General features: G+C 34.7%; 1 protein-coding gene across 1 annotated transcript; it reads left to right on the plus strand.

The window, feature by feature from the left end:
- The first annotated feature begins 14,512 nt into the window (after window positions 1-14,512).
- On the plus strand, window positions 14,513-45,523 carry LOC136233886 (glycerol-3-phosphate acyltransferase ATS12, chloroplastic). Its single transcript, XM_066023612.1, has 13 exons — window positions 14,513-15,000; window positions 21,667-21,764; window positions 22,803-22,889; window positions 22,963-23,060; window positions 25,749-25,806; window positions 28,725-28,826; window positions 28,917-28,978; window positions 29,071-29,181; window positions 31,788-31,866; window positions 41,974-42,093; window positions 42,166-42,279; window positions 43,028-43,175; window positions 45,103-45,523. Exons 1-12 carry the CDS (start codon window positions 14,658-14,660, stop codon window positions 43,172-43,174), a joined length of 1,419 nt encoding a protein of 472 aa, XP_065879684.1. The 5' UTR covers window positions 14,513-14,657; the 3' UTR covers window position 43,175; window positions 45,103-45,523.
- The last annotated feature ends 26,566 nt before the right edge of the window (window positions 45,524-72,089 follow it).

The raw sequence follows: 72,089 nt of genomic DNA on the forward strand, positions 1-72,089 counted from the left end.
ATTCTTCTTCCCTTTTTACTTGTTAATTAGTTTGTACTCTTTCTATGTACTAGGCTTAGTTGTATTTCGTATTTACGCATTCCATATTTATAATATATGATTTACAATTCCGTTTTCACTATATGTGTTATTATTTATTGCTTGTTTTGATACTTATAATTGATCAATGTGTAGGTCGCTTACGAGCTCTGAAATCTATTAGGAATCACATAAGTGTTGCCTTACCGGAGTTGACAATCCAGAAACCGTAGGAATTGACGAGCCACGGAACTTACGGGCCCTAGTTTCTGATCCTAGGAAGTAGAGTCGCCTTAAGGGGAAATCACGACCCTAGAATCTCACAGAGTTGTTCGGTCTATAGATAGTCGTCTTTGCAAGAGTAAATTATTAATCGTATATGTTTCGTATTGTTTGTCATATGTTATAACTTATCATTATCCGTATCACTCTAAAAGGACTTGAAATACATGAAAATTGCTCACTCATAGTTTAGGAGTAGTTTATAGTTGTCACCAAACTCAAGTCAAAAGTACTCACCAATTAGATAACGTGTAAAACCGAGTAGTTTAATACTTGTGGTTATAAATCCCGTGGATTCGATACCCGGTCTTAACTGGATTATTACTTGATACGACGGGGTACACTTGCCCCTAAATAGTAGCGTCTAGTAGAGTTTAAGCACACTCACGTAACATCTTACTTATTTCACCCATATATCACACATATTTTACACATATTAGATATCGCACATCAATGGCCAGAGTGCATGGCTAGTAGTCCTAACGTTAGACAAGGAACGAGATATGAATGGGATATCTCTATTATTGATATTGTTGATGTTATGAGAAACTACACGGGTGGAATTCGATGATGGACACACACAAATTTGTATTACATTTTTAAAATGCTTGATGATTTGAAATATAATGTTTTACGTTTGTTTGATTACGAGTTGGTTTGTTAAAGTAATTTATTTTATTACGAGTTGGTTTGATAAAACATTTATTTGATTACGAATTGGTTTGATAAAACGTTTATTTGTTAATGAGCTAGTTTGATAAAATGTTTATTCGATTTAATTTGTTCTGATAAAATGATTTATATATATAAAATTATATAGTAATAAAGTGAAGTATACAGTTAAATCATTAACGTGTCAATCAACGTCTTAATAAGTTAAGAGAACTACCTTAGTTAAGAGAACTACCTAAAGTAGGTAGAACTACGTGACTTTGATTCCCGATTTAAAAATTAAAAGACGTTCATGATATGTAGGAAGCTTGATAGAATTATCGAGTCCAAACCAAATAAATAAATAATTTTTTTAGTCGAAGAAATTTTTATTTAATAGAAAATAGGTTCGTCTTTCAGACTGTTAGGCGTTCGTTATCATGTTTTCCATCATACCTGATGCCATTTAGGGTCGAGCGTGACAAAATCAGCTTGTACAAACCCAACAAATCATTTTGAACCGCATGAGGAAAACGGCTTCATTAAGTTTGCATGCAATCCAAAGAAAATTTTCAACCATGGAAGAACTTTTCAGTTGTCAGATACCCAAAACACCCAAATATACTTTAGAATTTAAGGAAAATGGGAATGAATTCTGTATCTTAGATCTTCCATTTTCTTCTTTTCCCATGATTGATGCAAAATGAAAGTGACGAATTGCAAAATTGATGAATCAGAGAGAGCAGCAAAGGGGAAAGGTAGAGAACCTTGAAAGCTAGGAGCTGGAGAGGTGAGAGAGAGGGAAAGAAGACTTCCGGTCCTGAGCTAAAAGTTCCAGAAGTTTAATTATTCAGAACAGCCTCTGTACTCTGTTTTTGCCCAGTTTGGACTGTCATGCCCATTGGCTCTGATTAGCAGTCCTTACTGGGTAAAAACAACCCTTTTAACTCCACATCATCTCAATTCACTTTTGCTCAATTTCAACCCTCAAAGATTTATTAAATCACTTTTAATGAAAAAGAAAGCCATCTCATACAAAATATTTAAATAAAATTTTGCAACAAATGATCTCTAAATTAATTATTAACATTTATTCAAAATACACATTAAATCTACACTATTTTACCTTACAAGTTCTTAACTTGTAGTCCACAACCGGACTAATTACCTCTTCATGAATGTTCAATTCAAATGATGCACAAATTCTCCAAATGAGGTAGAGATGAAGTTATCGACGATTTTTAAACACCTTGCTCAACTCCATCAATTTCTTCTTAAAGCTTAACATTATGGAGACTTCCTCCACTGAACCTATCAAAGATTTAAGTATAAATGTCCATGAGGATGGTGGACGGGCATAAACTAGGAAATTAAAACAAAAATGAAAAGGTTTAAAACTAAAGTAAGGAGGTCCTCAATTGATGATGACGACATGTGGCTTTCAACTAAAGCCCATTGAGTCGAATCAATCTCAAATTCTACAAGTTCAAGTGGAAATTCCTTCATTTAGGCTCAAATTCTTCTTCACTGGGAGATCTCACTTGTTCACTTAGTTGTTCAAGAAGCTTGTTCTCCTCTTCATCTTGCTCTTGATTCATAAAAATAATGACAAACTCCTTTATTTTATGTTCCAATGATTGAAGTTGATCCTTTATGGTTAATATAAAGTCTAATAACGATTGATCTGTGGTTGACATAAAGTCCAATAACAATTGCTCCACATGAGAATTATCTTATTTCAAGGGGATAAAACTTTTGCATTGTTCCTCAAGGCTTAGCTTTCACGAATTGGAATCAGATGGATTTAAGAAATCTTCCATCCGATTTGCAAAATCTTCAAGATTGGTAGCTTCCATGTAAGCATTCTACCAACAATTGGAAATTTGAGGCCATTTCCTCATTGCAAGAATAGTTTCTCTCCGTTCTCTAATTGTTCGGGTGGTTGTTCCTCTGGTTGTCTTTAAACTTTAGGTCCTTGTTCTATATGAACATGTCAAGAGAACAAGTAGAACGTTGCACACTTGAACAAACAAGTCAAAATCGACTATTACTTAAAAGTAATATATTTATCTTTTCTATCCCCGACAACGATGCCAAAACTTGTTGTCCTAAAATGTGAACACTAGCAAGTGCACTAGGTACAAGTAATATAATGATAAGTAAGATATATCGTCTCCAGGAGGATAGAACAGTTGAATATAGTTACTAAAAAGATGAGCACAATCAGGTTTCAAGGTAACTAATCACTTAAATTGAGTTGGTGTTTGATTTGACAAAATAAAATGGTAAAACAAGTTAAAAAGAAGTTTTACTTTCAAATTTGGAAAGAACAAGCATACATCATGAGCAGAAATGATAGTGAATATGCACTTCTCTCATTGTTCATGAAATACAAATAGCTTTGGCTTAAGGTATCTTTCACGAAAATCGGTTGAGTCAGACATCCCTTATTCCCAACGTTCTTTAAAAACAACTAAAATAAGTCTCTTTGAGATTAATTTATTTCCAAGCATTAACAATAAGAAAGCATTTAATTAAGAAATTAAAACCCTTAACATATAATTAATTATGTCTCCATTTCATAGTTATATATGTTTAGTGAAAGTCCAGTTTCACAAAAAGAGTCTCCTCGTAATTGCTCCACTAAGAAATATGTTACCTACGCTATGCTAATTACTCACTGAACAACCAAGCTAAATATACTTAACGAATTTAGAGGGAAGTAAACCTGCCCTAACCTATTCCTGCACAACTGCATACCTATTAATTAAATTACTTACTCATGATTGAATGAAGTAAGACAAAATAATAGTGAAAAAACAAACAATGCATTCAAAATAAAAAAAAAAGTTACACATTTAAAGGTTCAGATGTGGAAATCTTAATCTCAATCCCCCTCTCAAAACATAAAAGAAGGCTCTTTAAATAGCCTAAAAATCTAGCAGAAATCATTGTTCTAGATAAATTAAAATATTCAAGATATGGTCTGGCAAACCATTCTGATAGACAGGGAGCAGTCTGTTGCACAGTCAGGCAGCTCATGTTGTATCATTTTCTTCCAAAATCATGGCTGTTCTTCAAAACATTCAATTCTTCTTCAGGAAAGGTATCTTTGGAATTTAGGAAAGATTAATAATTCATATGTTAGGTTCTTGCTTCACCCGACCAATTATTCTCACTCATTCCTAGCTGTTCTTCTCCTTTAAGCGCTCCTTTCCTCTTGCGTAAAACATGAACTCTTCCACCGAGCAGGCAGTGACCCTTTAACGAGCAGTCTGGAGTTCCTTGTTGGGAATTAATGACGAATGCCCATTTTCTGCCCCTTGAAAAGTGAGAAAATGTGCTATTTAAAGGCTGCTGAAATTTGCGGCCTGGACTGCTAGTCCAGCTTGGGAAGTTCATTTTAGGAATTTTGAATTGCTAGAATGTATATCTGGACTGCTAGTCCGGATAAGTTGGACTGCCAATCTAGGTCTGAGTAGAATATGTTTTCTCCAAACTCCTCTTTGATCATTGGTTCTCTATTTTGATCTTTTTGCTCGTCCAAAATACCAATTTCACTCTAATTAAGCACAAGTAACAAAATTCCCAGTAATAGCTATAATTATCCAATTAAATCATGAGAATTAAGGGGTAAAATAGGTATAATATATGCATATCAACTATCTAGAAGAGAAGATGGCAAAATTCTTGGAGCCCTTTCCAATTTGCATTCCGAGGATCATGAAACAAGCCGGATACTTCCACCAAAATGTCACCAAAATACCATTAATTCGTTGGAGTATGGTAACTGGAGTGCCACAACAGGAGTCTCAGTCTAATGATTGTGCAGTATTTACTTATATTTTTGCACAGTATTTGTCTAAAGGCCGTGAGTTTGATTTTATCGGCACTGATGGTGTTTATTTTAGGAATTGTTTAGTTGTAGAGTTGTTTGGTACCCTATTAAACTATTGGAACTTATGATATACATATATGACTTTTGTGAAATTGTCTAAAATTGATGGAAATTTCGCATTTAGGTACAATGTGATTCACATTAATTTAAATGTATTGCATTTTAATATACATGTATCGTATTTAGGTAAAATGCGATTTTCATTATTTTAAATGTATCGCATTTAGGTAATATGCGATCTGTCGATCTATATCACATTTCTATAAATTGTGATTCGCATCTGTCGAACTTTACCGCATTTCACGAAATGCAATTATGTGAACTTGGGTGAAATTGAGTGAAACATATTGAAATTGCGTGAAATTGAGTGAAACATATCGAAATGAAGTGATATTGAATTAAACATATTGAAATTGAGTGAAAGATATTGCTTTGCTATCTTCTTAATAGACCAAAATTTGGTCTTCACATTCATTTTGAGATGTTGACAACAATATCCATGTATCGCATTTAGAAATACCAAATTCACGGCATAATCAATGCTTTTGTGTCTGTATGATATTATGGCATAATTGTCAACATCTCCAATACATTCCCTTAGCTTGGTCATAAACTAGGTCCATGCTTCATTTGATTCATTCGGTCCAATCCCAAAGTAATGGGATAAATCTGATTATTTCCATATTTATAAACCGAACTGTACAATGTACCCAAGTATTTATCTTTTAAGAATGCTCTATCAACACATATAACGAGTCTTATATGTTCGTTAAAAGTCTAAGTGATGGACCCATAGCCATAAAGAAATACTTAAAGTGATCATTCTTATCAGTTTCGATATGAGTTACCGTTCATGGATTAGTACTCTTCAATGTCTCATAGTAGTTCGACAACAACATGTACGAATCTTCCAGGGTACCACTTTGAACTTTTATCTCCCAACTTCTTGCTCTCTAAGCTTGCATGTAAGAGAGGTTAATTGTGTGTTCTTTCCCAAAATCGAAAACAATGTCCTTTAGCTGATAAACTCTATCATCCTGATCAAACTTATTTGCTAGTAATGTGCTTGTAACACGTTTCCCCGCTTACCTGTGATGTGGTACAATGTGATCTCTAAGACAAGTGTGTTGGTCCATTTTATCCATTCTTCAAAGTCTGAACATTTCAGAATTCTATATGATGATAGCTCTAGCCCGCCACTTACATACATCATCATGTCTACATTTAACTTCAAGCAAGGACTTGTTGGATTTATAGACATTCCATTCATTTTTCTCTTGAATTGCATGTCTCCCAAGTGCATCTTCAATTTTCTTTTATTTATGAATATATCATGCACCTTTAAACCGACCAACCTTGTTGACACTTTAGATACAATAGGAACCACATATGTATAATAGAATTTCGGAAGCCATCAAAATGGATCAGTCCTCCTTCTTTTTCTATCTTTGGCATTTGCCTTATAGATACTTGATGGGACATGGTCAGCTCATGCACTTGTTTCGATACCAACTTTATCAATTGGTTGTGTTTTAGGTACACATGTATCTCCAGTATCATCGTGCCCGACATTATAAGTACCCCACCTATCTCCAACTGTAGGAAAATAGACAAGCCTAGGCGCAGCGGAATAATAAAATTTTATCTATTTCCCTTTTTCCAAGATCTATTAATTATTATTTCATATAAAGAGGGATAGAACGAAATACCTTTTCTGAAGAACTATCTACAGTTACAAACGAAGTGCCCACAACTCTTAATCCGTGTATCACGAACAACAAAAGAAACAACACAGAAAAGAATAACTAATCAGTAATCAACCTTAATAATAGCAATCACAATGATTGCCTCTAACAGAAATCGATACGAGATCAAAGAGAGAGTAAGAAATAATATAAATTAGCCAAGACGAAGACGGAACAGTTCCTCCTCCTTTCTTATTGAGTTGGGCGAAATATGGGAATAGGAAGTCTATTTATAGACTTCTCAAAACCCTAATCCCAGTTGTGTTAGGTAATTAATTAATTAGAATCTTATTTGGAATAGGATTACTAATTAGATAATTAAATAAACACTTTATTATTATCTAAATAATAACTAATTATATCTAGATAATATTATTAATCAAATTAATAATTTAATTATTGTTAGGGATAATTAATTAGAGTTTCAATCACAATAAAACCTCTAATTAATATTATCAAATAATCCTTTAATTTAATTTATAATCATAATCTAATTATAATTAAATCAAATTAATAATCCCTATTTTAATTAATGAATTTCGGCCCATGTATAGTGTCTCACCAATTTACACTTTCATCCTCCGATTCCAAGTCCCATATGCGACCCATTAGGTCCTTTATTGCCACTAGCCGTATATATCCTTTGAGATTAATTCATCACGATTAATTCCAACATATATATAACGGAATACCATCGCGAGCTGTTACTAGCAGAACCTATGATATTCCCCTAGAGCAATTAAGAAGTCAGGTTGATAACTGACGTTAACCTTTTTGTATTAGGTACAGTATAATACGATGCTTCATCAACTATATCCTTTTGGTCAATTCCTTATAACCATGGAACGTGTCAAGGTTACATATAACGAAGAGTCTGTTTTACTTGTACAGTTTGAATTCACTCTGAAAGATAAGTTAAGTGAAATATCCATTTCTACTCTTAACTCTATCACCTTGCAAGGATTTCAGTTAATTCACCACAAGCGGCCATTTGGATATATCTCCCACTTATCGGGAGTGATGAATGCTCAATCTGACATTAACTATTCTGCAATTACTTTGTGTGATAGCCAACCCTGCTCTCACACACCCCAAGCTCTCACCTGCTGGATCGTGCTCGCACAAAATCAAAGTACCAGACTCCATAATCCAGAATCACTAATTAGCGAATGTTTGAGTCTCAGGATTAGTTATACCTACTAATACCAATGAGATGAATAGTTGACACTTTACATTTTAATGCTATATATCTGATTAAACAAATGACTAAATAAACAATTTATTCATGAATATTTATATCCTAAAACAATTGCCTTTAGGATACTAAACTCCAACGTTGTCCCACTTGGACTAAAGCCAATTGTTTCTGAAAACATTCCCATAAGCGTTCGCATGACGATCATGAACCTTTTGGGGTAAGGCATTCTTTAAATGGATCTATAAGATTGTGCCTTGGTGGGCACTCTTTTAATTCTCACATCTACTCTTGTTGTTATCTCTCGGAAGAGATAGTGACGACTGAGGTAGTGTTTGGACGTATTATGAGACTGCGGGCCCTTAACAAGAGCAACAGCCCCATTGTTAATCTCATTAACAATGTCAGGTACCACGCCTAGTTCATTAATGAACTTGCATTCCAAACTTCCTTTTAGCTGCTTCCGAAGCTGCTATATATATATATATATATATATATATATATATATATATAATCTGATTTAATCTTTGGCTCGGCTACGGTTTCCTCCTCGGAACTATTCCAATTAACCGTACCTCTTTCAGAATAAACTTGTATTCTGTAAGATAATCTTTATCTGTTTGATGACTTGCATCTGAAAGTCTCCAACTTTCAAATTTCATCTCCATATACCTGGAACATATCTTCAGTCATGTTAAGTACTTAAGAATGTTCTTGATAACAATCTAGTGACCATCACTCGGATTGACCTATAATCGACTTTGTTATGCTTAAAGCAAAAGTGATGTTAGATCTAGTGCAAAACGCTTTGAGCACTTTGTTAACGTATTTAGAATGGGAGGGGTCTATGGAGCACTTTGTTAATTGTTTTTGTTCGCATTTGAGTATGTTTCTCAAAACACCTCCTCCAAGTGCATAACCATGGAATACGCATCCATGTTCTTATGTTGTCTTTGTAACTCTAGTGCCATAGCTGCAAGCATGATACATCCTGTACATTCGTCATCTGATTGGTGCTTCCGGTAAACATCAATCTTCTTGACAGGAGCATCATCAACAAGGACATTGGGTATCGGCGTATCTTAATACATACCCAATCTTTTCGAACTTCAAAACAAATTTGACGATGAGTATCCGTGTATCTTAATACATACCCAATCAGTTCGAATCCTCAAAACAATTATGAGTTTGCCAAAATAGTTGGTGAATTTGAACTATTCAATTTGTTATCGGTTAAAATATTATGTAGATCCATTTTAGATATGATGATTCAGAGTATTTACTTTAACTTGAGAGTGAGATAGAGTGGCGGATGTTATTCATTTGTTTAATTCATTCACAATTTAAATACATTGGTCTTTTATGTTTTTAAATTGCTCCCACTATTTTACCAAATTAATAACCCTCCATATTAATTCGAAGGATATTCACAAACCCTTTAGTGAGCTAGAATGCTAACTCCTAAAATTTCACCTTGAGTTTACTCAACAAGCTAAGTTTTATTCATTAGGTAGATTCATGCAATCAATCACATCAACCATGTGACTTCTAGGTTATTGGGTTACTAACCACATTAGTAACTGATATGTTTCGTTTATCAATCCCAACCATATTGCCCATTAGGTTAGAACAACATGAGTTTACTCATCCAATTATTCTAACCTAATCCAAGTCGTTACCATGTATTCGTGAAAACGATTTTCGATAATTCAGGTGTTACCATAAGACCACGAGCTTGAGTTTACTCAACAACCCTAAGGCCCCCAGTACTGTCGGCTGAATTATAATATTAGGGAGGGGCAACCGATTTTTACAATAACTCGTTTATTGACTTAACTTTTGATTAGTGAGGGGTTTTATTTGAAGTCTCATAATCTAACCTAGTCTTGATTTGCTTTAGCATACATCAGACACATACAATTTACATTGGCGGTTATGGACATATTATCTAAATTATTCCGTCGAGCCATAAACGGAATAAAGGTCAACCCTAGGGAAATACTAACTATTACATATTTCTCCTTCAGGTCATCCATCTTTTCCTTGGCGCCTTGATTTACAACAATATTTAATTTCTATACTACTTTAGAATACTTCAACTAATTTGAAGGGATTTAGGTGAGAAGAGAAATACAATAGAGAGTATATAAGGCAGGACTCGCAGGTCCTATTTTCAAAAATATCAAAAGACTAAATAACAATTATAGAGGGTCTAATAATGTCCATAACACCAAATATGCAAAGACTCAATGAAATAAATTTAATTGGTTAATTACATAAACCATTTATGTAATATTTTAGTTAATCAAATTAACCCTTAAATTAATTTTACTATCAATTTAGTCCTTTAATTAACTTCACTATCAAATTAACCTTTAATTAATTTTGTATCATTTATATGTTATTCTAATTAAAATATATCAAATATAAACTTAATTAGATACTCAAAATATAACTATACAGAACATTAATTATTTGTGTTCAATTATTTTGCCAAAATTATTTAACGTGTTTAATCCAATCGTATCACATACAAATAATTAAACATTAAATAACTTTGCAAAATCAATTCCAAAACACAAAACTTTTAAGACGAGAGATTATTAAATTATTGTGTTTAACTATTTTACCGAAACTGTTTAACGTGATTAACTAATATATCAAGTATATTCATTAAGCACAAAACGGTTTGCAAAATCAAATTAAAACACACATAATAAACACATCATTTTATTAATTATAACAATTATAAATTAATAAACTTATATGGGCTGATTCGTTGTTTCTAAATTTTAATTTTGTATCAATGAAATAGTTCGTCTAATTAACCGTATCAAAATATCTTTAATTAGACAACTCAATTCAATCTATACAATTTAAAATAAACAACGATTAAATTATGTGGATTAATTAATTCTATATATCAAATTTAGTTTTCTGAAAAACAAAATATTTGGAAAAATCAGAATTACAAAATAAATGTGAAGAGAACGAAAACTGGGTTCGTCTCCAACGCGAATCTTATCCGCGACGTCGGGCGGCGTCGCTGCTGAAAAACAGCAGTGCCGCCCAACCAAATAAATTTGCGAAGTTGGACAGCAGCAAAGCTGCTGTCCAATTCACAACCTTTAGTAAATAACTAAAGGTTTGCGAACAGTAGCCGAAACAGCTACTGTTTGCAACCTTTGGTTATTATAATTTTTTTTTTTAAATTCTTTATTATATCAAAATCCTTTATATTAAAACTCTTATACATATAAATATATAAACTGATTTATAATTATATATATAACCTTTTCAAATATATATATCAATAATTAATCGATTCTAACCATTTCACTTAAATCGTCAACAAAATCAAATTCTCAAAGATTAATCTAATTAACTCTTTTAACGATTCAAACAGTTAAAACCCTTAATCCATAAAACACGTATATCACATATACAAACATTGTTTTAATCAACCGTTTAATTCTACAAACCTCTTTGTTAATTAACCGAATCATAAAACATCTTAATCTCATCTTAACCATTTATCTTTAGATTAATTAACTAAATCAAATTTATTAATTAACCTAACAATAAATCTATTCAATCTGATTGAAAAACCCTTTTATTTACATATATGAAATAACAGATTAACATAGACTCTGATACCAATATAGGAAAATAGACAAGCCTAGGCGCAGCGGAATAATAAAATTTTATCTATTTGATCTATTTCGCTTTTTCCAAGATCTGTTAATTGTTATTTCATATAAAGAGGGATAGAACAAAATACCTTTTCTGAAGAACTATCTACAGTTGCAAATGAAGTGCCCACAACTCTTAATCCGTGTATCACGAACAACAAAAGAAACAACACAGAAAAGAATAACTAATCAGTAATCAACCTTAATAATAGCAATCGCAATGATTGCCTCTAACAGAAATCGATTCAAGATCAAAGAGAGAGTAAGAAATAATGTAAATTAGCCGAGACGAAGATGGAACGGTTCCTCCTCCTTTCTTATTGAGTTGGGCGAAATATGGGATTAAGGAGTCTATTTATAGACTTCTCAAAACTCTAATCCCAGTTGTGTTAGGTAATTAATTAATTAGAATCTTATTCGGAATAGGATTACTAATTAGATAATTAAATAAACACTTTATTATTATCTAAATAATAACTAATTATATCTAGATAATATTATTAATCAAATTAATAATTTAATTATTGTTAGGGATAATTAATTAGAGTTTCAGTCACAATAAAACCTCTAATTAATATTATCAAATAATCCTTTAATTTAATTTATAATCATAATCTAATTATAATTAAATCAAATTAATAATCCCTATTTTAATTAATGAATTTCGGCCCATGTATAGTGTCTCACCAATTTACCTTTCGTCCCCCGATTCCAAGTCCCATATGCGACTCATTAGGTCCTTTATTGCCACTAGTCGTATATATCCTTTGAGATTAATTCATCACGATTAATTCCAACATATATATAACGGAATACCGTCGCGAGCTGTTACTAGCAGAACCTATGATATTCCCCCAGAGCAATTAAGAAGTCAAGTGTTGATAACTGACGTTAACCTTTCTGTATTAGGTACAGTATAATATGATCCTTCATCAACTATATCCTTTTGGTCAATTCCTTATAACCATGGAACGTGTCAAGGTTACATATAACGAAGAGTCTGTTTTACTTGTACAGGTTGAATTCACTCTGAAAGATAAGTTAAGTGAAGTATCCATTTCTACTCTTAACTCTATCACTTTGCAAGGATTTCAGTTAATTCACCACAAGCGGCCATTTGGATATATCTCCCACTTATCGGGAGTGACGAATGTTCAATCTGACATTAACTATTCTACAATTACTTTGTGTGATACCCAACCCTGCTCTCACACACCCTAGGCTCTCACCTGTTGGATCGTGCTCGCACAGAATCAAAGTACAAGACTCCATAATCCAGAATCACTAATTAACGAATGTTTGAGTCTGAGGATTAGTTATACCTACTAATACCAATGAGATGAACAGTTGACACTTTTAGATAAATTAATCCATGTTGTTATCTCAAATCGGGTCTCAATCCTAATGAACTCCTTCACCGGATCCATGTAACTGTCTAGATATCTAAATATCTAAAGCTTATGAGATCAGCTGTCTGTCTCGACAGAAAACATTGTTACATGCAAGTCTCAACAGTGATATGCCAACCCCTATAACATATTACTTGATTTGGGTTGATTTTAAGTTTATTGATCTTATTACAAAGTACAGTCTCACTTCATGCTTGTATGAACACTTTATAATTACTTAAACAAACTTAGGATTACTTTCTTTATGAAAGATTTGTGCCTTCATATATAGTTACATTTTAATGCTATATATCTGATTAAACAAATGACTAAATAAACAATTCATTCATGAATATTTATATCCTAAAACAATTGCCTTTAGGACACTAAACTCTAACACCAACATCATCATACTCGGCGTTATAAGTACCCCATACATCTTCATGTGGCATTTGATCAACAATTGGAGCACTACTCTCATGGTCCGACGTATGATTTGGACGTGCATTGTCTTGCGGAATATTACTCGTCTCAACATTCTATTCCTTACAACCTCGCAAGAATTTGTGCATCTATTGTGCGGCGTATCAATTCAACATATAGTGTCATCACATGAGTCAGATTCATCGAGCAATAGTTTATGAAGCATCGTACATCATTGTGATCTACAATAGATACTTTGTTTGGACTGTCTTTTGCTTGCACGGACATTCATAAATCATATAAGGTTGAATCAACATCTACACATGTGTAAATTCTCTCTTTTAACTTATCCAGCTTGATTTTTTTTGAAACCCGGAGCAACTTTGATTCACCAGCAACGTACGCCATAGTACTTGCAACTTTTTTCTATTAGCCATTCCAAGATACCAAACAAATAACAATATATATGGACAAACTATACTGTAAAGAGAAAAATACATTATCAAATAACTAAAAGAATAATGTCATAAACTGTGAAAATGTAGTTTGAAATTGAGTTTCACATTTGTCATTTGCGATCGGATATGCGAATTTGCGAATCGCATTTAATCAATTGCAGCACATATTTCATAAATGCAATAATAAATCCAATCGCATTTTGCTATATAGTATTCACATTTTATGTAAATGCGATGATAAATTCTATTACATTGTTAATAATGTATCACATATTTTATAAATGCGATGTGAAATCCTATACCAAAGGATCACATTTTTTTGAAGGGGTTCACATTTTGCGATTTGCGAATAGCGAACCCTAGATCTATATATTGCTACATGCATAAAAACTTTGAATCTAACCGTTTCTACATATTGTGTTTTCTTAAAAAAAAAGTATAACCTACTTGATGTATGGAGACAAATGTTAAACGTGATTTGGAGACAAATATTGAAACTTGCAAGTGATTTGGAGACAAATGTTAGTGCTTGTGAGTAATTAAGAAATGAAATGAAGTTGATTCTTGTGAGTGGTTGGTTTTTTGGAAAATATATAAAGGAAGAGCCTATTTAGCTAGTTTGTATAGGAAGGACTCTTAAAAGATTGATAAGGGTCTAGTTTTGTAATTTACCCCTTTATTACTATTGGATTTTTGATGCTAATCTGAAAAACATGAGCGCCGCCGTAGACAATTATAACTTCCATTCGGTTGCTAACCAAAAATCCAAAATTCAAAGCCACGAAAAGTTAGAAGCGCTCTTCTCTTTCTTGAAACAGATAATGGAATGGAAGTACTGAATTAAGAAAACTCGAAGAGCCAAATACTCACTCTCTCACTAAACATTTTTATTGTTTATGAAACAGAAATGAACCTTTCCGCTCTTCCTCCTGCATTCCTCTCTATAACTCCGTCGCCGTCCCCGTCCCCGTCGACGTCGCCCTCGTTTTCCGTTTTCTTTCCTTTCGTGTCACCGAGACTCTCTTTTCTTCCTCCCTTACATTCTTCTGATTCTCTCGCTCTACAACAACCGAGTGCGCGCAGGTCCGTCTTTTCTTGCTTGTTTTGTTCTCTTGATAGCAAAGCAATGTCTAACTTTGTCGACGAGGATAGAGAAGCTTTTGCTTCTGATAGCGGCATGAAAGACGACAAGAAAGAAGCGAAGAAGTCTACTCATATCCGCACTTTTCTTGCTGCTAAGACGGAACAAGGTTTGTGGCTCTTTTGTTTATTTATTTATTTTGTCGTCTATGGATTACAGAAAAAGTCTTGCATTGTTTTTTTCTATTCTTTTTGCAATTATTGGTGAAGATTTTGATACTAATACATTTCTGAAAATCTCGAATTTTCAATTTGAAGATGCTTGGTACTAATTGTGGCGGAGTGATGTAGTTAAATTTTGGCTTTAGATGATGCAAAGGCGTATGACATACTGTTCTCATTATTTTAAACGGTATTTGTTGCTTGAGGTTTGTGCCATCTGTGTTATACTATGCCTTTTAGGTTGTAAGTTTGTTCTCTTGTTTTAGGTTGTTATACCTTTGCAGTTTCAGTTTTTTTCATTGCGTGCTTGTGTCACATTTGTAGGATGGGGATTTTTTTTTCCTTGATCACATGTATAGAGCTTGTAAGTTGTAACTAAGTAATTCACTATGGGATATCCTTTTGTTTTCGTATGCCACTCTTGAGAAACTGCAAGGAAGAAATTCTATAGGTAATCTGTTTCTGGTTTTATTGCATTTCCTGGTATGTTTTGTGCATATGCTTTTAAACTATAGTTGTAGTGCTTCTTGGCATTTACACATGTAAGGGTCAATCCTTTTGTATATGCTGCTCAAATAACAAATGATTTCTTGTTAAAATTTACAAAAATGTTAGAACACTATTGGTTCAAATGAGTTTAAGCCCATCAGGCAGTAATTTGATTTGTTATGTTTTTAAGAATAATTGCACAAAGGTTTGCGCACTTTTTGGCCTATTTCTCTGTTGTTTAAATTCAAATACTTATACCATTTTTTGCACATGAAGTAGTCAAACTTTTTACAAGATAAGATTATATCTGATGGAGCCTAGTGGAGTCCCTATAGGAAAAGTGATTAGTCATGCAGATCTCAACTATTTAAAATGGTTACCATGTGGGACAAATTGAACGAGTGAGCAAAGTTAGCAGTTCATCTTAAGATTTTCTAATTCTACACATAATAGATGTTGGATAAATTAGTCATCTTTCCTTTGAAATTTATCAGATTCTGTTAACTATGTGCATAATTCCTCTTGCATGATTTAGGAACAAAATAGCGGTCACATATGGTGAAGTACAAGAAAATATGTAGCTCCTTTTCTTGGCTGTTCCTACTTTTGTATATGTCAAGTACTTCCAAGTAAAATAATTTATTTTGAATTTTTTAGTATTATGGGCAAATGCTATACATAAATAGTATTAACATGCTAGGTTGATTTGTAAGTCGTTTTGCCAGATTATAAAATTTGCTTAAGGGGAGGATCAGGGGGACAACCCATTACAAAGTAAAGTAGTCATATTAATAATATTTTGCTTTCATCTGTTCATAAACACGATATGCACTTATATTAAACTGTCTAGTATCTATCTTCAATAGGGTTAAATTGCATTTGCAAAAGATTGAGCTGCATCAATGGAACAAATATATGATTGTAGCCTATGTTGCCCGGACACGGGAAACGTCATTTCTGTAAAACACAGGACACGGATACGTGGGGGACACGTGTAAATAATAAAAATATTGGGGCACATTTATAAATATTAAAAATATATTTTTATATATGATTTTTTGTAATATAACTAAATAAATACATATAAACGAAAATATAAAACTCTTAACTAAACATAATAAAAGCTTTCCTCCTTAACACTAAAAACCTATTTCTTCGATGTTTTCATTTCTATCTTCAGCAACAAGTAGGGATTCTAGCTCCGGTTCATCTAAAGTGAGTTCAGCAAACTCAAGAACACCTACATCATCCATACTTTCAAATTCATCTCCACCAACATCCCACATTTTTGTCTTTTCACTTTGATATTCATCATTGCTCCTTGATAAAAGGCGAAGATTATTGTGGATATATACCAAATCTTGTGCATGTTGTGGGGTTAATTTATTCCTTCTAAATGAATGAATAAATGAGTAAGTGCTCCAATTTCTTTCAGATCAGGATGAAGAACTAGGTTGTCCAAGCAATTTAAAAGCCAACTTTTGAAGTAAAGGGGCGTTTGAACCAAAACATGCCCACCAACGTCTAGGATCTTGATCATATCTACTAGAAATAGAATCTGGATCATTAAATGAGCCAGTCTTAAGAGAAAAGTTAGCAAACTCATCGTTGGCCTTCTTTCTTTCATCACCATTAGCAAAGATTCTGCGCAAACATTTAAGTCTTTCTGTTGAAGCTTCAGGATCCACATGAGGAGCCATTCTACCTTCTCCCTCTTCAAGCCATTTTTCACTATAGTACCTTGAAAAAATAAAATTTCAAAAAGATAAGAAAACGGCATGTAACAAGGAAAAACTAAATATGAGAATTAATTTAGAAAATCACCTTGGATTTAGTGAGTGAGCCAAACAATGGAGGGGAGTATTATTCTTTGTCCAACGATCAATAAGAATAGAATGAACCTTATCATAGAAACTAGAAAAATTGTTGAGTCGCTTCTGTTCATGCTCAAAAATAATCTTCTTGACTTTTTCAATCATGGAATCCCACATCTCGTAAACTAAGTGAAGACATGGTTTGTTTGTATCACAAACTCTAATCATGTCATACATAGGTCCAGTGAAAGCAACTATATAATTAAGTTTTTCCCACCAATCATCCTCCAACACTTTCTCACGAACAAATTTAGCTTTCTCTTGATCATCGTCTCGATATTGTGCCCATTCATCACTTAAAACCATAAACTCTAAAGCATGTCTTATAAGTTTAAATCTTTTAAGCATGACAATAATAGAAGCAAATCGAGTATCAGCAACTGCAAGTAACCTCAAAGAGCTAAACTTATTAAACATAGCCAATCTCATAGAATGATTCATTATGAAATTCTTAATCTGTATAGCATCTCCATGAATCACTGTTATCCAATGACACTCTTCATATGTATCTTGATTAATTTCCACATTTTTTGCAGCACATATATTCTTTAAAGCAAGATTTAGTGTATGCACAACACATGGAGTCCAATAGATATGCGGAAACATACCTTCAATGATTTCCCCAGCACCTTTACAATTTCTGGCATTATCAGTTATGACTTGCACCACTTTCTCATGACCAACCTCATTAATAACTTCTTTCAAAATATCAGAAATGAATTTTTTATCTTTCACTTCACCCGAGCAATCCACAGATTTATAAAACATTGGACTAGATTCAGTAACAACCATTACATTAATTAATGGTCTCCTTTGTGGATCACTCCATCCATCACTCACAATGCTAACACCCTTCTCAGACCAAGTACTTTTGATAGAGATTAGTTGTCTATCTATATTTGCCTTCTCTTGTTGAAGCAAGGTGGTTCTCAATTTATTGTAACTTGGGGATACATATCCACCCAAACTATGATTAGAAGCAAACATGTAAGAACTCAAATAATTAGGATTTCTTGCCAAATTAAATGGCAAACCTGCTGTATAGAACATTCTTGCAATCTGGGCATCTAATTCAGCTCTAGTTTGCAAGTCAAAAGCTTTTGCTAGTGGAGAATCATCAACCCGTTTTCTCTTTATAGCATCAGACACGTTTTGATTAGATAAATATGAAGGGCTTGAAGACATACCAAGGGTAGAAGGAGCCAAAGGAACTTTCTTAGGTTGAGAATTCAAAACTGCATTTGCTGCTTCTTCTTCCACTTTTTGCATTTCAAATATATGTTCAGCTTTAACAGCCCTACAATACCCAATCCCTTGATTAGAAATCTTCAACAGATGAGCTCTTATTCTAGTATAGGAGCCTTGCTTTTCTTCACCACAAAAATTGCATATCCATCTACAATTGCCCCCTCCTCCTAATTTCGAATTTTTTGAACATATTTCCACAGAGGATGTTTATCTTGATCCTTTGCATTTGATGCAGTACTACTCCCGACAGGTTGGCTAGAATTCAAACTTCCTGATCCTGTGCCTTCTGGATCCATAATCCAATCTCCAAGCAAAACAGAGAAAGAGATGAGGAACGCAAGAATAGAGCAGCCCTATTTATATAGATTGATGGAGAAGTTTTAGGGTTTTTGTATTAATGGCTTTAATTCCCAGGAAATAAGAATCGACAATAAGTTTCTGGCTCTTCAAATATCTGAGGAATTAGAATCGATCGATGACCCAGGACAGGAAATTAGAATTGATAGATGACCCAGGACAGGAAATTAGAATCGATCGATTACCCAGGACAGGAAATAAGAATCGATCGATGACCCAGCCATTGTCTTACCCCCTCCCTTTTCTCCAAAAAATTCCTCCGCCATTGTCTTCTACAGCAGCGATCAATCGGAGTTCTTTTTCCCGGGACACGCGTATCCTTCACTGATACGCGTGTCCAATTTTCCGATATTACGGAAACGGCCCCGACACGGTGTCCCTGGCGTGTCCGGCCGTTTCTGTGTCGGAACCGTATCGGACACCGGATACGTGAGGTTGGAGCCGTGTCCGTGCTTCAGAGATTGTAGCTACATAGAACTACTTACTTTGCTGATAAGGTGTCTAAAGAACTATAAAGTTTGTTTAATTTAGGGAAAGACTCAGTCTGTGGTATAACTTGCAGTATATATTAACATTTTCTATGATAAAGAAAGTAAGAGATAGAAACCTTGTTCCTAAGGTTCCTCCATCTTGTAATCTCTTTTGTTGCTTTAGCAATATTGTTTTTGCGCCTTATAAGGTGAAATAAATTTGTTTTTATTTTGTTTTTTAATTTTTTTATAGATAAATGTTGCACTTTGGATTAGTGGGGAGCACAATTGACTGTAAGGCTTTTAGGCTTCCGTCTCACTAAGTGATTTCATCTGAGCTGAAGTTGTAGAAGTTATCTTTATTTAGGCTGCTAAAATTTCCAAGTCCTATCTGTCGGTGATTCTTAAATTGGAAATTGCAATATCACAAAGTTGTTCCTTTTTGTATTAGGAAACCTGCAAAGGACTTAAAGTTAAGAAAAGGGACATTTGTTAAGGGCTAATAAGATTCTTAAGACATGATGCGGTCCATTTTGAAATCTAAAAGTTACTGAAGTCCATTGCACATACAGGGTTTGTGTATTTGATTGGGCTTAATGTTTGAATAACAAGAGGGAGGTGATTCTTTTTCATACCCAAGTTGCGGACCTCAGTTTTAAAATATTTTGGTAACTAATCATTGCTTCTCTTAAATTTTGTACTCCTAATCTTGCAAATATTATATTCATTTTGCAGAAAAGCATTAATTTTTTGAAGCCTAAGGGCCTTTCTGGTACCAGTTTTCATGTTGTTTATATCTTTTCTATTTCAAGAAACAAGATAAGAGATTTCATTTGCAAAAGCAATAATAGGCCGCACTAATTTGGGTATCAATTCCTGTTGTTTTCGTAACTTTATGTTTTAAGTCATTAAGTAACCAAACCAAGTTTACTTTATATAATTTTTGAAATTACGGAAATCTAAAGCTAAAAAGAAAAAACAAAAAAACATGCCAAACATGCTCCAGAAATTTGCCTTGGATTTTTACATGCTATTTCTTCAAATCCTGCAAGTTTGTATTTTTATATCTCAGGATAGTGGAGGTGCAGATGTGAATCAATGCCTGATCTCATTGCAAAAGAGATATATCTCTTATCCTTATATTGTTTTTTGACTTGTTTTTCTTCTGTTTGCATTATAAATTTGATCACATAGTTAATTGGTTTATATAATTTGCTACTTTTAAGACTTGATCGTATATTTTTTTTTTTTTTTTTTTTTTGGGAATGGTTGCAACTTTGTATGATTCTTTGGATGTTCCAAACATGATCGAAGATACTTTTTGTTATAGTGTGATCCTGATTTGCCCTCATGTAGGTTATCTTATCCAGGTTGATATTTGTGTATGAAAATTGAGGCCTAACATCATGTTAAACTCTATTAAAAATGATGGAAAAGAAAGTCTATAAAGGAATAAGGGAGACAAATGGGAAATGACTGAGAATAGGTACTCAGTAAATTATAAATAAATGTACAAGAACCATTACTAATGAAAAATGCTTACCTAGGGGAGACTTAGAATTTTTATTTATTTGGGAGGAGGGATAGCATGGGATTGCAGGAGATTGGAAATTTATTTAGATTGTTAAGAAAATTGGGGATAGCTCCAACTCAGGAGGTACCTCAAAAGAAAAGGACTTCACATACATAAATGGATTTGTGTCTCACTAACTAGCCGATGTTGAATATTTAACCCACCTACTTAAGCTAGGATTGGACATCTACAGCATGAAATTTGCGCAATGGACATCTGCAGGTGATCCAACCATCAAGTGGCTAATGTTGCACTATGTGGATTTGATACTATGTCAAATTTTTGGGTCTAACTCCAAAGCAAATGGTACCTTAAAGAGGATTGCCTCGCATGTATAAACGAGACTAACTAGTCAATATGGGATGCTTAACATAGATGAAGGAGGATTTGAATTGACTAAGTATGACATTATTAGAAGATTTGTAATTGTTCACTTGAAACACAGAAATTCAATATCATTTCAATTAAAATTACCTTATCTAAAAGGACTATGAGGTCATTTATTAGTGATATGGACATATTCTTGCTAATTTACAGTTTCATGTATATCTTTTCAAATATAATGTGGAGGACAGTTTTGCTTATGTTAAATGGTCTATGCAGAGTTGCTATGTGGTATTAAGAAGGAAGTTGAAGCAGGGAGGTTGCCTTTAAATGTTGCAGCGGGCATGGAAGAACTGTATCAGAATTATAGAAATGCAGTAAATAAAAAAACTTAAAACTCGTGTTTCTGTTGCATGTCTTGGCATATGTTCTGCTTGTATTGGTACTTTCAAGTTGCATAATGATATGTGATAGACCAAGTAGACATGAAGGCCGTATTATTTCCTTAGTACAATCACATCCAGTCAATTAGCATGTTGAATTGATGACTTTTGTGGATGGTTTACATGTTGAGGGTCATATAGAGCTGGTTGTTTTTAAGTGTAAACAAAGGCCTAACTCAGGTACCTCAGAGTAGTTAATTAAACAATGTGGGGTATCTGGCACAACCCCCTCACGCCCAGAACCATATGGAGCGTGAAACAAATATCCATAGTGACCCAACATTGAGTGCAAAACTATACCATGTAAACAAAGACCTACCTCACCCCAAAAGGTATATCAAAGGAGTAGAATTGTCTCACATATATGAGGAGCTATGTTGCACGGAAGCGGGAAATGAAACAGAAACGGATACCGGGAAACGTTATTTCTAAGAAAAATTAGCTAGGAAACGCTAATGGAAACGGAAACGAACACGAAACGCAGAAACGTTAATGAAGAAGAGTTTCCGTGCAACATAGATGAGGAGTCATATAACTCCCTAATTAAGCAATGTGGAATATCCAACAGTAAGGAATCAATTCCTTATTTTTTATAAATTGTATCATTGATTGTGTTGCTGTCTATACAAAAGTTTTGAATTCTCTCATTCACTGAACTACTCATTTGCTTTGGTGTCCTGGTACAAAACAACAATAACAACAATCAACTTAACCCTAGTTAGCATGCAGATCCCTCTTTCCCCATTAGTCCTATTAAAAATGTAACCTTGTTTTGCTGTCCTCATTTTTGCAAAGGATTACAAATAAGCAGGGCCACTATTACTTCATGATTCTTTTTAGATGTCTTTCAGGCAGACTACGTTTTCCTTCTAGCCTAATGTCCTCTCTTTTAGTGTTAAGAGATTCAGTTCACATTTTTCTGAAGCCTTTCACATCTTCCATAAATTTTTACTATCTAGGTTCACATTTCAGGTTTTACAGAGTGGAATTCCCAATGCAAAAGATGTCATACTATCAAATATGGCTGCTGCATTGGATTGTATATCCTTGGATGTTGAGGTATTTGGACTTGTGCTTTCATATCAGAAATACTTTCTCAAACTTCTCAGTGAATTGTGTATTAAATTTTCAGGAGCCCTATGTTTTTTCACCTTATCACAGAGCATTGAGGGAGCCATTTGACTACTATAACTTCGGTCAAAATTATATACGTCCTCTGGTTGATTTTAGGTTAGTCCAGGACTTCTATTTTTCACATAGTTTGTCTAATCTCGATACTGCACTTGATCAGGCTATGCACAGCTTTCTATAAGTTAAGAGACTAATAAATGCTACAACTTTGCCCGAGCTGTTCATTTTAATCATAAATAATGTGACTACTAACTACTTCCCTCGTTCTATGACATGATTGTCTGAGTGTCTGAGATTCTTGGCATAAGAGACTGCAATTATTACTCTCTAACAGAATATATGAGGTTTTCTCCTCCCTGCTTTTTTTCTTTGGTTGCTTGTTTATTTAAGTTCCATATTATGTTTATGCCACACACACACAGATGTGCACAAGCACACAGACAAGTATGTGGTTTAGTTAATTTATTTGTTTCCCGATGTCATTGACTGTGCTTCTGATTTTATGCTAAAATAAAATGAACGTTGGTTTTCTGCTTGCTCTTTCATTTCTAGGAAAGGTAAAAAATTTGAGTCTGCATATAGGAAGGTAATTATGATTTGACTCATTCGTATTTAGGTGAGCATACTTTCCCTTTTTTTTTGTCAAGTTGAAGTTTTACCAAGGCAGGAATAAAAGATATATATATATATATATAAATATTTTACACAACAAAGTTTCTAGAGCTAGTGGCTTTTATGAGGATTTTGATATATCGATTCAATTAGAAAAAGAACAATGTTGACCTTCACTTGGCAAAAGCATCAAGGTATTAATCTTCTAGGACCTAGAGATGATACTAATTTCAAGAATAGTAAAGAGAAGATGAACAAGAAGAGCTTGAATGTGATTATGTAAAAGGGATTATTTTGAATTTGATGATGAAATTTATATGACTACTTTAGGAATCAATGGTATTTTTAATGTGGGATTATTGTTTTAGGTTAGAACTTTGATTTTTATTCTTTATTTTGGATTTAATAAATGGTTATCCTAAATTAGTTTTATAATATAGGTTTAATCGTCTTAAATTATGAATTGTTACTTTTATTCTTTGCACCTCACCTTTATCTGGTTTGCCCTTATTAACTCTTATTGCCTTCTATGCATCTATGCTTAAATTTATATGAAAGGATTTATTTTGAATTTTATGATGTGTAAGCAATATGTCTGCTTTAGGAATTAATGATATACTTAATGTGTAGGTTTATTGTTTTCTTTCAATGGAACTTCTATTTTAATCTCTTTTTAGGATTTAGAAACATTTATGCTATGTTTATGCATATTTAATGTCATTATATCATCAATTTTATTATATAAGTGTAATTATCTAATATTATTCTTATGAATTTAGCTACTTTTGTCTTTTCTCTTACCTTTATCAGGTGTGCATGTATCTTTGCTTTAGGAATTCATATTGTCTTGCACCTTTACTAATTGAGCATCTATGTTAAAATTTAGTTATTCCCACATTTCCTGTGGCATCACACCAAGGTCGAATGGCATGACAAATCCAAGTGGCTGAATTTCTGCAATATATATTAACTCAAAACTAAATTAGAAGCATTGCAAGTAATAATGTCTCCTAATTAATTCTAGAACATTAAGGTATTAGACTCAGAAGTTAGTCCCTGTCTTCTAAGGATTTAGAGTCTAAATAAATGTAAATGTGTTGCTTTCCTAAATTAAGAATAAATAGACTTCTTAAAGACATCCTTAAATTGAACAAAGCAGCAGCTAATTTGTTGAATGTGCTTATATGATTGTTAGAAGTAGAGGTGACAATTATGTATACGACCTGACAACACGACACGAACCCAACACAAATTTAGTGGGTTAGTGTTTTCTTAAACAGTTAATGGATCATTTTTGGGTTGGGTTAGGGTTGACCCGCTAATTCGAAAATGACATGAATATTTAAAATTATTATTATATCTTCTCATATTTTTACATGTCACATTAAAGGTAATAAAATTATAATTATCACTTGCGAACACAGCTCAGAACCTCCCATATTTTTACATGTTATCCTTAATAGAGATAGTAAAATTATATGTAACTTGTAAATATATTCCATGAACCCAACATGATATTGTTAAAGGTTTGTTAAATAGATTTTAGGTCAAAATTTTGGATGGTCATGGTTAAATTGTTAATCCAATAATGACATAAATATTTAGAAGCATTTCTATATATTCCTATATATCTTTTTTTATGTGAACATAGGTAGTAAAATTAAATGTGACTTGCAAACACGACACGAAATCAACACTGGCCTGATTGGGTTGAGCACGATTATGACAGAACATTTATTGGATTGGGTTAGGGTTGACTCATATGACACTAACCCAATAATTGAAGCTACGTGAATATTTTGATAATTGCCAACCCTAGTTGGACTAAAAAGTACTCGGAAGTTTCCAGATTAAGACCACTACTTGAAGTTCACGATTCTAATTCTCGAGTAGTTAACTGGATTTACTTTAATTTCTTGTTATCTCAATTGTGAAGGTAATTGGCACAGAAAAATAATCGTAGCGGGTTCTACATTTTCACCCTTTTTGCATATTTTTTAATATTTTGGAAAATTAATAAAAATAATTAAACTGGAAAGGTGCTATATCGTCAGAAAAAGCTGAAAGTATATTAGGTGATCCATGAATTGTAGAATGATTCCCAGAATTTCACAGGTATTATGTACTTGATCAATGCTCTCTCATGTGTAATTAAATTTAGTCATTTTTCTGCAGGAATTCATATGTTGGCAATATTTCCCTTTTCTGTGAAGTGGAAGAGAAGCTTCAGCAGGTATCTACATTTTCTTTTATGGTTATAGTTTCTTTGCTAACTACCTAATATAATTTGTTTATCGTCTGTTATAAATTTTGACATGGATTTCATATTTTTGTTCATGGATTTCATATTTTTGTTTTGCTGTATGAGATGATGACCTGTTAATTTCACTCTCTGTTCTTTTCTTGTTTTGATTAGTTCATTCTAAAACCAAGAATGTCCTGATCAAGCATCGACTTATTGTTTCATGTTCAAACTTTTGTCTTTAGACATGCTCGTGATTTTTCATTTTATTCCTTTAAATGGAGCAAAAAGAGGGCAGCATTAGCATAAATCTTTTGCAGTGTAATGTTTATAATTTGGATTAGGAAAAGTCAAGAAAGAAAATGAAAGCACAACTTGCTATAGCCTGTACACACTATCATATTGAATGCATAGATTAGATTAAAGAATTAAGAATATGGATAAAAAAAGGGTCAAGTGAAGTACACTTGAACAGGAGTTATTTGCATTTTGGTTTAGTATTTAACATGATGTGTAAGTTGGTAGGTCATTGGTCAACGGAGGTTTGTCAATACGTATCCTTCCACATCAAAATAATGTAGCAAGACCAGCTGTATAGAACTATTTGTATTGTTAATTTGGTATTGAAAAAATACGTTTCAGGGGCTTGGCATTTTTGAGATGACGCGGTTGCTGTCCACATTTGTGAGCTAGTAATAGATCCCTGATATCTGAAATCTCCCACAGCTCTGTTTCGGGGATAAGACTCTGGAAATTAGAAATGCTAAAATAGGAATAACGCTTGATATTATTAGAAACACCCAAACATATCATATTCGTAAATCAGAAACATAGACATCTGTCTCTGTGGAGATTTTGAGCTCGTCCATTATATGGTGGGCGGAAGCGGGCGGCAAGCGAAATGGGAGCAGCCTAAACCGCGAAAGTGGTATTATGGGAGAATAATACTAGCGTCGTGCTGCTAGGCGAAGCGGTGGAGTGTGTTGAACACATAGTTGATAGAATCGTACAAGTCGGCTCGACTCGTACGATTCGAGTCGATTCATGAAGATTTCGAGTCGTATCTATGGTACGACTTGAAGCCTTCATGAATTGGCCATGAATCGGCCGAATCGGCTGAGTTACCGATTCGGTCGATTCATGGCACAATGCCTAATATCTCTCTTCTCCGTCTGCACATCCTTTTCCATCATGATTTTTTCACCGCAAGTCTTCCTCCTGCGTTCTGGGCAAGTCTTCCTCCAGGGCGCGATTTTTTCTTCTCTTCTCTTCATCCTGTTGTTCATCTTTGGTGTGGTGTGCGTTTTTTCTGTGGAAGTTTCTGTGTAAGTCTTCCATTTAGATTTAATTGGGTTATGATTTAGTTACTTATATTATATAGGTTTATTTTTATGTTACAAATTATAATTTAATAGGTTTATGATACAAATTTTGGGGTTATGATTTAGGTACTTATATTATATAGCTTTATGTTTATGATACAAATTATCATCTAATAGGTTTATGATACAAATTTTGTTTAAGTATTAGATGTTTTTGATGAATTAAGGACTTATCTTATTATGGATATTTTTTTGTATGGTTTATAAAATGACTTATTTGTGATTTATATACAATTTTTAAAAACTGGATAAACGTATACAGAATTGTGTTTCCAGATTACTCAAACAAAAAAACTGCAATAGTTATGAAATTATGAGTTATGAAATTGAAAAGGTTTATGACTCTTCATTGCATAATTATTAAATTATGAGTTATAAACGCACACACACAGAATTAGGTTTCAAATAATTTATGACTCTTCACTTCAGTGAAGTTATGAAATTGAAAAGGTTTACGGTTGACTATTTGGATATTAAAATTGCATTTTTAGACTTATATTTAAAGTTAAATATGGTTAATATTTTATTTTTTTATAATATTTTGAATTTGATCCGAATCTTAACGATTCGATTCACGAGTCCCGATTCACAAAATGAGATTTCAAGTCACGAGTCGAATCTCGATTTAACAACTATGGTTGCACATGGAAGTTTTCCTGCCTTCTCCACCTATTTTTGATAGATAAAGGTAGAAAGATTTGAACCCAAGGTCCAGCTCCATCTGTGTACTCTGTGCTCTATCTATGACTGATGAGTAGAATCTAAAAAGTCTCCGTTTCATTTAGATTTTTCATAAAAACCAATGTTCCAAGAGCAAGTATTGTTACCGTGAACAGAATGGGACTCAAGCATAGGAAACAGTACAGAGACAAGAAAAAGGTTCCTAACCAACCAATCATTTAACAAAGTGCCAGATGAAGAGAGTATTTTGGTTGAATTTCTGTTGGTTCTTGTTGGAAACACGAGTTCTTGCATTGACTCCCACCTTATATGCTACAGAATATCATAAAGAAAGATGAATTTTTCTTATTGATGCTGTTACAGTTTTATCCAAGCTACTTTTTGATTCTTGCATTTGATTTTTAAACATACGAGGTTGTCGTATTTACAAAAGTGCTGGTTGGAGCCAGATATTAACCTCCTTTATTTGAGTACCTCTTAACTGCTAGTAGGCAGCTGAAAAGAGTAAGTACTATAGGTTAAGCCTCTGAATCTAGAACTTTGCTTATCTGCTTCTTTCCTGCATTGATTAATTATATGAGGTACAGTTTGAACACTTCCCAGCCGGTAAGTTGGTAAAAAACATACAGACACTTGAATTGCCTGGAATCTTATGGTAAAAAACATACAGACACTTGAATTGCCTGGAATCTTATTTGTGAGATGGCGAATAATGAACTATCTTTCATAATTTATGCTTTGGCACACTTGTAAATGACATGTTTATTCCAAGCATTCTTTGATGTTGCCATTTCTTATGTGTTGTTGTTCCAAATGAAAATGGTTAGTTTCTATTATTGATTCCAGGGTCATAACATTATCTTGATATCAAACCACCAAACTGAAGCAGATCCTGCTGTCATTGCATTGTTGCTTGAAAATACATATCCCTACATTGCTGAGAAATTGGTGAAGATGATCTTTCCTCCATCAGCTTACTAAATGCGATTTCTGTGTTTGAGATACTTTTATAATCACATTAAACTTATACAACTGCAGATCTATGTGGCAGGGGATAGAGTTGTAACAGATCCTCTTTGCAAGCCATTCAGTATGGGAAGGTCCTTATAGAGCTTTGAATCTCAAAATACTGATTATGTTCCATCAACTTGAAATAGTCAGGTGAAAAGTTTCAAACTTTGCATATTTTCAGGAATCTTATATGTGTGTACTCAAAGAAGCACATGGATGATGTTCCTGAGCTTACGGAGATGAAGAAAAAGGCAAATATACGAAGCTTGAAGGAGATGGCCTCAATTTTAAGGTAATTAATTTACTACTTAATCACATGGTTAAGAATCTTGGATGTAAAATTAACTGGGGTTTTGGAATTTTTGAAATGTTTGATTGTCTACTATTTGTTTAACTCAACTGGGGATCAAATGCTTTAGAAAGTCCCAAAAGTGAGACTGATGAGCACATCTTGCTAAAAGGATATTTTGACAAAATACTAGTCAGGGAAAGTATTGGGTTGTAGGGGTAGGCATGGTTAACCGATACTTTCAGTTAGGTTTTCCGGTTAACGGTTTTTAAGCATTTTCTCAATGCTTAACCAAAAGCAATAGTTAACCGTAATCCAACCCTAAACATTTAAATAATATTAGTTGCTCAATTAAATTACATTATTTCATTTTTAAAGCCCACTTTAGTAAAATTGAGGCATACTAAGACAACTTTGCAATGACCCAGTCTGGAGTGGGTGGCGTCGGGGTAGAAGGCTTGACCAAGGAGTGGCCCTAAGGGATGGTGATGGGGGGTAGGAATGAACTGAATCCCGATTGCGGCTTATTATTAAGGTGGGAATTCAATACATGCCGACGCGTTTTAAAGTCGTGAGGTCCATGATGTTGGATTTGGGCCAGAGCGGACAATATCTACATAATATTGGGCTAGAATGTTAACTTTGAAGGTTAATCTTGTGCTACTGGTTTCGGGGGGAAATAAAAAACAAAAAACAAAAAATCTTGCCAATAACCAAACTATGTCTATTGGTTTCATCAGTTTATAGGTGTGTCATGGAACCGTTTTAGCTAAAAGCTCAAGCTGATAGTTAAAGGTCCACTTCATATTAATAGCTGACACACCCCCACACGCGAAAGCACACTTGGGCTTGAAGCGTGACAACACATGCCCATATTACCATGTCCTGCAAATAACTCAACAAATGGGGCTGCCAGGAATCGAACCCAGGACCACTTGGTCACACTGGCTCTGATACCATGTCATGGAACCGTTTTAGCTAAAAGCTCAAGCTGATAGTTAAAGGTCCACTTCATATTAATAGCTGACAATAGGTTTTAAAAACAAGTATGGCATATGGTATTACACTTTGGCTAATGCACATAAAAATAATATATTTGACACCTAATAACCATTAGAACAAGAAAAATAACATTTTATCTTTCTGAAGTTTGATATACATTATAATTTTATAATATATTAAAAATACTAAAGCTATTAGTTAATAATTTGTTATATAATATCTGATGTATGTAAATATATATAAACAGTTTGGTTAACGGAAACAGTCAGTTTTTAACATTTAAAACCGAAAACAGAAAAAAATCTTTTTTCTTTAAACCTAAACCGAAAAAATCTAGTTCCTTACATTTAAAATAAATCAGTTTTTAAGTATTTATATGTTTTAATATTTATGAATCCTTAGAGAAAATATTTTTTGTACTTTTGTTTGTTAAATCATTCAAAGGATCTTATTTTTCAAAATAATAATAATATAAATGGATAAGGTTCATGTATAAAGGGCGGCCCGGTACACTACGCGTCCCCACTAAGCGAGGGTCCGGGGAGGGGTCCCACTACAAAGGTGTATTGGGGGCAAGCCTTCCTTGCCAATCTTTTTGGCAAAAGGCCGTTCACACACATATTTATATATATATAACTCGGGTTCTTATACGGTTATTTGTTTTTGTAGATGTGCCTATAAAATTATTACTCCTTCCGTTTCACATAATACCTGTCACTTTTAACCATTTATTTCTCGCTTTTAGACTTACAATGTTTTTTTTCAAGCTTAGGATTGTGAAAGTGTCTTGGCATTTAGAAAATGTATTAAATTCATTGTTTAGAGCCAATCAGATTTAAGTTTATGCATTAAATAATTTTGAGTTTTTCTAAACCATTCTAAATTCTAAGACAAATTAATTGCTCCTTAATCCTAGTGAAAACAACAAAAGTGACATATGGAACCGAGGGAATATAATTTTTAATCTCTATCCTCTGTTTAAGTTATTCAACTGTACAACTTTCATTTTAGTTAGATTAAGAATTTTTTATTGTCTTCATCAAAGAAATAAAGAATTTTTAATTACTGTTTTGATTTGACATTTAAAAATCTTTGGAAGTTAGAGAAAATAAAAGCCAAACCCTGAAAAACTTTAAGTGCATTTTTTTTTCCTTTAGACTGTGATACTAACCTCATTCATATGTGATTGTCGACAAAAAATGAAGAAGAAAGAATTTAAGTGGAGCCCGAAAAGACGAACACCTCTTTAATTTCAATGAATCCCTGAACAGAACATAATAGATCCATATATTTTTGTATTTGTATGTAAGAGTAACACCGTAACAGCATTGCTTGCTCATTTCGAAATGGCAAAGAGAGATTGTTATGTGCATTTTACTAATCTTGCACCTTGTAGTTACTTATTTTTCTGTTTATCATTTGCTGTTCTTTAGGCAAACTTTGTTTTTGATTTAAATGCTTAAGGTGCAACTTGATGCTTCTTAAATGATTTTCTTGTGGATGAACTTTTATCCTAGATTTTATCTACTTGCTTGATGTGCTCAGACAATGACAGTCATACTGATGGTCTATTTAGGAAACCTTCTAAGATGAATACTTGAATACAGGGAGGGGTCACACATAATATGGATTTCACCAAGCGGTGGTAGGGACCGCCCAGATCCTTTAACTGGAGACTGGTATCCGGTAAGTGTTCTTTACATTTTCACCTTGTTTCTTGTTTTGGAAAACAAAAATTCAAAAGTTGGTGCTTTAAGATGTATGATTATTACTATCAATTTTCATTTCATTTTATTCAGTAGCTTTGGATTTCAAAGTTTCTGCAATTTTCTCATAAGCACTAATCTAATACGTACCTCAGAGCTTCAAACGTCATAGTGCAATATGGCATCTTGGGTTAATAACTGAAACAGTCAACTTCTACCAACTTTGCAATCTCGGGATATACTAAGAAAATAACCCACTTACCGGATACTTCAATATTTTAATTAGAGTAAAATGGACATAGATAGCGAAATCAGTATACGTTCTAGATATGGTATCCCAGCACTGATTTTTTATTTTATTTTTTGCTGGTCTTGATATATTCTGCTGCAAGGGCTGTATTGAGATTGATTTCATGTGTAATCTATTGCATTTAGGTGGCCTGGCTACAATTGCTCCCAATAAAATAATGTATTAATAATGTATTTGCTCTACTTAGCTATTTCAGAAGTACATACTAGAATTTCAGATCAGGAAAGAGGTTAAGAAATGATCAAATAAAGATTAGGCATTCAACTTTTAGGTTTTTATGTATCTGTTTAAACAATGACCATTCAGTATTTTATAATTTCGAATCAATCCTGATATGAGTTCAAAACTCAGGGGGCATATTTAGGTTCGATTCTTGGGCGTGGATATGGGCAGGAATTGTTTGAAACTTTAGCATGGGCTCCGTTGCCAGTGAGCATGACATGAAGTCATCATGCTCCTTATGTCCTTCCTGGCCTCCAACAACTTGCATTCTACACTAATCTGATACAATGTGCATTGTGATAGGAAAAGTTTGGTTGGAGAAACAGAAATAAGCTGGATCGTTCGTGCAAAATTTGAGAAAATATCACACATTATGATTATAAAATAGTAAAATTTCAGAAGTAGAATTTTCCGTTTAGCTTGCCATAGATGCAGGCTCTAAATTTAGCTAGAGAAATTTTTCTGGGAAAGAATTAATAGAGTAATGGTCTTTTGTCGGAGAGTATGACTTGTTTCGGATATTCACCCCTTACTTGCTAGAGCTAATAAATGAGTATGCTCAAATGCAATGTGAAAGAAGACCCATTTTGTGTTCATTGCCTTTTTTTGCTCAGTACTTCTGCTCCAATGTACTTTCTGGACCAACAAATGACTACATATACCACTGGTTTCTGGATTGATCACCCCATTCTGTGATCTGAAGGAAGAAAAGTGAAACTAATTTATCCTCACTTAACCTGTTACGCCAGTTATTTAGAGCTCACTTAGAACAAATGAATGTGAATTTTGGAATTACGAACTAATTCCATGTAGACTTCATTTTTAAATTAATTCTTGGGATAAGGTGCAAAAATACCCCTAACGTTGATAGTCCGGAGCAATTTTACCCGTAACGTCTAAAATGGTGCAATTTTATCCTTAATGTTGGCAGCCTTTAGCAATTTTACCCCTAACGTTGGTAAGTTGGGTCAATTTCAGATATCATTATAAAATATAGATGTTTTGCTACTTATTTTGCTAGTTCTAAAAAAAAAATTTCACTTTTTTTTGTGATTTAGTAATAGAATTGGAGATTAATATTTTTAAATTCGACGAAATATTTAAATTTTTCTATCCAACTCACACAAAATACAGTATAATTTTATAGTTTTTAATTTTATTCTTTTTTACGTCTATTCATGTGTTTGTGATGTGTTACTAATGAGTAATAAAATGACGCACATGTAAAGCATAAATGATAAAATTTGTAACTAAGAAGACAATTTGCTGAATTATTTCTCAAATTGACCCAATTTGCTAACGTTAGGGTAAAATTGCTCATAGCTGTCAACCTTAGGGGTATTTTTGCACCTTATCTCTTAATCTTCTACTTGGTAGAAATAATTTACTTAAATGTACAATATGGAATTCAATTAAATTCCTTTCTTATGCTTGGCACCATAAAAAAATTAATATTAGAATCCCCTTGTGACAGAGGGCGAGCCTTGGCGCAACGGTAAACGTTGTTGTCGCGTGACTAAGAGGTCACCGGTTCGAGCCTTAGGAGCGGCCTCTTGCCAAATAAATTGGCAGGGGAAGGCTTGCCCCCAGTACAGCCTTGTGGTGGGACCCCTCCCCGGACCCTCGCTCAGCGGGGATGCGTAGTGCGACCGGGCCGCCCTTTTATACACATTAATTTAGTGGATTCGTTTGAAAATTCGACCTATCTCAGTGGAATTTGGATTAGCATTACACAATTCATGGAATCCAGTTCTTGGAATTGAAATTCTAACATTTTCATTTTAAGCAGCAAAATTTGGAATTGCAAATAAATTCCTGAAAGTTAAGGAATTCATTCATTTCAAGCATGGTTTTAATGCTTGAACCTTTCCCACTGTCGTTGTTCGTGGAAACCAGAGACCAGTTTCAGATTCTTGCTTGTAAGAGTGAGATCATAGTTGATCTTAATGTCTAACTCAGAACTTGTCAAGCATTCAAATTAGCACTAGTTTGAGGTTTTTTCTCAGCTGCAATAGTGGTATTAAATTATTAATTACGGCTTTTAGGTTATGCATTGATTTGATACATCAATGAGCATCTGTCAGATCTGGGTCCGAATTAATAGTAGAGTTGAATTTCAGAAGAGAAGAGTCAGGGAGAGATACAATATAGAAGAAGAAAGAAGAGAGAATTTGATAAAGGAATTAATAATATTCTTCATTGATAGACTGCGTGTACACAAGGATGACCTTTAAAAACAGCTGTACCAGGATTGTAACTGCTAAGGCTATAAGAGCAGCTAAAACTAACTTAATAACAGAATTAGGATTTAATTACGTTTCTGCCTTGTGCTGTATGTGACAATACCCCTCCTTCAGCACATTCAAGAATGATAGAGTGCAGGAATTTGCTTACTGATTGTTAGTTCATCGTCCAAAGTGACTGCTGATTGTTAGTTCATCCTCCAAAGTGACTGCTGAGAATGCAGGAATTTGCTTACTGATTTGTTAGTTCATCGTCCAAAGTGACTGCTGATTGTTAGTTCATCCTCCAAAGTGACTGCTGAGAATGCAGGAATTTGCTTACTGATTTGTTAGCAACTTTTTCTGTTTTGAGAAGATGTTGATTGGCTACGGGTAAGGTAGTGCCCTGTACGAGTCTTGAAAGCAGTCTTATGCATCATTGGGTTGCATCCTGATTTGGTGATAACCAGACCTCAAGTCCAACTTAGAGAATACCCTAACTCCTTTCAACTCATCAATCTGTTCTTGAATAACTGGTATAGGGAACTTATCCTTTACTGTCACCTTATTAAGTTCCCTGTACTCCATACAGAACCTCCAAGCTCCAACATTTTTCTTCACAAGTAACACTAGAGAGGCATAGGTGATGTGGCTGGGTTGAATGACTCCAGTATTAAGCATTTCTGTGATTAATCTCTCAATCTCATTCTTTTGATGAAATGAATAATGATGATAACTGACATTGACAGGTTCAGTTTCTGCCTTAAGTGGAATAGAATGGGTTCTGATGGGTGGTAGGGTAGTTGGTGTTTGGAATAGATGAATGTATTTGTCTAGTAGGGGCTGATGGGAGTTTGGAGTGAGTGGTAAAAAGTTTTTTACCATTTCTTTTTTAGCTACGTAAGTATTGGTTTGACAAATATGAGGAACAGGGTTCATGTCCCACCCTTCCATCCTTTATAAATGAATTTGCTCACAAATTTCATGGTCATTAACTTAGAGGAAATGTCCTCCTCCATGCCTTTCAATACCACTTCTTTTGTATCCTTATGTACCAATAGTATCAAAGGTGACTGGTTTGTGTTTTCTCATCCAATCAGACCCTAATATCAAATCATAATCTCCCAACTCTAGCACGCTAAGGTTAAAAGTAAACTTGGTATGATGCATGCTCCAATTGTAATCCTGAAATTATAGCTGCAGGTCTAACCTTGATAAGGGGCACCTTGACCTCACCAGTCAGCTTCTAGTCTATGAAGTGAGTGCTTCCACTGTCAATCAAAATCATGATTGGCCGCTTTTTCAACACTCCTCCTCCGTCCAATGCATTAATAGATAAGGTGATTTGTTGCTCTACTTCCTTAGCTCCCTAACTTCTTTGTAGTACATCATGCTCCAGGTAATTTTTTGAAATTGGCAAGGGTTGATTTGGTCTTAGCCTCTGGCAGGTTACCAGAAGATGGTTTAAGAGGAATAGGTTTCATTTATGATGGGCGTGGTGTTAGACTACTGTTTACTGGGCAGAGGGTTGCAAAAATTGGATTTAGGCTTCATAGCCTCCATCACATCTTTGAGGTCTTGGTACTTAGCATGCTTAATAACAGAATATAGGGTTTCAGGTTCAAATTGTCGCTCAACAGACCTGCTTCAGGCTTAAGGCCAGTTTTAAGCTGGACACAAAAGGATTTGGTAAGATTAGGGTGTACTTCTCTCCATTTTCAACTTAGCTATTTCAAACTGCTCCTGGTAAGCTAGCACATTAGTTTCTTGCTTAAGTTGTGAAAGCTGCTGAACTACATCTTCAACCTCTGTTCCCTGGAATCTTTCTCCACCTCTACTACAAATTCATCCCATGTAGCTTGAGAATGAGTTGAAATCCAATTCATGTACCCCTTCTCAGATGAGAAGGATCTCCTAAGTGGGAACGCTACCCAATATTCCTCTATCTAGATAGAGGAACGCTACCCAATATTCCTCTATCTAGGTTACTGTAAGCAGAGAGAAGTGAAGGAATGTTCTTCTATATTTTCTTAATTCTTAATGATATTACTTAGTATGGCCTATTCTATAACTTGACCTATGTTAATACTGCCAGTATAACCTATGTTAATACTGACAGCCATATTATATACCGCCGTATAGACTATAACACTCCCCCTCAAGCTGGAACATAGATATTGATCATGCCTAGCTCGGTAAACACATCTGCAAGTTGGCTTCCTATCCGGACACGTGGAGTTGTGATTCTATCCTCTTCTAACTTTTCCTGCGTAAAATGACAATCAATTTCTATATGTTTGGTCCTTTCATTAAACACATAATTGTTCGCAATATAGATAGCTGCTTCGTTATCACATTATAAGTGTTATTGGTTTTGTCCTTACAAACCCAAGTTCATCGAGAAGATGACATAACCATACAAGCTCACATGTAGTTTGTGCCATAGCTCGATATTCAGCTTTGGCACTGGATCGAGACACCACACTCCGTTTCTTGCTTTTCCAAGAAACAAGATTTCCTTCAACAAACACACAATAACCAGAAGGATCATATGCACTTCTATGAAGCAGCTTCAGGGCGAGTGATTGTTAGATAATTCAATTTCCCAACAACCCTTCTGTATTTCTCAGGTTTCTCAAGCAACTCACCTTCATCGCCTGCAGGAAACTTCTATTCCCAAAAAGCACTTCAATTGTCCTAAGTCCTTTGTTTGAAAACAAGTAGCAAGGAAATGTTTCAACTTTGTAATTCATGTTGTATAGTGATCACTATGTCATCAACATACACCACTAAAAGAATACACCTAGAACCGGATGATGTAAACAAACAGAAGGATCATATGCACTTCTACGAATATCAAATTCAATTACTGCAACACTGAATCTTCCAAACCAAGCACGGGGGGATTGTTTCAGGCCATACAATGACTTCTTCAATTTGCATACCTTCCCAGACTGACCAACAAACCCAAGTGGTTGCTCATGCCCGCACCATAGGTCGGGCGTGATGGTCATACGCCCGATATAAACCTCTTCATGTAAATTTCCATTTAAGAAAGCATTTTTAACATCAAGCTGATGAAGCGACCAATTATAAGTAGCAACTAAAGAAATGAACAACCGAACATAAGTCAATTTGGCAACATGAGAGAAAGTATCGAAGTAATCAATGCCATATGTCCGAGCATAGCCTCTGGAAACTAATCGAGCTTTTAGACGAGCCACTGTACCATCATGGTTTGCCTTAACAGCAAATACCCGTCTGGAACAATAGCTTTCTTTTGGGCCGATAGAGAAACAAGATACCAAGTATGGTTATCTTTTAAAGCCTTTATTTCTTCTTTCATTGCTTCCACCCAACCCAGATGAGGCTACAAAAGACTTGGAGGAGACCGATAAGGAATCATGTGATACAAAGGAAGAAATAGGATGAGTGCAAGTACATGTACATGTACCTTTTCGAATAGCAATAGGTAGGTCAAGGCTGGAATTAGAAGAAGAAATATTAGAGTCAGGGTATGTAGCTGGTTCTGGAGTTGGTGCTGCAACCATAGGCTGTACACGCCGAGAATAAACTTGATGAATAACAGGCCGAGAGGGAGGAGAGATTTCATGTTCACTCATAGTCTATACCAGAAGATCATCATTAGTGTTATTAGTAGATAAAGACGGGGAAAATGATGGTGGAGATGGATGATAGAATGGTGTATTTTCAAAGAATGTGACATCAGCCGACGAAAGATAACGCCCTAATGACGGCGAGTAGCAACGATATCCCTTCTGGAATCGAGAATAGCCCAAGAAGACACACTTGCGAGATTTGGGATCAAGTTTAGATATATGAGGATGCATATCTTGAACAGAGCAAATACATCAAAAAATTCGGGGTGCAAGAGAAACAAAGATTGAGAAGGGAAAAGAATGGAATACGGAATCTGGCCATTAAGAATAGCGGAAGGCATACGATTAATCATGTGACATGCAGTGGATACAACATTTGCCCAGAAAACCTTAGGGACTTGCATATGAAACATGATTGTTCGGGTGACTTCCAGTAAATGGTGATTCTTCAGGCTATTTTGCTGAGGAGTAACAATACAAGAAGTCTGTGTCTTATACCATGTTGTGAAAGATAAGACATGGAAGGTGCTGGATAAATATTCCTTGGCATTGTCACTTCGAAGGATGCAAATATTTTTGTTAAATTGAATTTTAATCTCAACATGAAAGTTGCAAAACACAGTAAACAACTCAGAACGATATTTCATAGGATAAAGCCAAGTGGCTCGAGAGAAATCATCTACAAACGTTACAAAATACTGATAACCAAGTTTAGACACAACTGGACGAGGACCTCACGAATAGTGTGAACTAACTTTAAAACAGACTCAACGCCTTTATTTATTCGGGGGAATACGGTACTCTGTGATGTTTAGCGAACTGGCAAGCTTCACATTCCAAAGTAGATTCCCTTTGAAAACTAGGACATAACTTCTTTAATTCATGAACAGACGGATGACCAAATTGACAATGAAGCAATTGTAACAGAGAAGAGCTTGTACATACAATTGATCTTGGCACTACCGCAGAGGAGTCAAGAACATACAATCCGTTTACCAGCTAAAACACAACAGTTAAGGGTTTTTGTGAGTTGACTAACAAACAATGAATTAAAAGAAAATTGAGGTAAGACATAAAACAGAAGATAAGGTAATGGTAGGGGTAGGATTAGTCGTTCCTTGACCATTTATAGGACTTGTAGCCCCATTGGCTATTTTAACAAGCGGAAGATTGGCAGAGGTATGAAAAGAAGAAAGGATACCTGAGTTACCAGTCATATGATCTGTAGCACCAAAGTCAATAACCCAACTACGAGAGTATGTGGAGAGGCACGCAATATGATTACCTATGTCAGCTAAAACAATCGTTGAAGATTGGGGAACATCATGATTCATGGACTGTTGAAGTCTAGCATATTCATTTATTGAAATAATTGTTGAAGCAGAGAGTGGAGACGGTAAGATTCCATCTTGAGCCGCCATGTTAGCAACAACTCTCCTAGTAGTAGTCTGCCCGGTATTTTGTGGAGGTTTACCATGCAACTTCCAATAATAGTTCTTGATATGCCCATCTCCTCCATAATGATAACAGGCCTTAGGAGAGTTACGATTACCAGGAGGATTCTGATGACCACTCGTGCTCCTATGATCACATTGCCTACTAAGGTTGCTATTTCTTGAGACATTGTGCCAGAGCTCAAATCACCGTCTTCATCCACCGAGCATAAAGATCGGAGAAAGAGGGAAGTTCCTCACTAGTTAAGAGTGAGCTACTTCATATGAGGATTCTAGTCCAGCCATAAAGCATTGAATGAATATGTGCTCCTCTTCTTCTTGCATCCGTTTGACACCAACAACAATAGGAAATAAAGCTCTTTTTTCCTTAAAAGCTTGTCTCGAATCATTGTATATTGGAACAAAGTATGTCCTTTTTGTCGAGCACGATAGATTTTCAACAACAGCTTATGAATATGGGAAATCCTTTTTACTGGCATAAATAGATGCAAGACATTCGCAGAGTTCCTTGACAATGGCACGGTGGGTTACAATATCATTGATATTAGGTGCGAGAGTATTTTGAATCATATTAAACAGCCTACAATCCTCCATCCCCCGTTTCTTTCCTTTTTCATCATCCGCAAACCGTGTACATCTCCATTGCACATAATCCTTAGGACCAGTTAATTTTCTGTCCCATATTTTCATATTACCAAATGAAATTTCAGTAAAAAAAATCTTGTGTGCCATTTGTAACCAAGTCTAACAAATTAAGTTTCCCCACAAATTTTGTTGGACCAGCCCACACTATGAAAACAAGATTTTGAAGAATTCAACTGGACATGTATACCGAAATAGCAAGACGAAAGCGATGGAAAAAGAAAGGCTGAAAACTGACGTGTCACGCAATCCCCGCCTCTGATAAACGGAATAAGTAAAATTGCGTTAAAATTAGTGGTATTTCACCATCGCCGTTTCCGGCTCCCACTTATCCTACACCTCTCAAGTCATTTCACAAAGTCGGACTGGGATGGGGTGGTCGCTCAGCGTACGTGGTGGTGCATGAGCGGTGCTATGATCATCGGGGCTGGCAGGCTCTTTCCTCGAGCAACGAACTGTTCGCCCTGTCAGTTGCGGCTGGTAGGCATTTTGCTCTATCAGGTCAGGAGCACGCATGTGCCGAAGCACGCCGAGACGGCGGAAGCTGCTTTCCACGACCATTGCAACGGCATCTCCGTAGGCGTTTCAAAGGCCTAGGCTTACACTGCCGCCGTTTCAATCCGTGTTGGTATGCGCCCCGATCCGATCTGGCGACTGGATTTCAAAGAGACACCGATCAGTCGAAGGGGAAGCCATTGGATGAGGTGGTGAGATAAACAGAACCTTTGAATGCCAAGTTACTCAAGAGACCCATGCTTGCTGATAGTAAGAAGTGAAGGAAATATTCTTTTATATTTTCTTAATTCTTAATGATAGGTTACAACATATTTATATACAAATATGAACAGTATATTACCTATATTAATGCTGCCAGCCATATATTACTGCCAGCAGTATAGTCTATTCTATAACCCGATCTATGTTAATACTGCCAGCCATATATTACTGCCAGCAGTATAACCTATGTTAATACTAATTGCCATATATACCTTATATACAGCTGTAAATACTAAAACAGTTACTAACAGGGGTCATATTATGTTTATCCTTGTTAAATTTTGGGCGACAGATATGTGAGGTGAGTGGGTGCTTTCGTTACTGGATTGGATTAGTTTTGCTGAAGTAGACTTAGATTTTTGTACCATTTCTTCTAAGGATTGATGTGAATCAATCTCCTCCTTCCTGAGTTTATTATGCTCCCCCCTGAGTTAGATTGCCCGGAGGATTGATAGTCTCTGATACCAATGTCAGATCCGGGTCTGAATTAATAATAGAGTTGAATTTCATTGATAGATTGCTTGTACACAAGCATGACCTTTAATAGCAGCTTGTACAGCTGAGGTCAGGGAAAATAGTTACAAATAACAGCTGTGATATGACAACTGGTATAACAACCTCTAAAGGTACAAAATAGACTAAATGACAAAACCAGAATTGTAACTGCTAATAGAAGGCTATAAGAGCAGTTAAAACCAACAGTAATTAACAACTATAAGCATAAAACTAAATAACAGAATTAAGATTTAATTACGTTTGTGCCTTCTGCTGTATGTGACAACATCTTATTTGTTTCTGTATCAACTTTGATACTCATTCATGCTGATATGAGTCGGGCAGGCACCTTTTGATGCTTCTGCAGTGGACAATATGAGAAGGCTTGCTGAACATTCTGGTGCTCCAGGACATTTTTATCCTTTAGCATTATTATGCCATGAGATTATGCCTCCCCCACCACAGGTAAAAGCTTGTTTGCTCTGTTTATTTTTATGATCGTCCTAGAATTGTTTGTTATGCATTGAAAATCTGCAGGTGGAAAAGGAAATTGGCGAGAAAAGACTGGTTGCCTTTCATGGGACTGGAGTTTCAATAGCACCAAAAATCAACTTCTCTGAAATTGCTGTTGCTTGTGAAAATTCTGACAAGGTTGGTCAAAGTTATACAATGAACATGCAAATGTAGTAGTTCCTTACATTCAAGGACAAGTAACATGTCAATTTTTATGAGAGAAATTTGTGATTTTGATCTTGAACCAAAAAGATGCATCATGAGGTAGAAAGTAGACACAAAATGCACATTGATATTGACTTTGGAGAATTAATGAAAGACATACGGTGATCATTTCTTGGTCAATCCAGTTTCTGAAGAATGTTAGTTTTATTACAAGTCCAACTTTGATTTCAATAAGGGAATTACTCGTAAAACTAGTATAAAAACCCACTGAAGAGGCTTCAATTTCTGACGTCTCACCTTTTCCTCTGCCATACTATCTTTTGCTCTCCCTGCATTTCTTTTGCCCTCCTTTCCCCAATACTCAACTCCCCTTCCTTTATCTTTCTAGTTGGAACAATTCCTGCCTTTGTAATTGCCTTCTGGAAAAGAAACACCACGGCCATCTCCTTAGTTCATGTCTCTCAATATTCCATGGCCTTTTACAGCTTTAACATTTCTTCAAACTCCAAACATTTCATTTCCTCTTCCTTGAATGTATCGATTTCCCAACCTTTGTTTAAGGAAACTTTTATCATTAATAACCCAGTGACCTGGATAAAATTAAATTTCTTAACAATATTGTGGAATAAATTTAAAGTTTTCATTAGTTATTAGCTTATAAAGAAATTAAAGCACTTGGTTCTCTCTTCTAACTGTTCGGGTTCAACTCTTTCCATGGCAGGCTAAAACGGTGTACTCACAGGCCCTGTATGATTCGGTATGTGAGCAATACAATGTTCTCAAATCTGCAATCCATGGCAAACGAGGATTAGAGGCATCAATTTCAGCTGTCTCTTTATCGCAACCGTGGAATAAGTCAACTTCTTAAGGTATTTATTCTTTCTTAAGATCATGAAATAAGTTGGCACAATGGTTAAGTAAATAGGGGAATCTTTTTAGAGTTTTAGTATTGATGCAGGAAGGGGGTGCTAGATTTTTTCCCCAAGATCTGCAAGTGATGCTGCAAGATTTTGATTCAAAAGTTCCTAATCTAGTTTAGACCATGAACACTTGCAAAGTCACGGCTCTTAAAATTCTACTACTGCTCACTGCGGGCCTCAGACTTCAACAGTTAGTTAGATTTCCTTAGCCTTTTACTTGTATGTAACAGAAAATCCTTTCCGATCTAGTCAAAATTTTGTTGGAAAGGGCTATTTTGACCCTAAAAAGTAACACTTACCCAAACATTCTCTCTTCTCCTTTTCCTTCTCTTTTCTTTCCACAACATCAAAGCAATGTGTCATCCTGATCTTCCCCTGATACGATCCTCATCATTCCATTTTGTCCTTCCTCTCCTCATCTCTCCATCACCCCCATCTCTCTACCCCCTTTGCCAAATGCTGCTTTGCAAAGAACAATACCTCGGCAAGAAGTGTAAACAAAATAAAGAACTCTTAACTCCATGTGCTTTGTTTGTTTCATGAAGAATGAAAATTGGATCTGATTGAAATTGTTTCCGGGAGGTTTGATATGTAGAGTGATGTATACTTTATTACTAGTTAAAGCATATCAATATTTGATATCTATCACTAATACTTTATTATCTTATGACTCTAAAAAGGGTAGGAAGACAAAAGATTGATGTAAACATTTTTAAATGAAATTTAACATCCATAATATATTAAACCTTTAAGTTTAACTAAATATAACAAATTAATTTAATTAGAACAAGAGCTATAGATTAACTCAAGTATACCTTCCGAAGCAATCCTTAGTGGAGATTTCTGAACTCTGCCCAGCATCCTCTCTTCATCATCACAGGTTATGGTTGTGTTCCAGCATCGACACACATCTTGGGTTCTTCTGAAGATATCTATTGTTGCTCTATAACTCTTAATTTTTTCAAACTAATATGCTATATGTAGGCCAAACTTAAGTATTTAATAACTATGAATGTTAAAAGGGGAGTTTAGAAAGCCATGGTGTACAAGAAAGAAAGAAAGTTATTATTGCTCAAAGGAAAACTATGATCTTATATTATTGCTCAAAGCAAAACTATGATCTTACATTAGATGTAAATTCCACAGAAACAAGACAAAACCACAACAAAAACATAATACTAAATGTCCCCACCGTGTCCCCTAATTAAAAAAAGAAAAGAAAAAAGGGAATACTTTCCAGCCGTGTCCCGTACGTATCCCGTCGTGTCCCCGTACTTAGAGTGTCGGATACGCGTACGTTGACCTCCGAGAAGTATCGGTGCTTCATAGATAGGAATATCTAGCATGTTCTTTCAAGTAAACTTTCCAGTTAAGAGGTGTTTAGGACCCCACTATCTGTTCATTTTTTTTAATCAAAATCCAAATTCTATTTATATGTGCCTTTTAGACTTTCAATGGGTTTTTTCTTTTCAAGTTTACCCTTATATTGAGATGGAGAAAATGTCGTGGGATTTATAAAATGTATTAAATATTGTTTAGAATCCATTAGATTTAAATTTGTGAATTAAATAATTTCGAGCCTTTCTGAAATAAGGGTAATTTAGTCTTAACAATTCAATTTTATCCTAAATTTAAGGCTAAATAATAACTACCCTAGGGAAAATATCAAAAGGAATGGAGGGAGTACTATTTTAGGAGACATACCCTTTTTGTTTCTTATCCTATGTCTCCAATGTAAATGACATTTGTAGTTAGTGAAGCTTGTCAATATACAAATAATCCTTGAACAAACTGTCATTTTTCTATTTGGCATGTAAAAAATGGTTTAATACATTTCTTATCATTGTTTGACAAAATCATTTTTGATATGTTTCAGGGTAGTTTGTCACAGTTTTGCAACTCAACCACAAATGTGCAGTCCTTCAATACCAGAGCACTACAGACGTACGTTTATACTCATCAAGCCTCTCTACCTTTTTTGTTGTTTTTTTTGGAAGTTTGATCTGTATTATAAGGAGGAGCTTTCAAAAGAGTTCAAATGTGCAAGATAAAAACAGCTCGTGCAACTACCGAATTGTTATTTTTTAATTTCATCACAACTACGATGTCTATAATTTTGTAAAAACCCTCAGTCATGAAAAGAACAGGTGCAGCAGCTCCATAGGATGAGATTTTAGCCTCATGAGAGTAGCAATCTAGGGCATGACTTTTGATATTGTGGGAATATATCCTGGTTGCTGTTACTCTCCTATCAGTGTTTGGTTAAAAATAAAAAGGAGCTCCTGTTTGTTGTTGTAGGATGAAAATGCTATTTTTTGTAGCAGCAACAAAATGCTGCTGTTTGATCCAAACGGCCTCGAATACCCTTCAAAACTGAGGTGATTGAGTTATAGCCGTTAATAGAAATCTTAGACTAAGGTACTATTTGATAAAACTTAAAATTAAGTGCTGAATATTATAATATTTGAAAATATTAAATTCTGTAACTATTTGGTTTATACTGAAAATTAAGTGCTAAATGTAAATAATCTGTTTGATAACTACAATACGTAAAATTGTAAAACTATAAAAAGGACAATATTACCCTCTTATATAATTTAGGGAAAAGTTTACAAATAAAAGTCGGTGGTATATTTTATTTACACAATAAAATATTACAATTACACACAGTTAAGTTCTAATTACAACCAAATACATTTTTACCTTAAAAATAATAAATAAATAATATGGTGAAATTTTACGTTTTTTACTAATCTGGTAGTTTATTAACTAAATTGATATTTAAGTTCATTTTACACAGTTACAATTTGATTTTGGGATTTGTGTTTTGTCAATATATAAATGTAATTGAAAAAAATTAAAAAAAATGTTACCTTTGTAAACTTTTAAACCACGAACCTCTATTTACAAATAAGGTAAATTATGAGCATTTTTTTCGTACTTTGTCCTGTAATTTAATTAATTTAAAGATAAAATATAATAAATTGGATACTAATATAGGGAAAAGTATAAAAAGAAATAGGGTAAATAATTATAAAGTTCATGAGTTTCTATTTAATACACTAGTCAGTCTTTCTGTTTTTAGAAATAATTATAGTCCTTCAGTTTTTAGTTTCATCAACTCCTTAGTCCTTATGTTTGAGTCAATAGTCAAATTATACCAAATAAATTTCAAAATACCAAAATTATCCTTTACTCTATATTTTAATAATAAAACATCTATTTTTCCTATTTTATGTTTTTTTCTTCTTTTTTTCTACCTAATCTCTACAATATTTTTTCCCTATATAATCTCTACAATATTGAGTAATTAATTTATTAAATTTTATATAATTATAGAAATTTAATTTAGTAGCCTAAATTTTATTGACTAAAAAAATGAATGAAAAATATTTCAAAAATTATCAAAATAAGAGTAAATTGTAAAAAGTAATCTTTATTTATCTCTAATAAATTTTTATAAATGAAGAAAAAAAATATGATTTTTAAATTTTTATATTAATATTTAATGCTAATTTAAGAGAATAAAAATACATTTTTAATGATTTGTATATAAGTTTCGGTATATATACACTTCATAAACTTTATTAAAACTATTTAGATTAAATTTGATAAAAAATAAGTTTTTTTTATATAAATAACTAGGGGAAATTTGGACTTTCATCTACAAAAACACATGGAAGGACTAAAGAGTTGATTAAAATAAAATTTAAGGACCTTATAATAATATAATGGACCTACTAGTATGTTAAGCAAAAAAACAAGGACTTTATAATTATTTACCCAAAGAAATATTGTGGTTTGGGTCATTTTCAAACATAAAGTTTACAAATTGGTAGCTTGTGATTCATTTCGTTAGCAAAGGCAGTCCAAACTGACTAACGGTGTTAAAAAAAGTCAAAAGTTAAATAGTAAAGAACTATTTTTATTTTTATATTTATTTATTTTATAAATTAACCCTTTATTATTTAATTATCACAAACAAATCATAAAACAAAAACAAAAACAAAGTATCAAATTCACTGTCTCTTCTTTTTCTCACATATCTCTTTAATTTATTTTATTCTTTCTAAACACACCCGCTCCCTCTCTATTTTCTCTATCTTTAATTTATTGTTAAAATCTGATTTCTGTTCTCTTCGTTCTACATTGGCAGAACCTTCAAAGCCAACATGGTAGCAAACCAATTACCAATTACACCGTTGGAATCACTCGAAACTTATTTTTCTCTCTTGAATTCGAAGTGGAACATTGAATTTAGAATCTAAAATTAGCATAAATATTTTATTTAAAATCTAGGATAACATTAAACAATAATATTATTTATAACAATATCATCCCAATTTTATCAGGTAACAAGGAATCATTGAAGTCACAAGTAACCAAAGTTGAATAACCCTAAGAATCTAGAAATACAGACAGTAAATTAACGCAAAAAAAAAAAAAAAAAATAAATATAACGAATGAAGCTTTCAAATCAAAAGAATGGGCGCTTATACATGGTGAATCGATCTAATGTTTCAGGCATGTTGAATTCTAAATATGAAGATCAAAATTAGTTAGCTACATGTTGAGTGTGTAAATCCAAAAAAAAAAAATTGCTTTGGTGGGAATCTTGGTTGGTTGATCTTTTAACCACTGTTTTTCATTCATCAGCAGATGCCGTGGTCTTGGAAATCCGTACATGTATTTTTAGAGAGAGTGAAAATAGAGGGGGAAAGTGAGTGTAATTAGAGAGAATGAAAATAAATTAAAAAGAGATGGTGAATTTGATATTTTGTTTTTGTTTTAGAGTTTTTTTTTTATAATAATTAGATAATAAAAGGGTTAATTTATAAAATAAATAAATATAAAAATAAAAATAACTTTTTACCATTTGATTTTGACTTTTTTTTAACATAGTTTGGACTGCTTTTACTAACGGAATGATCACACGCTACCATTTTGTAAACTTTTAAACCACGTAGTTTATGTTTGAACCACAAGATTTATTTTTATAATTTTTCCTATTATAAATTTAATAAATATTATAAATTCTAAAATAAAACTAAAATAATGGTAACAAAAATTCAAGCATTATGTTCTTAAAAAGATCAGACATTATGGAAAGCAGATGTTGAAGTGCACAATTAAGCAGGGCACCTATTAGGTTAGGATATTGGTATTTATTATAATAAAAGTACTAGTACTGTGCTCGCGTGTTGCATGGGTCGATAAATGTTTTGTACATAAATTTAATATTTTTTAGATATATATCATATGTATATAATAATATTAATATTTTGTTTTAAAATAATTTTAAATATAAAAATTAATAGTTTATAAAAAAATAACTTTGTATAATTTCTTTGTCGAAAAGTACAAACATCGTAGAATCACTTGAGACTTGAACTGCTATCTCGAGCTCATATCTGCAGTTGTGAAAAAAAATATATACTTATAAATTTTTTTAAATATTGACGCAACTGTAAACGTTGTTGTCGTGTGACTGAGAGATCACGGGTTCGAGTCTTAGGAGCGGCCTCTTGCCAAAATATTGGCAGGAGAAGGCTTGCTTCCAGTACACCACCAGGGACCCCTCCCCGGACCTTCGCTTAAGCGGGGACACGTAGTGCACCTGGGCGCCCTTATTACAAAACATTGTTATTTTATTATTAAATTATGCATTAGAATTGCAGTTTTTGGTTTTCAGTCACCAAAATGTATCATCATTTAATTTTACTTTTTTTTTTTTTGTAAAATTTCACATGCTAAATAGTATCATATGAATTTATTGTTGATATTTTTTTTTTATTGTCGTAGCCACTGTGAAAGTTCTCTTGTCAAATTTTATAATTATTATATTATTTTATTTTTTTTAATTAAACTGCATAAATGACTTTTCAATTTTGATCCAACACTAATATACAGGAATGATTTCAATTTATTATAAATTATATATATATATATATATGGCTTTTCAATTTTCTTTTTTTACTATTTAGACAACTGATTAAAAATTAAAAATACCTATAAAACTCTTTTTGTTTATTTCTCTGTTTCTGTTATTATATATAGTATATATGAGTATAAATAGTAAATAGGTTTAAATACAATCAAACAATACATTTGAGCGTATTAAGTGCTCAATTTAAGTTAAAAAAAGTAAACTTATCAATTTAAGTGAATAATAGCTTAATTGAATAATTTAAGTACATAATAAAAAAAACTATTATCAAACAAACTTAAATTAAAAAGAAAAAAAAAACTTAAATTAAAAAATTATTTTTTAAAAAAATTTGTTCACAATGTGCTTACATTAAAGAAGAAAGAAAAATCCCCACCAGACCCGGATGTGATTCGAACCCATGACCTATCTAGTAATAGGTAAGCTCTCAAACAAAACCTAAGTTGTGTTTTTTTTTTCCTTTTCCTCTTTAGCCTTGTTTTCTTTTTTGTAGTACTTTTGATTATGCATATATTTTTGCTGTGATTTTCAAATAAGTACAGCATTTGTGTCTCATTATTATGCTTTTTGTTATGAGCTTGTATGGCATTTTAAATTTTAATATATAGTTTTTTTATATGGAAAAATGAAGTTATTATAAATCATTATTTTTGTATTCTTTTATTTAGTTATTTAGATTATTTGTAGGGATAAGGGTCAAGTTTAACCCTATCATTTCAAACAAAATGCAGATTTAATCATAATGTATGAAATGGTGTAAATGCAACCTTAACGTTTTCAAACAAGATCAAGTTGAACATCTCTAGTTATTGTTTCGTACTTAATGGAAACGAAACTTTAGAGACAAGAATATGGAATGTGGAATTGAATTGGACATAACATTTGAAGTCCTCATTTATTACAAATACAATCGCAATAAATACTTTAATACCAAATCCTAATACAAACCAAATTAGGAAAATAATTTCTAAATTCGACTAAGGCACCAAGTTTATATTATTCACTTTAACCAAAACAATAAATAATTTTAAATGTATTCCATAAGTTCAAATATTTTACATATTTCTAATTTTTATTTTTACCATATATAATCATAGGGTTAACATTAGAGAACATATAATAAAGCTAAATGTATAATTGAGCCCCTATTCAATTTGATTCAACTTTTAATCTTTCAAATGGATACAATAAGCCCTTGATTAGACACATTAAGCTATTGATATTTTAAATGGAAATACTAAACCTTATCAAAATTTATAGTTCTTTCATTTCAACCATGTATCCCTCAAATTCCAATTCAATTGTGTTCTATCATTTATGTTAACTTTGATAAATGTTAAAATGAGCTATTATATTAATAATATACAAGGTTCATGAGCCATACTGTTTGATGTTGAAGATCAGAGGTCATAATGAAAATAAGAGTAAACTGAAATTTTTAAAGAAACTTTGTTGATTTTCTTGAAACTCTTAAGGACATAGGGATGTACGAACAGTCATTCCTAAAATCCGACTTTGCTCACCACTCACTGGATAGCCACCTCCATGAGCCGTCTTGTCTATTAATTAGGAAGTGTCAGATGTCAGACTGCCGTGTGCAACGGTCACAAAGAATTGAAGCGGTTAACCGCACGACCAAACACAGATCATGAATTCCCTATTCATGCGCTGGAATAAGGGATTTGATTGGTTAAATCCATTTGAACTACCCTTGATGGTTCGATATCTCTCCTTTCGAGTTTAAAAATGGCCTTTATTGTGCAGTTCACATTTCAACTGGATTTCTCGAAAAACTTCTTCATCTTATCTCATCCACCATGGCTCGAAAGAACACAAGGTCGGCCACTGCAAACAAAGGCAATGAGAAGAAAGCTGATGTGAGCTCTAGCACACAAGACTCACTGGTGCTCTCAAAGCAGCTACTGAAATTTTCTGACGAGATAGAGCAGAAGAACTTCGAGGCATTTCAAAACACGGAGCTTTGTGCCACAAGGCAAATCTGTTGGGACAGCCTACGAGAGGTCGGTTTGGGCCAGAAGGTCAGAGTTCTAGTAGAAGGAGCCAGCCTAGCAAAATTACTGGCCATCGATGAACTGGCTTATCACGAGCTGAAAATGGAGTTCATTTCCACATTCCAAAGAGATGTATAGTACACAGACCCTAATCACCACAAGCACTACCAATTTCATCTCATGGGTAACCATATGAGCTATTCTGTGCACAAGATGAATGTGTTTCTTGACCTCGTTGACCAATCCAAATTGGAAGAGGAACCTTATGTTTCGGCAATCCGAGAAATCCCTAAGGAATTTGTCGCAATTGCTTTCTGGCATTCCATTATAGGCTAGGCCGAGTACAACCCAAGCTTTTCAAAGACCTCAGATATCGAAAGCTATTCCTTGAAATATTTACATCGATTACTGGCTGGCTCACTTTTTGGCAGGGTTCACCAAGCAACTGTTCCGTCCGTCGACCTGTTTGCCTTAGCTTGTTTGCGAGACCAAAAGCCCCTGAACGTGGGATATTATTTTGCTGAGTACATAGCCTCCTTGCAACAGAAGAAGAATGTCGCTGGTTTATTATGTGACCCTTTCGTCACGACCATTGCCCAAAACCTAGGGTTCTTTGATCCCAAGGTTACTATATTAACCATCAGCCCCTTTATGGAGCCTTTGAATTTGCAGGTCATGAAGCACATCGAAATATCCTGTGATATCAAGGGCATATGGTATCTGTGGCGAGAGGCAAAGCAACACGAGAAGAAGGAGAAGGACCAGACTGGCAGTTCCAAGAGAAGGAGGTCTGAGGACGGTATTGTTAGTCCCATGTAACATAACAAGGTTAGTTCTAAGGGGGGGGGGCCAAGGATTCTATTTTATCATCAATCCAATCACCGTTCACGTTTTTTATTTTTCCATGTTAAAGGCTGACTTCTTTTTCAGTTAAGACTTTTAAGTCTTGTAGCACAGTGATGCTGATTAAGATCAGAGGCAAGTTTAGTTAACTGGTAACTAAATCTGCTTCTGTCAAGAGTCAGGAGATAATTGTTTAAGACTATTCCCGAACTCAGTGTTCAGATCACACAACTCAGTGGATATGTTTTACATTTTACTAGACACAATGCAAAGCAAGTAAATAAGGAGTAAGAGTTAGGAAAATAATACTCAACAGTCTTATCCTGGTTAGGCCTCCTTGCCTACGTCCAGTCCCCGGAGTCCTTCCGAGATTTTTGAATCCACTACTGAGCTCTTTCAGGTAGAGCACGTTTAGTCACTGAGTATACAAGAGTACCTTCCTCTATTATTCTACTCAATACTGTCTCTACTACTGAGTGCTATAACCGAGCAACTCAGCATCTCCTTCTAAACTCTAGAATTGATAAAGTGTTTGTTCTAACAAATTGAAGAACACTTTAGATGAATTAACAATCTAGGCTTTTACACAAAGAATATGAATGAGTGTAAGATTTTCTTTGCTTTTCGAGACAGAAACTTCAAGTTGCTATTTGGTCAGCGTTTCGACTTGGTGAAGATCTGCATCGAATGAAGCATTTGAGAGGCCTATTTATAGTGACATCTGAGGCACCAGTTATTTCAAATTTCGAAATAACCATTGGAGGGAAACGACGCACATTCGCTTTCACTCGGTCAGTGCTTGGTGCCTTCGGCCAATGAGAGCGTTGCATCTTTTGCCTTCTTCAGTTGCCAGGTACGTCTGGTCGGTAGGCATTAGATTGTCCCTCTTCTTTTGGTAAAGTCTCTCCGACAGCTTCCTGCGTCTTTTGAAACTTTCTCGAAGTGGAACGACTTTGTCTGGAAGTTACTTAGGTCAACTGCTGACCTGTCTTCTATCCATTCGACTCAGCAGCTTCGGCATGAAGCAATTGAGAAGGCTTCTCGATCCTTCTCACTGCTAGGCTTGGTTTCTTCCTACTAGGCCGTGTGGCTTTAATCTGTTGACTTAGGCTTTGACCTTCCCTTGTGGGCTTTTGGGCCTTGATCTTTTAATGTCTTTAGTTCTTATAAATTAAATTACTCAACATTAAACAAACACATTAGTATGAAATAAATCAAAGCATTTAAATTTAATGTGTTAGAATAATTTATCATGGGAATTTAAATCTAACTTAAATAATTTTGTCAAATCAAAATCATTATGGAAATGTGTTTCAACAGGTATACCCCAGCCTATGCACATGTCCCCAATCTGAGCATTTCAAGAGACCCAACCCAGTGATGGAGATGACAAAATCTTTCGCATCGCATCCAGAATGAGTATGGAGACAGTGTTGATCAATATGCGAGTCTTAGAGAAGCGCATCAACACTTACGAGCACGAAATCGAGATCATGCACGCTCGAATAGCTATTTTGGAAGGCAACAGTAACATCGCCCCTAAAACAACTATTTTCGATGATTCACATAAAAGCCCCGTCAAGAAGAATGATGAAATGGAAGAAGAGGTCACACCTGTGACCAAAGAGAATGCTGAGGAGGAGGCTGAGTCCTCCTTGTTGGGGTTTAGTATCCTATAGACAATTGTTATAGGATATAAACCTGCTGTAAATGAATTGTTCTTTTTGTCATTTGTTTTAATAAGATATGGTTTCATAACTGTATAAAGGCAACTACTTTTAAAGAACTAAATAAGTCTAAATAAAAGGAAATCCCTAAGTTTATTTAAAGTGATTATAACGTGTTCATACAAGCATGAAGTGAGACAAAACATTATAATAAACTAATAAACTTAAAACCACCCCAAGTCAAGTGATATGTTTTGAATAGAGATTGATATAACACTATTAAGACTTGCATGTAACAATGTTTTCTGTCGAGATAGAGAGCTGATCTCACAAGCTTCAGATATGAAGATATCTAGATAGTTACATAGATCTAGTGAAAGAGTTCATTAGGATTGGGGACCCGACTTGAGATAACAGGATGGGTAGATTTATCCTTGTCACCTATTCATCTCATTGGTATTAATAGGTATAAGTAATTCTCAGACTCAAAGGAATGTTAATTAGTGATTCTGGATTATGGAATGTGATGCTTTGATCCTGTTCTAACACGATCCATAACAGGGATGACTATGGGGTGTGTTCGGTAGACGTTGGGTATCACAGGAAGTAATTACAGGGTAGTTAACATTGGATTGAGTATTTGTCACTCTTGATAAATGGGAGATACGTCCAAGGATCGCTTGTGGAAGACTTGACTCTAAATCCTTGCAAGGTGATAGCTTAAGACTTGAAATGGAGATTTCATTTAACCTATCTATTCAGAGTTAACTCAACATGTACAAGTAAAACGAACGTCTCGCTATATGTGACTTGACATAATCCATAGTCATAAGATTCTGTTCAAGGATGTAGTTGATAAAGGATTGAATTATACTGTAACTAATACGGAAAGGTCAACGACGTAATCAACCTGTCTTCTTATAGCTCTGGGGGAATGTTTTGGATCTGCCAATCACAGTTCGCGCACTCATTCCGTTATACAAAGATTGAATGTAATTTTAAGAAATTAATTTAATGGTTGTATACTGCTAGAAGCAATAAGAACCTAATGGGTCACACATAAGACTTGGAACCCAAAAGAGAAACAGATGTTAATTAATTGTTGGAAGCCCAACTGAGTCCACTAAGGCCCATTTAATGAGGGGGCGATTTTTATGTGTTGTGACACATAAGGAATTAATTTAATTTTAAACAATTACAATTTGATTATGATTATGGATTAAATTAATTATAGGATAATTAAGTTAGGAGGTTTATTGAGATTAAATTGCTTCTAATTATTATCATATTTAATAAGTTATTATTATCTTTATATTTAGATATAGTTATAGATAGTAATACTAAGAATATTATTCTGAATAAAACTCTTATTCAATAACCTAATTCTATCTAACTAGGGTTTAGATACAAGAGGCTATATTAACCCCATCCTATTGTAAATTTTGGCCAGGCTATACTATCCCGGAGAGTGGAATTTCGAGCCCCCAACTATTGTGGATCGATTGTCACTGCTTTCTTCCGATCAAAAAAACATATTCAAGCAAGCCTCTCTCTTAATTTGTTTAACTTATCGCGAAGGGCAATAGCCATCTCAAACTGTAGATTTTGTACGCATATTGCCCATTTTTTTCTTGATTTTCATATCTTTCTTTTATTGCTTGATCTCGTGTTGATAAATTAGAGGCAATCTATCTTGATTGCTTTTACTTGGTTGAGTTCTAATATCGTTTGATTTGTGTTTTGTTTTGTGCTCGTGAACTCGGATCTAGAGTTGAGGGCACTTCGCTTGCAACGGTAGATAGTTCGTCAAAATGTATTTCCTTCTATCTTTCTTATATGAAATAACGATTAGCGGATCTTGGTTTAAGGAAATAGGTTAAAATTTTTATATTTCCGCTGCCAAACGTTTGCGTATTTTCCTTCAATGGTATCAGAGCCTGCGTTAAATCCGTTATTTCATATATGAAAATTAAAAGGGTTTTCAATCAGATTGAATAAATATTTATTGTTAGGTTAATTAATAAAATTGTTTTGATTTATTAATCTAAAGATAAATAAGTTGTAATTAATTGTTAATTAAAATTGACTACGCATAAGTTCCTAATTATTTTGGTTGATAATCTTTGTAACAAAATCTAGTTGTTTTATGGTTAGATTAATAAAAGTTTGTTTTGTTAATTCTAAAAGATAAAACAGAAAATCTTTGAAAGCTTTTCTTATAATCTGAAAAACATTTTAAAATTGTTTTAAAACAGATAAATATATATACTTATATATTTAAAATTTAAAAAAAAAAGAACAGTGGTCTAGGTTGCGCCGCGAGGCAGCAACCCGAACTATTGTTCGTGGTTGCTGCCTCGCGGAAGCAACCAATTGCGATTGGACGTCGCTGCCGAAAGGCAGCGGCGGCCAGCCGCAATGCTACTGCTAGGCGGTAGTAGCAATTTGGGTCGGGCCCTTTACGGGCCCGGCCCAGGGTGAGTATATATTTTAAAAACGGGTTTTTAAAATAAAATAGTTTTGAATATATTTATATATATACGTTTCAGAAATAAATAGTTTTCTATTTTTGATTATCAAATAAAAGAATTTATTTAAAAGTTTATTTTACTTATTATGTGATATTTGTAAATCAAAGGTGTTAAATGAATTAAAACAAATTAATTGGGATATGCATAATAAAGGATTTGTATAGTTATATTAATCTAATATGTAATTGTTACAGTTTGATTAGATTAGATATAAGAGATACAAAGATTGTAGAATTAAAATTGGATGAAAGTTAATTTGACAAGTTAATGTGATTAACCTAAATATTACATAAATAATTTATGTAATCAACCAATTAAATTTATTTAATTGAGTCTATGCATGTTTGGAGTTATGGACATATTTGGACCCTCTATTTAGTCTTTTGGTACTTTTGGAAATAGGACATGCGTGTCCTACCTATCTACTATCTATTGTAATTTCTTCTCTCATCTAATTCCCTTCAAATTAGTTGAAGTTTTCTTTAGTAGTGTAGAAATTAATATTGATGTAATTTCAAGGCGCCATGGAGAAGAGGAGGACCTAAAGAGAAATATGTAATATTTAGTATTTCCCTAGGTTTGACCTTTTATTCCGTTTCTGGCTCAACGGAATAATTTAGATAATATGTCTATAACGCCAATGTAAATTGTATGTGTCTGATGTATGCTAAAGCAAATCAAGACTATGTTAGATTATGAGACTTAAAATAAAAATCTCTCGCTAATTAAAAGTTAAGTAAATAAGCAAGTTATTAAAATCGGTTGCCCCTCCCTAATATTATAATTCAGTCGGCAGTACTGGGGGCCTTTGAGTTGTTGAGCAAACTCAAGCTCGGGGTCTTATGGTAACTCCTGAATTATCGAAAATCATTTTCACGAATATGGGGTAATACTTAAATTAGATTATGATAATTGGATGAGCAAACTCATGTTGTTATAAACTAATGGGCAATATGGTTGGGATTAATATGAATGCATATTAGTTACTAATGTGGTTAGTAACCCAATAACCTAGGAATCACATTGTTGATGTGATTGATTACATGAATCTACCTAACAAATGGGACTAGCTTGTTGAGCAAACTCAAGGTGAAATTTAGGAGTTAGGATCCTAGCTCACTAAAGGATTTGTGAAATTCTTCGAATTAATATGGAGGGCTATTAATTTGGAAAAACAGTGGGAGCAATTTAATATGAAATTAAAAGACCTATAATTTTAGATTGATATACTTTAAAGCAAATGAATAATTCTCACTCTCAGGTTAAATTAAAACACTCGTAAAATCATGACTAAAACCAATCTGCGAAATATACTTACCGATAACAAGTTGAACGGTTCAAACTTCACCGACTGGTATCGCAACCTCAAAATTATTTTGAAGTTCGATAAAATAGGGTATGTACTTGATACATCGATACCCCCTATCCCAGCTGATGATGCTCCCATCAAAGAGATCGATGCTTACTAGAAGCATAAGGCTAGTGACGATCACGCGGGATGCATCATACTTGCATCGATGACACCGAAATTGCAAAGGCAACATGAGGAGATGGATGCCTATTCCATTGTCACGCACCTGAAAGAGTTGTTTGGGAAACAGACTCGGTGTGAACGCTACGAGATATCAAAGTTGTTGTATCGATGCAGGATGCAAGAGGGGACATCTGTGATGACACATTGTGTCAAGATGATTGGCTTTATTACCAAGCTTTCTAGTATTGGATTCACGATGGATCATGAACTAAGTGTGGACTTACTTCTTCAATCCCTCCTAGAGAGTTATTCACAGTTCATCATGAACTACTAGATGAATGACTTGCAAACCTCTCTCGAAGAGCTTGCAAACATGCTCAAGATAGTTGAGCCCAATATGAAGAAAGACAAGGCAATACCAGCTCTTGTCATTGAGGGATCAAAGAAGAGGAAAGGGAACACTCCCAATCCTAAACATCCCAAGAAGGGCAAGAGGGCCATGCCCACTAAAGCAAAGGGGAAGCAAGTGAAGAAGCCCAAATGAGAGTGCCACTTCTGTGGTAAAGACGGGCATTGGAGAAGGAACTGCAAGGAGTACCTAGCCACCCTCAAGAAGGGAAAAGATGGTGCTTCTACATCTGGTATGTTCTATATTGAAATAAATACAATTTCACAGTCTGAATCTTGGGTATTGGATACCGGATGTGGATCTCATATTTGTACAAATATGCAGGAACTAAGACGGACTAGGGAGTTGAAGAAAGGAAGCATAAACTTGCAAGTAGGGAATGGAGCAAGAGTTGCAGCGCTCACAATTAGCTGTCTTGTTGACGACGGCTTTCATATTTCAATTAAGAACAAAGTTTGTGAGTTTTATAGAAATGGGATTTTCTATTTTTCAGGAATATCATTAAATGAGATTTATATGTTAGATGATAAAAATTTTGTATTCGCAATTGATACCAAAAGACATAAGATAGATAATTCAACTTACTTGTGGCATTTTCGTTTAGGCCATATAAACATAAGACGCATGCTCAAGCTACATCAAGATGGGCTTATAGATTCAATTGATTGTGAATCAATGGAAACATGCGAAGCGTGTTTAAAAGGAAAAATGACCAAGACACCCTTTAGCAATAAAGGTGAGCGTGTATCAGACACTCTAGGATTACTACATTCGGATGTATGTGGTCCTATGTCAGTCCAAGCAAGAGGAGGATTCATATACTTCATTAGCTTCATAGATGACCATTCTAGATATGGTTATGTTTATTTGATGAAGCATAAGTCAGAAGCTTTTGAGAAATTCAAATGCTTCAAGAATGAAGTAGAAAATCAAACAGGAAAGAAAATTAAGATACTTCGATCCGATCGAGGTGGTGAATATCTTTCTGATGATTTTCTGAATTATCTAACTGAATGTGGGATATGCTCACAATGGACGCCTCCTTATACACCACAACACAATGGTGTATCCGAAAGGAGAAACCGCACCTTATTAGATATGGTACGATCCATGATGAGCACAACATTACTTCCAAAGACATTCTGGGGCTATGCCTTGGAAACTGCCCTCTTTACCCTAAATCGAGTACCAACTAAGTCCGCTAGTTCCACACCATATGAATTGTTCATTGGTAGGAAACCTATTTTCTCATTCATGAGAATATGGGGTTGTTCAACATTTGTCAAACGTATAGGATCAGATAATCTGGATGCTACATCTGATAAATGTTTCTTCATAGGATACCCTAAGGAAACTTTGGGGTATTACTTCTATCATCCAGATGATCAGAAAGTAATAGTATCCAAGCATGCAGTGTTCTTAGAGAAAGAGTTTCTTGAAGAAACACAAATGGGAAACATGATTGAACTTCATGAAGTTCAAGAAGAAGAAACACCAGCTGAAACAACAGAGGCGATAGAGGAACCCGAAGCAGTCCCATGAGATGAGACTCAAGTGCCACTACCTACTCGTAGATCACAAAGAGTTCGTGAACTCCCAGTTAGATATGGTTTTCTAGTGGGAGATGATGAATAGGTTCCCGTATTAGAAGACGAACCCGAAAACTACGAAGAGGCTCTCACCAGTCCAGATTCTAAAGCATGGCTTGAGGCCATGGATTCTAAAATGGATTCCATGTATACTAACCAAGTGTGGACTTTGGTTGATCTGCCCGAAGGGATAAAACCCATTGGGTGCAGGTGGATCTTCAAGAAGAAGACCAACATGGATGGAAAGGTTAACACCTACAAAGCTAGGTTAGTAGCGAAAGGATACCGTCAAAAACAAAGAGGTGATTATGATGAAACTTTCTCTCCAGTAGCCATGTCCAAATCAATCAGAATTATGCTTGATATTACCGCTCACTACGATTACGAGATTTGGCAAATGGATGTGAAAACAGCTTTCCTAAATGGAAACCTACTTGAGGATGTATATATGATGCAACCTGAAGGTTTCATATCGAAGGATGCAACCAAGGTTTGCAAACTTCAGAGATCCATTTATGGACTCAAGCATCAAGAAGCTGGAACAAGCGTTTTGACGAAACCATAAAACAGTTTGGTTTCGAACAAAATTGCAAAGAAGCTTGTATTTACAAGAAAGTTAGTGGGAGCTCAGTAGCATTTCTCATATTATATGTGGACGATATATTGCCGATGGGAAATGACATAGCTCTGCTACAGTCGGTGAAAGTATGGTTATCAGGTAACTTCTCCATGAAAGACCTAGGTGAAGCAACTTATATACTAGGGATAAAGATCTATAGAGATAGATCAAGAAGACTGCTTGGTCTTTCACAGGCTACATACATTGAAAATGTGCTAAAGAGGTTTAGCATGCTTGAATCGAAAAGAGGCAACTTACCCATGGTACATGGGGTAAAGTTAAACAATCATTAGTGTCCTAAAATGGAAGATGATAAGAAACGCATGGCTGTAATTCCATACGCCAGTGCGATTGGTTCGATTATGTATGCTATGTTTTGCACTAGACCTGATGTAGCATTCACATTAAGTATAACGAGTCGCTATCAAAGAAATCTGGGTGATGAGCATTGGAATGCTGTCAAGAACATTCTTAAGTAATTGAGAAGGACTAAAGCCATGTTTCTAGTGTACGGAGAAGGGGATCTGAAAATAGAAGGATTTTCAGATGCCAGTCATCTCACGGATGAGAATGATTTTAGATCCCAAGCAGGATACCTGTTTATCTTGAATGGGGGCACGGTCAGTTGGAAGAGTTCCAAGAAGGGAAGCGTGGCTTTCTCTATCGAGTCTATGTACACCGCTGCTGCGGAGGCAGCAAAGGAAGCAGTTTGGATTAAGAAGTTCATTACCGAACTTGGTGTGGTGCCTGACATTGTGAATCCCATTACTCTGTACTGTGATAAGAATGGAGCCATTGCACAAGCAAAGGAACCATGGTCTCATAATGCATCCAAGCATTACCTTAAGCGATACCACCCTGTAAGAGAGATTGTTGCAAGAGGAGATGTGAGAATAGAAAGAGTACCTACAGAGGACAACGTAGCAGATCCGTTGACAAAACCCTTAACCTAGAAAGTACATGATCGTCATTTGAGTTCTATTGGGATAAGTTGTAGAAACAATTGGCTTTAGTCCAAGTGGGAGTATGTTGGGGTTTAGTGTCTTATAGACAATTGTTCTAGGATATAAACCTGTTGTAAATGAATTGTTCTTTATGTCATTTGTTTTAACAAGATATGGTTTCATAACTGTATAAAGGCAACTACTTTTAAAGAACTAATAAGTCTAAATAAAAGGAAATCCCTAAGTTTATTTAAAGTGATTATAAAGTGTTCATACAAGCATGAAGTGACACAAAACATTGTAATAAACTAATAAACTTAAAACCACCCCAAGTCAAGTGATATGGTTTGAATAGGGATTGACATAACACTGTTAAGACTTGCATGTAACAATGTTTTCTGTCGAGACAGAGAGCTGATCTCACAAGCTTCAGATATGAAGATATCTGGACAATTACATGGATCCAGTGAAAGAGTTCATTAGGATTGGGGATCCGACTTGACATAACAGGATGGGTAGATTTATCCTTGTCACCTATTCATCTCATTGGTATTAATAGGTATAAGTAATCCTCAGACTCAAAGGAATGTTAATTAGTGATTCTGGATTATGGAATGTGATGCTTTGATCCTGTTCTAATACGATCCATAATAGGGATGACTCTGGGGTGTGTTCGGCAGACGTTGGGTATCACGGGAAGTAATTACAGGGTAGTTAACATTGGATTGAGCATTTGTCACTCCTGATAAATGGGAGATACGTCCAAGGAATGCTTGTGGAAGACTTGACTCTAAATCCTTACAAGGTGATAGCTTAATACTTGAAATGGAGATTTCATTTAACCTATCTATTCGGAGTTAACTCAGCATGTACAAGTAAAACGAACGTCTCGCTATATGTGACTTGACATAATCCATAGTCATAAGATTCTGTTCAAGGATGTAGTTGATAAAGGATCGAATTATACTGTAACTAATACAAAAAGGTCAACGACGTAATCAACCTGTCTTCTTATAACTCTGGGGGAATGTTTTGGATCTGCCAATCACAGTTCGCGCACTCATTCCGTTATACAAAGATTGAATGTAATTTTGAGAAATTAATTTAATGGTTGTATACGGCTAGAAGCAATAAGAACCTAATGGGTCACATATAACACTTGGAACCCAAAAGAGAAACAAATGTTAATTAATTGATGGAAGCCCAACTGAGTCCACTAAGGCCCATTTAATGAGGGGGGTGATTTTTATGTGTTATGAGACATAAGAAATGAATTTAATTTTAAACAATTATAATTTGATTATGATTATGGATTAAATTAATTATAGGATAATTAAGTTAGGAGGTTTATTGAGATTAAATTGCTTCTAATTATTATCCTATTTAATAAGTTATTATTATCTTTATATTTAGATATAGTTATAGATAATAATAATAAGAGTATTATTCCAAATATAACTCTTATTCAATAACCTAAAGGGTTTAGATACAAGAGGCTATATTAACCCCCTCCTATTGTAAATTTCGGCCAAGCTATACTATCCCGGAGAGTGAAATTTCGAGCCCCCAACTGTTGTGGATCGATTGTCACTGCTTGCTTCCGATCAATTGATTTACATCTCTTTCTTTTATTCCTTGATCTTGTGTTGATTAATTAGATGCAATCTATCTTGATTGTTATTACTTGGTTGAGTTCTAATATCGTTTGATTTGTGTTTTGTTTTGTGCTCGTGAACTCGGATCTAGAGTTGAGGGCACTTCTATCCCTCTTTATATGAAATAATGATTAACGGATCTTGGTTGAAAATTTTATATTTCCGCTGCCAAACGTTTGCCTATTTTCCTTCACTCCTAATCACCTACTGTGTAATCAGTAACAATCTCTCTCCTTTGCTTGAGTTGCTGCCGCTGTTGTTTATGCTTGTTTTGTTGGCGTCTGTTTTTCCTACCCATATTGTTTCTCATTGAGGACAATGTTTTGTTGAAGTTGGGGGTAGGGGAAACATCATCTTAGCAATCTGAATAGCTATTTGTGTAAACTTGTTCACCCCCGATGACCTTGTTTTACCTTTGCTCCACTTCACTAAACATTCCACACAAAAACAAAGCACATCATAATCACCACCCTGTGCGCATCACCCATACTTCAACCATCCATTAAAAAATTAGGATGTTTTTAATAAGCATTGCTAGTTAGGTTGCCATGCACTTAGAATTTTTAACTTTGTGATATTCTTTTCCTGAACATGGTGATCATGTATTGAGTTTCAAACAACCGGTGAGACTTGTGCCTAAATTATGCATACCTATGCACTTTATTTCTTTTGGAGTGTGTTTTGCATGTATTAGTTAAGTTAAATTCTGCCCTGTTTACCCTTACAGTAGGAATATAACTATTGTTGGTATAAGAAGATGAACATCCCATCTCCATATGCCCACCATCACACATATGTTCCATACTCAACCACCTATTCCCTACACCCAAATCGGAACATAATTACCCCTTCCATTCCATCTAACCATGGATGAACTTTAAATGCTTTGAGTGCCAGTACATTACAAGCCATGTTTCCAACATTTTATCAATCCAGAGGGGATCCATCCAATATATATATATATATATATATATATATATATATATATATATATAATAAATATAGTTTATGTATTCAGAATAAAGTACATTCCCCCTCTAGGAAAATCAGAAAAGGGAACATGCACACATCCAAAAGTCACTGGCAGACAACCAAGAGCCACAAACACCACCCACATAGCCTACCCACACACCAAAACTCACCTTACCCTTGTAATGATTCAATTATTCCAAGAATAGTTTGAACTCCCTATTTGGACAAGAGGGCAAAGTCCAGACTTCTACTGTTCATGCATTGCTATCGAGAGACTTAAAACACCCAAATTGAGAGCTAAACACCGTGAGCAGAGAGCGCAACAGAAGGAACCTTAAGTGATCTCAATATAGATTAGGGAAACTATGTGCTTAGTCAGTTTAACCTGCAATTTCTACTATATGTAATTTGTCACATTAGTTGAAAATTTTGAATGTGCATCTACTTAGCTGGTTATGTTTGTTTAAAACTGCCTATTTCTTCACTCCTCTTTGTGTTATGTTGCTTGAGATAAGCAAGAGCTCAAGTTGGGGGTAATTTGATACGAGTAAAATAAACAAGTTTACGAGGCTGAATATTCATGGAGAAGAGCTTCAAAGATATGGTTTTCAACAAGAAATGGGAGAAACAGGTAGAAATTACAGTTCAAGAAGGATTCCTCTCGAACAGCTAGGAAGAAGAACGAAACAGCTTGAACAATAGCATAAATGGGTCAGATCGGCGGGTCACGGACTTACACGCGGGTTGAGCAAGCTAAAGGAGAAAGCAAAACATTGATGGCAAAGCAACATCCATCTTATGCCAAGTGGAGGGTGTTAATTTAATTGTCCTTTGTAATAGGCTTTAAGTACCCTTTTCCCCCTTGCTTTAGGGTTTATTTTGTGTCCTATAAATACTTTAATAGTGAGCTAAAGGAGGCACCTCATTTTCAGCCACTTTTCTCTCATTCTCTGTTTTTATTCTATTTTCTATCGGAAGGAATATTTTGGGAAAGAACAAGTTGTTCACTCATAAGAATGAGTAAGTAGTTCGTCTTGTAGGCCTAGCCGGCCATAAACGGCGACTGTAAGTAACTGTTTTGTTTAATGAAGTATTTCCATCCATGATTGATTGTCCATAGTATGCTAAATGTGTAGATTAGGATCCAATCTATATGATAGTTATTGAGGATGGCAGGACGGTGCTCCGAAGTAACTGAACCAACTATGTGGCTTATATCGTAGTGGACGGAGACGAAAACAACCATATATTAAGGTTTCAGTGATGAATGCTTTCTGTTTCATAATGCTGGCATGTATTTAATACAAGGAGACTTGGTTAAAATTACATGCTTAGAATCTTTGGAAATGGGAGATCGGACCTTAGTGAATCTTGAGAAAGAGACTCAAATCAGGAATATGGATATGCTTCAATGAATAAAACAGTCTTATAGTTGTTCGTGGGTGTAGTGTTAGGCATGTGCCTGTTTATTATGAGATTTCCTTTCTTTTTATCGTGTTGACTTATCTGCTCATGTTATTAGTATAAATATCCCATCAAACAACTATTTAATTCTAACGATTAAGGTAACTCATTTGACCAACTTGTTTCAATCCCTGTGGAATACGACACTTGGTCTTACCAAACACTCCACACAATCTAGTACACTTGCTAGAGTCTATATTTAACACATCACTGATGTCAAATGAGCTTTCAATTCATCAAACCTCTTCTCACATGCTTCTGACCACTGAAACTTCACATTCTTTTGGGTTAACTTGGTTAGAGGAGAAGTTATTTGAGAAAAGTCTTGCTCAAAACGTCAATAGTACCCCGCTAGCCCAAGAAAACTTCGAATCTCTAACACTGAACTAGGCCTTGGCCAATAAAGAATAGCATCAACCTTCTTCTGATCAACACTCACCCCATCTTTGGATACCACATGCCCTAAGAACGCGACGATATCCAACCAGAATTCACATTTTGAGAACTTGGCATACAACTAGTTTTCTCTTAGGGTCTGAAGGACAAGTCTCAAATTCTTTACTTTTAGAATACACCAAAATGTCATCTATGAACACTATCACAAAACGATGAAGGAATGGCTACACCCTATTCATTAGATCCATAAAAGCTGTATGAGCATTAGTGAGACCAAAAGGCATTACCAAAAATTCATAATGACCATACTTAGTCCTGAAAGCTGTCTTAGGTATGTCCACATTTTTAACCTTCAACTGACAATAACCGGACCGCAAATCAATTTTAGAAAAGTACTTTGCACCCTAGAGTTGATCAAACAAATCATCAATTCGAGGAAGAGGGTATTTGTTACGTATTGTGACCTTGTTCAATTGTCGATAATCAATGCACAGCCTCATTGACCCATCACAAACAACACATGAGCACCCCAATGAGAGACATTAGGGCGAATGAACCCCTTGTCAAGCAAGTCTTGCAGTTGTTCCTTCAACTCCTTTAATTCTGCAGGAGCCATTCGATAAGGAGGCATAGATATGGGTTTCATTTCGGGTTCTAAGTCAACACAGAAATTGATCACTCTTTCAGGTGGCAAACCTGGAAAATCTTCAGGAAAAACATCAGCAAACTTATTCACCACGTCAACATTCTCCAACTCGATACCCTTTGCTTGAGTATCTTAACATAAGCTAGAAACCCTTCATAGTTCTTATCCAACAATCTCCTTGTAGCAATAGCATAAATAAGACTATAAGGAGCCATACTACGGTCTCCTTGAAATTGAAATTCTATCTCCCCATGAATTTTGAAAGTTACAGACTTGTTATAACAGTCTAAAGAGGCATGGTATGAGGCTAACCAGCCCATTGCCGAAATCACATAAAAATCTAACATTTCAAGTAATACAAGATCAACTAAGAGTTCCCTTTCCCCTACTTTTACTAAGCAATTCTTAAAAGTTAGATTTGTGTCTAGGACATCTCCCATAGGTGTTGCCACAGATAAAGGACAATCTAACATAGTGGGTGGTACACCAAATTTCATAGAAAAACAAGGGGAAACAAAGGAATGTGTAGAACTAGGATCAATCAGAACTCTAGCATCAAATGAACATACAGAAAGGTACATGTCACCACTGCATTAGACGCCTAAGCATCCTGATGTGTCAGAGCAAAGACTCTAGACTGACCTCGACCTACTGTTGTATGACTAGGAGCTGAATTGGGACCTCTCCCTCCAAAACCACGACCACCCTAACCTTGACCTCCTAAATTCTGGCCTCTACCACCATACCGAGAAGATGATTGAGTATCGATAAAAGGAGTCGAAACTATATCATGACTCACAGTTTGTGTTGTGTTACTGTTTGGGCAGTTTTTTCTTCTATGTTCCACCTGTCCACAACTAAAACAAGCCCCAGTTGCTCGATGGCATGGAGAGTTACCATGGAATTTACCGCAAAGCTGACAAGTAGAGAATGATGATCTAGAGGAACTTTGACTATTCTGACTACCAGTGGATTGAGCTTTCTGACCATGTCTCTGATTATTCTTGGAGTATTGCCCTCCTTGACCAGGTAAGGAATGGGACCCATGAGATACTGAATAGTTACTTCCCCTACTATGTTGACCACTCTGATTGTCATATCAAGCACGTTTGTTCTATTCACGAGCCCTACGATGATCATCAAACATCTCCATCTGTCTGGATCAATCCACCACCTCCTCAAAGCTAGATAATCGTAAAGGAGCAATTCGATCTAACAGTCTGTCCCGAAGTCCCCTCTCAAACCTCCTAGCATTCCTCTCCTCAGTTGGAATAAGATGTTCACCAAAACGAGCAAGTCGGGTGAATTTCATTTCATATTCACTCACAGTCATACCACCCTGCTTCAGCACTTCAAACTCTAAAGCTTTAGCCTCCTTAACACTAGGAGGAAAGAACCTCACCAAGAAAGACTCACGAAACTGCGACCAAAGAAAAGTGTTATCAAGTCCATTCCATCTCTTGGAAATGTACTAGCTACGTGCCACTCCTTGTAATTGATTCCCTATTAACAATACCATCCTAGCACTGGTGCATCCCAATACCTCATAACATTTGTCAATAGCATCCAGAAAATCCATAGGATCTGTTGCAGAATCCTCACCCGAAAACTTTGGAGGTTGTAACTTCAAGAAGTCACTAAGATCTTGGAATTGAGCTCTATCATGAGATATAACAGATCTCGTGGTTTCCAGTTGTCTGTTTCCCCTACCACATGAGTTAGCCTTTCAACTGCTTGAAAGACACATTGCAATCCAACAGCCAAACCAGTGTTGGATATTTGAGGAGGTTGAGAGGTTGAAGCTGGACGAGTAGGCTGAGACGCCCCTCTAGTCGGTTGTGAAACTGGCTTAGATGATGGAGCGGCTCCTCCAATAGGCTGTGGAGCTTCCCCATCAAGTTGGGATGAATTCTCAATGGTTACCCTATGCCTAGTACTAACATTGATCGTATTTCTGCCTCTTCCTCTTCCTTTAGGAGGCATGATTACATATTCATGTAGCAGAATCAAACACTTTAGCAAATGAGATATTAAAATGAGTAAATAGGAAAACCTAGATATATATCTAAGATAAAGGATACGAATAGAACATATGGACCCTATACCGTATGTCTACAAGAACCTAAACCTGTCTCTGATACCACCTTTGTCAGGACCCAGCCCAGGCCATGACCGACACATAAATTAAGTTAACTTTAATCTAAACTAGCCTTAATTCTAAACTAATGAAAAGTCCAAAATTAACTAACAGAATATCAGCTTGTCTAAATTACATCAATAATCCTTAAAGGGATCAAATGCGCAAGTCTAAACCTCAATAAACAAAAGTCTCCAACGGATAAAACAAAACTAAATTATTAAGCAGTCTCCTTCAACATCAATCCAAGGGTTACCTCACAAACAGGGACCTTAATTTGAAGAAAAAAAGATCAACGTGGTATGAGATTTTCGTCTATACGAGCGAAAACCTCAGTGAACAGTTGCTATAGCACATAATAGAAAAGGAACAGGCAGGCAGGTTGATACTTTTAAATTATGACAAATATAGTTCAAAATATAGTATTTCAAAATCAGTTAAACTAAAGAGTCAATATAAGATAATCAATTCAAAATACTGGAAATCAATTGTCAAACACAATACTGAAGCCTTTCAAAATATCAAATAATAGAATAATCAGAAAATAAAGCAAAAGGTTTAAAACACATGGTACAGTGTAACAGAGTGGTGATACTGCACACCACCAGGGCCAGATAAATGGTAAGCGCGCTACCAATAACAGATAATTGCATTCACAAATCTTATGCATGATTCTAATACTGACACAACTGACGACAAACTGACAACAGACAACATGACTCAAAGACAGATGCAAAGTCCTAATGTTGTGAAGATCGGTGAGAGACCAGATAATAGATATAGATATACTGAACACTTGTACCAGTTTGAAAACATATAGTATACATATATAAATCAGAAAATCATAAATGGTTGAACGAATTATCAGATTTCTAAAATAAAAGTAATAACTGCGATAAATCGCGTATCAGAAAGTACAAATCATATCAAATCAAATTTTAATGATTTCATTGTAACTGATAATAAAACAAATCAAATATAAAGGTCTGTTTCCAAAATATACGATCTAATACTGAGGATATTTAGTAAACATAAGGTTCAAGATATACGCTTTTATAAAAGAAAATACACAATCAAATGTCAATTTTTGATAAACAGTTTCAAGTCTGATATTTCAATCAAATAGAGTCATGTACTATGATTACCACTCACCTGATATCCAAACGAATGACATATATAAGAATCCTGATAGCTCACCACTCAATCGACCGAAGGAATATTGTTATGTCCTATGAATTCAAATGGGGAAAAACATTACTAAATTAATCTAAAACTAGAATCGGATCTAAATTAATGGGGGTTAATAGTTTGTTTAGAAAGAAAAGAGAAAGAATCGAAACAGTATACTTAGACTGCTAAACATAGCTAGTTTGGGGTTTTCTAGAAAAAATGAATTAGGAAGTATCAATCTAACCAAAATCAAAACTTAGTCTCTTAACATTTTAAACCAAACAATAATAGTAATAAAGAATGTAGAATAAAATAGTGGTAATTAAAATCAAATATATCCTACTCCATATGTGGATCTTGTGTGGAAAGAAGCTTTTTCTTTCATGGACTTGAAAACCACCCAGAAAATAATATATATATATATATATATATATTTATATAATAAAATAAATTAATATTATAGAATACATTTATATTTATATAATAAAATAAATTAATATTATAGAATACATTTACTTATTAAATTAAAGAAGGAATGAGTTAATGGGACATGTTTACACTTCTTATTGGAGAACAACACAAATTGAACCCAAAACCAAAATCTGACATAAGGGTTTCAATTAATTAAGTTTTTTCTATGTAACCATAAAATAGGAAAACACCTACTTGAGAAAATCGAAAACAACAATGGAGTGGAAGGTAATAAATTAAACTTGCAGGTGCTCGAGACAAATGTTTATATATATATATATATATATATATATATATATATAGGGGAGGGATCAAGTGAGAACCACTTTGTTAGGTGAGAACAAGATGAAACGACGTAGTTTTGGTACCTTTCATTAAAGATTAAATAAGAAAATGAGGGTGGAGGGATTCAAACCTAAGATTGGGGCATAGAGAGAATGAAGCGCGCACCATCTACCACTAGGATACTTGCTTCAATTTGTTTATTACACAATTCTTTTATTTATATATTATTAACTGCTTCAGATGCTAAAAAAAATCCAATACTATATTTTTTTTAATAAAAATACACTTGCTTTAGTTTGTTCATTATACAATTCTTTTATTTATATATTATTAAGTGCCTTTGATGCTAAAAAAAATATTATTAAGTGCCTTTGATATAAAAGAGAGAAAAAGATATTATTAAGTGCCTTTGATGCTAAAAGGTATGAAGGGAACTTTGGTCCTTGGATGGTGGCAAAGAGGCCCGCTAGACGTAGGAATCAACCTGTAGTGGTTCACAATCGTCCTCCTGATATCAACACAAATTCTAAGTCCCTTTCTCCTAAAGCTACTGTTATTCCAAATGTCAAGGAGAAGCCTGTCCTCAAAGCTAGAAAGGAGGCTGGGGTTTCTTCAATAGCCTTGCCTGGGTCCAGATTTGGGGCCCTGATGATTGAGGAAGTTCAAGAGTCAGACCAAGATGAGAATCATATGGATGAGAGTATTCCAGGATTAGAGTCTGTAGATCCAGTCGAGAAGGTGGTTGAATCTGTGAACCCGCCTTTTGTCTCTAAGGATGAAGCCCAGGGGGGGACCCTGACCCTTGCAGCTAGAAGGATGAAGAATTCAAATGAGGTTAGTATTCCTGTTCCTGGTATTGATCCTGGGATTGGGAAATCTATGGGAGTTAACAAAACTAATATGAAAAAGCTTAAAGGAAAACAAAAAAGTGGCCTTAACACTTTGGCGTTTCCAGATAAGAGGGGGCCCGGGGGTACCTCGGTAAGGCTCTCAGGAGCCCCTAGTAAATACCTAGCTTAGGGTAGGGGTGTGGTCAGTTGTCCTCCTTTCTATGGATTTGTTATTTTGGAATGTTAGGGGTGCGGCTAGCAAGGCTACCCGTATCCATATTAATGATCTTATTAAGCAGTTTAATCCATCTTGTTTTGCTCTTTTGGAAACTAAGATTAGTGGTGAGAAAGCAGATGAGGTGGTTAAGAAGTTTAAGAACTGGCACTGTGTTAGATCGGAGGCAACTGGCCGGGCTGGGGGGATTTGGATTTTTTGGAGGCCAGATCGGATTCATTTTGATATTCTTAGCATGGATAAGCAGTTCATTCATTGTAAAGTGAGTATTTCCGGCAATACTCCCTTTTTTATTACCCTTGTGTATGCTGACCCTATCTTGTCTAATCGAAAACGGCTCTGGGAGGTTCTCTATTCTATGAGTGTCAGCATTTCGGAGCCCTGGTTTGTGGCGGGTGACTTCAATGATATCGCCTTTATGAGTGATCAGAGAGGGGGATCCAATCATTATGTTAATCGCTGTCTGCATCACAAGAATAGTATGGATTTATGTGGGCTTTCCGATCTGGGGGCTTCTGGTCATAAATTCACTTGGAAGCGTAATAATACTTTTGTTCGATTGGACAA

The sequence above is a fragment of the Euphorbia lathyris genome, chromosome 6 (assembly GCF_963576675.1).
Source record: "Euphorbia lathyris chromosome 6, ddEupLath1.1, whole genome shotgun sequence".
Lineage (NCBI taxonomy): Eukaryota > Viridiplantae > Streptophyta > Magnoliopsida > Malpighiales > Euphorbiaceae > Euphorbia > Euphorbia lathyris.

Bases quoted from the DNA above. Each gene is read 5' to 3' on its own strand.
- LOC136233886 (XM_066023612.1), top strand. From the start codon at position 14,658: ATGAACCTTTCCGCTCTTCCTCCTGCATTCCTCTCTATAACTCCGTCG. The intron at 28,827-28,916 runs GTGAAGATGATC...ATACAACTGCAG, and splicing joins CCTACATTGCTGAGAAATTG to ATCTATGTGGCAGGGGATAG. The intron at 42,280-43,027 runs GTTGGTCAAAGT...TTTCCATGGCAG, and splicing joins CTTGTGAAAATTCTGACAAG to GCTAAAACGGTGTACTCACA.